Genomic DNA, 72,089 nt, shown 5'->3' with positions numbered 1-72,089 from the left:
AGGGGGTGGAGATCTGTTCTGAACAGCAGTTTGCAAGGTATCCCAGATATGGTCAGTAATGTTCATGTCTTGGAGTTTGGTGGCCAGCAAGTGTTTAAACTCGGAAGAGTGTTCCTGGAGCCACTCTGTTGCAATTCTGGACTTGTGGTGGTGTTGCATTGTCCTGCTGGAACTACTGAAGTCCGTCGGAATGGACGATGGACATGAGTGGATGCAGGTGATCAGATAGGATGCTTACGTACGTATCACCTGCCAGAGTCATATCTAGACATATCAGGCGTCCCATATCACACGTCCCACACCATTACAGAGCCTCCAACAGCTTGGACAGTCCCCTTCTGACTTGCAAGGTCCATGGATCCATGAGCTTGTCTCCTTACCCGTACACGTCCATCTACTCGATACAATTGGAAACGAGACTCGTCCAACCAGGACCATATTTCCAATCATCAACAGTTCAGTGTCAGTGTTGAAGGGCCCAGGCGAGGCATGAAGCTTTGTGTCATGCACTCATCAAGGATACACGAGTGGGCCTTTGGCACCAAAAGCACATATCGATGATGTTTCATTGAATGGTTCGCTCTCTGACACTTGTTGATGGCCCAGAACTGAACTATGCAGAAATTTGCGGAAGGGTTGCACTTGAGTCACATTGAAGGATTCTCTTCAGTCGTTGTTGGTCCCGTTCTTGCAGGATTTTTTCTGGCAGCAGAAATGTCGGAGATCTGATGTTTTACCGGAGTCCTCATATTCACGATACACTCGTGAAATGGTCGTACGGGAGAAGCCCATTTCATTGCTACCTCATACATGCAGTGTCAAATCACTCATGTGCCGACTATAGCACCACGTTAAAACTCACTTAAACATTGATTGCTTGCCATTGTAGCAGCAGTAACCGATCTAACGACTGCGCCAGACACTAGTTGTCTTGTACAGGCGTTGCCGACAGCAGCGCCGTATTTTGCCTGTTTACGTATCTCTGTATTTGAATACGCATACATATACCACTTTCTTTGGCGCTTCCATGTAGTTTCTAATTGTATAATGTAAATACTTCATTCAACAGAAATTTATGTTGGAGACAAAAATCCACAAATCCGTTAAAAAATCCGTTGACTACTGAATGTAAAATTTCTGTTGTGTACATAGTTCCGTGTAGTCAGCACGTACACAACTTTCCCACTAGAGCGCGCCCCGCTAAGCACAACAGCGCAGGCGCAGTGCTCGTCCGCCTCCGCACTACGAGATGGCGCTGTCTTAGAGACGGACCAAATTCTGCTTCCGCCGATCTGCGTATTAATATGTCACACAGCCAATGAGATTGCTGCTAACGTAGAACCTTTTCTCCTTGCGGATCACACTCGCGCGGTGATACCTGAATGCGCGAGGTATTATAACGAGTGTACAGACCTCCGATTAGTCAGTCTGTATTAGTCTGCATTAGTCTGTAGTCAACGTTCAGTCTGCGCCTAATAAGATTATCATATTCCTGTACATAGCCATGAAGATAAACGAATAGACACTTTGTCAAGTATCAGAGATATGTGAGAATAAGATTAATGTACCAAGACCAAAGGAACTTCAGATTGTCAATTGTAAACAGCATCCAGAATCAAGTTAAGTAAGGTTTATGATTGTTATTATTTTAATAAATGTGTGTGAAAATTAATCAAGTTCTGTTTAAAGTTGGTCACCGTCAATCTGCTACTCTAACCGTGCAAGTGTCATTTCTATTGTCTAACCTAACAGCAGAAGATAAACACGCCACAATAAGACCACGAGACATATTGCTGACAGTCGCCTACTTCGTTAGAGCGACAAGTCTAATAATCTGATGGTGTGTGTACCGAAGGTCTTACAGTACACACACCACAATTTCACCTGTCGGCAGTGTGTAAAATGGACGATTGGATACTGGAAGCGCTGAGGGCGACAGAGGGACATGTTGAGGGTATGTGAGATAGAGAATCCCACGAAGATGGTCGCATATTGTGGTCTCTCTTTCTGTGCGAATAGTCCTGTATCAGTGAGACTGCCTTTCCGCTTCCTGTTGCTCGTCGACTGGCCAGCTACATCCGTACGGATGTCGGTTTGAAAACAATGAGCCTCTTTGGGCTACCTTGTGTTTGGGGTTCTTTTGATACTGTAATATCAAGTTACTGATTGCTTTTAATTGTGATTCGCCGTACTGAAGTGTGCTCACGTGATTCAGTCCTTGTTAAAGTTGAAACTGTGTTTGGCAAGGGTTAGTAGCCACAACAGCTGAGCTCTTATTCTGGCTTGTAAAGATGGTATCGTTACGACGTCCATTAGTAAATGTAATTGTGCGACACCTCTCACCTGTGCACGGAATAACTGTTTTTTCTTTTATTAATGGTCATGTTTTATTAAAAAGCAAAGTTTTTGCCGTTAGTAAATATAATTGTGCATCACCTCTCACCCTTGCACTGCATAACTATGGGTCTTCTTTTAAGGGCAGAGAATTTCTGAGACTGTCACAAGCTTACTACTGATTGATGTTCCTCTCTTTTTAGAAAGTTTTATTTTGCTCTTGTTACGCAACCTACTTCGTGGCGCCACTGGCTGCATGTACAGTGAACGAGTAGTTGAAGTGTCAGATGGGTTACCGGCCGAGGTGGCGCCGTGGTTACCACACCGGACTCGCATTCGGAAGGACAACAGTTCAAATCCGCGTCCGGCCATCCATATACAGGTTTTCCGTGACTTCCCTACATTGCTCCAGGCCAATGCCAGGATGGTTCCTTTGAAAGGGCACGCCCTTCCCCATCCTTGACACAATCCGAGCTTGTGCTCCGTCTCTAATGACCTCGATGTCGACGGGACATTAAACCCAATTCCTTCCTTCCATTCCCAAATGAGTTCCAGTTGTGCGTGCCCATTGGTTGGCCAGTGTATGCCTGGTATTATTTACATGGTTTCTAAATTAGTTAATGGATTCACCTTCTTAAATGGTTCCTTGCTTATGAAATATTGACTGATCTGGCGATGATACCATTTGTAGTTCAAATATCCATAGGTCTGTGATTTTTCGTATGGTTTGAAAGGGGTTCTTAAAATTTTTTAAGATTTTTGAAATTTTATTAAAATTGTATTTGTTTAAAAATAATTTTAAAATACAGGGTGATTCAAAAAGAATACCACAACTTTAGGAATTTAAAACTCTGCAACGACAAAAGGCAGAGCTAAGCACTATCTGTTGGCGAATTAAGGGAGCTATAAAGTTTCATTTAGTTGTACATTTGTTCGCTTGAGGCGCTGTTGACTAGGCGTCAGCGTCAGTTGATGCTAAGATGGCGACCGCTCAACAGAAAGCTTTTTGTGTTATTGAGTACGGCAGAAGTGAATCGACGACAGTTGTTCAGCGTGCATTTCGAACGAAGTGTGGTGTTAAACCTCCTGATAGGTGGTGTATTAAACAGCAGCTATCCAAACTGTTACGCCTGATATGCTACAGAGAGTGTGGAACGAGTTGGAGTATCGGGTTGATATTGCTCAAGTGTCTGGAGGAGTCCATATTGAACATCTCTGAACTTGTTTTTGAGTGAAAAAAAACCTTTTTAAATACTCTTTGTAATGATGTATAACAGAAGGTTATATTATGTTTGTTTCATTAAATACACATTTTTAAAGTTGTGGTATTCTTTTTGAATCACCCTGTAGTTCTTTTAATTCTCCATTTTCAATAAATTCTGATTATGGGCTTTGTTTAAAATAGTAGACTTTTTAAGAAATTGTTCAGCCAGAATACTGAGTTGTAAAACAGATTCTTTCTTGTTCATTCATTTAAAATACATCATACTGATGGGACAAATTTGTCAAGTACGTTTATTACTAACGTGTATAGGCCGAATGTTGTGCGAAATAAAGATTGTTAACTTTTTTTTTTTTCTCCTGTGGTCTCAGTGGCTACCACTCCCAGGATCCTCACTTCCTGTTACCACATGTCAGTCGGGCTACAAGCAGACGATCCCTATCTGTTCGCAAGTTACCGCTAATGACACAGTCAATTACGACTGCAATGGGCGCGGCATCTTGGAGATTGTACAGTGGAGCAATGAAAACTGTATTGTTGTAAGACGCCATTACGATATATCGTAAATGTTCAAATATTTTTTGCACAAAATAAAATTCAATAACTAAAATTAAGTATTCAAGGTGTATATATCTCCTTTCCGAAATTAGTTAATTGCGCGGCTCCCCCTGTCGGAGGTTCGAGTCCTCCCTCGGGCATGGGTGTGTGTGTTGTCCTTAGCGTAAGTTAGTTTAAGTTAGATTAAGTAGTGTGTAAGCTTAGGGACCGATGACCTAAGCAGTTTGGTCCCATAAGAACTCACCACCACCAAAAATGCCGGAAATGCATATCCTCCTATTTCCATCTATTGTACTATACATTTCTTTCCTTAATTTGTTACCTGAAGGTATGACATTTCTGTGTCTTTATATATTGTAATTGTTTTACTATATATATATGCATTTATGTCGATGTATAATTGGTTTGTTTTGTAAATATTATTTGTATTTTTACGCTGGGTCTGGCCTAGGGAAAACTATGCTATCGAGCGACTACATCGATAGGTCGTGTGGAAAACCAAAGTGTTCAGGATCTTTGGGAGTGTTAACTCTGCCGCGTGGAGCGCGGGCAGAGCAGAGAGAGTCTGGCGGGATTAGGGCGGTGGAGCCGGTGTGTTGTGTGACGCTCCCGCGAGTTGCCGCACTTTCGGGGTTTAGCGGCATGTAATTGCGCTCGACTTGCTATGATAGTTTCTGACACGGTGTCGCGGACGGGAAGCATTAGCTGGCGCACATCAAGAGCCCGTTTCGCCTGGTGACCGTGTCGAGAAGATGGCGCGCCAACATCCAGCTTCTGCAACAGCGACGGCTGACAATGAGTGACTGTCGCCACCTCCCCGATCGACGACTTCAAACCTTCAATCAAACAACAAGGAAGACTAAAAGCACGTAAAGTTTTAGAAATGTATGGCAGACATCAGCTTTTCAAACTGTTCAATTTGTCTCACAAAATTACAGCAACATAGCATGAACCTTTGTTGCTCATTGTCCCAATTGCATTACCAAGCAGGGTCCCTTCCTTTTCCGGAATGAACCCGAGTGTCGTTGAAATTCAAACGCCAGCATTAAAGTAATATCATTCCATTTCACTGCTTTAATTTCAAAGTTCAGTTGAAGTATTCATAGCTGCTTACAATATTTAGATTACACAAGCACGAATTAAGAGTGGGAGTTTTGTTACCATATTTTAGCTTACCTGTGACTGCAGCTCAGCTTGGTATGTATTAAATTTTACTATTGTTAATTGTTCAGAATCATTTAATTGAAGTTCAAAGTTAAATCCCTTATTTCTAAATTGCGTAGATTCAAGTAGCTTTTGAAATGATTGTTGAGGTAGCCCAAGACTAACCTTATTTTATTGAATTTCGTAGTGCTTCAGTAACAAAGTTCACTATTAATTTCAGTCACTAAATTAACTTTCAATTTTCTGGTTTTATTAATTCTTTTGCTAAATTAAGTCAGAGTGTAGCGAAATTTATTACTCCTGGCAAACATTTAGTTTTCACACAACACGTGTCAACCTTCAGTTGCCACGTTTTTAATGCTAATTATATGTGCATTAATCTTTCATTTTCAGTTATTATAGTAGTTGTCCATAGGACTGGCGACCGTAATTTTCTCCAAATCTCAAGTATCTAATTAACGCCAATTAGTTGTTAATTTAACGACCGCACATTTACTTTCTTTATTAATTTTTCCCTTTTCTCAAAATTAATTTCCACCAATCTCATTTGCATTTTTCCTTTCATTTAGATGTAACCCTTTCCTCCCTCTTTACCGACAAATTAACTTCGGTGACGATTGCTTTTCCCAAATTTCCATTAGGTGTAAGCGGTTTAATTTTTCACTGTGATTAAGGTCGCTAAGTGAGGGGGAGGTTACATTATCACGGTACAGATATTACGAGACGTAGATCGCTCTGAGATGAAGTTTGGAACGATAATGCTAACCTGTAGTTTCAACATTCATAATTAGTCGAGAGATTGTCTCCGAATGAATAAACTCTAACTTGCTAAATTGTTGAACCTATAATCCAGACTCGTCAAACAATATAGCACATAGTTGTGCCGAATTATCTGAGTAACGAGTAAAGAATCGCGTGGACCTACACGCTATTAACCAGGTGGTCATAATGTTTTGGACCATCAGTGTAGGAATTACAATAGTAGGGAAGGCTAATGGTAACCTTAGATTTGCTGTAGGTTTTCTGCTAATGTGTAATGCGTCTGTACGGAACACCGCGTTCAGGAACCAATGCGAGCAGTTCTAGCGTATTGATCGAATGTTGGGAGTCTTTCTCAACTAGCCTTGATAGCAAACATCGAACATTGTTATGACTGTAACAGGTCGGTATAAAAGGTAGAGCCGGCCGCTGTGACAGAGCAGTTCTAGGCGCTTCAGTGTGGAACCTCGCTTCTGCTACGGTCGCAAGTTCGAATCTTGCCTCGGGCATGGATGTGTTTGATGTCCTTAGGTTAGTTAGGTTTAAGTAGTTCTAAGACTAGGGGATTGATGACCTTAGATGTTAAATCCCATAGTGCTTAGAGCCATTTGAACCATTTTAAAAGGCAGATTGAGGATTTAACGTTCCATAGCCTTTGGGGTTATTAGAGACGGTACGTAAACTAGGATTGGGGATGTTGTTCCAGGTGAAATAACACTCATCGGTTCTTAGTTTTAGTCCTGCAAGGTGCCGGTATGATACTGCGACACAACTTTATTACGAGGTGAACGAGATGACAATCCATATGTGCAGCATTGTTGTATCTATTACTGTCACTGATCATTAATGTATCTCTTGATACAGAACAAGATATTAGTCTCTTCTGACAGAGTACGACTGACAATAAACTTTTATGCAGAGTCCTGTCTAATGTCGGCGGTAGTGCAGTTACTCATGGAGGTCGGGTGTGGGCTGTAGTTTTTGTATGGCAGCGAAACTTGGTAGATATGCTAGAGCATTAATGTGGAACCGATTTACAATGGAAAAAAATAGTTCCATTTTTGGCGACCAGGTGCAAATCTGGTGCTGTACAGCATCTCGCCGGCCGGAGTGGTCGAGCGGTTCTAGGCGCTTCAGTCTGGAACCGCGCAACCGCTACGGTCGCAGGTTCGAATCCTGCTTCGGGCATGGATGTGTGTGATGTCTTTAGGTTAGTTAGGTTTAAGTAGTTCTAAGTTCTAGGGGACTGATGACCTCAGATGTCAAGTCCCATAGTGCTCCGAGGCATTTGAACCAACAGCATCTCGTCGACGGCTCCCGTGCTCATATTGAACGAATTGTGTAAGCGGTAGTTAATAATAGAATCATGAATTTGCATTTCTTAATTAAAGTTCCTAATCCATTACATACGGAAACATTTCTATACTTCTTGCATTCAAGGCTCCAGATTTGCACCAGGTGGCCAAAATTGGAACTAATTCTTTCCAGCGCAAAACGGTACTACTTTAACACATTAGAATATTTATCAAGTTTCTCTGCTATACGATAGTTACATCCTCCAATGGACTTATGTAAGGACACTTTAATTATAACCACCCGATAGAATTATCGCACTGCTGACTCCGTAAAGAGGCGAACGACTCTGTAAAGACGCGACGATGGTGTAGTCTTCAGCGACTACTGCTGCTGGGGCTGCGTGGCACTCCACTCAGGAGTAAGTATGGAAACCCTGCAGGATCTGTCAACGCCACCGTCTCTCATTAGTCGTGGCTTCTGGCGGCGATTAGATTTTAGCCGTGGTTTCGTTGTGGGGTACCAAACTCGAGCTGGCACCTTTTTATTTGGACGACACCACAGGAGAGGTATGGGATAATCGGCAGTGCTCTTTCTAAGGAACTGCTGAAGCGGTGATGATGTGGCCAGTAAATACAGGGAGACATCTACAAGAAAGGTTACGCATTAATAAGTTGATTTACGCTATGTACACTTCATAATAGAGATAACTTTGAATACTGGCTCCCGGCGTAATAATTCGTTGTATTCATATCGGGTCTCCAGCCGGAACATCTCATCGTCTGGACCCAATGTTTCGGCACTCCACCTAGCCGCCATCTTCAGGTGAGTAGGTCGTCGCACTGTCTCGCCGGAACTGAAGTCAAACACGCCGCTGCGGCTCCTTTATACACGAGGTCCTACGTACGTTGGTAAAAAGAGCTTACGCCATCTCAGATGCAGTTTGACACAAGAGCTGGACCATCTAAAAAGTGTGTTCAAGCAGAATGGTTATACTGACAATCAGATATGTCGTGCTCTACAATCTGGACCTTCGCGGGAACCAACGGAAGATACAAGCAAATCGGTGGCATTCCTATCTTTTTCGGGGAGTCTATCTTCAAAAATAGAATTTTAAAGAAATGTAATATTAAAAGTGTATTCCGTCCGCCAGCTAAGACCAGAGCCCTGCTGGGCTCAGTGAAGGATGATTTAGGTTTGAGAGAGCCCGGAGTCTACAAGTTCCGCTGCCACTGCGGCAAAGTCTGTAGTGGAGAAACAATTCGTACGGTCCAGGATCGTTGCTTGGAGCATCATCACCACACGCTTTTATTTAAGCCAAAAAAATACGAGGTGGCCCCTGGGTCGCGGTATTGGGACTGTGTAGTGAAAGACACCATTGAAATCCGGCTATCTGACACTACTATAGTGGTATCCTTTAAGTAAGAGTTCGAACCTGGTTCTGTTTGACATTAAGAAACAACGGTCCTCGTCGCGGTCTTCAAAAACTATCGTCGCGGTATTGGGACTGTGTACTGAAAGAAGCCATTGAAATCTGGCTATCTGACAATATTACAAATAGAGATAAGGGGTATACTTTAACTAAGAGTTGGAACCCGGTTCTCTTTGACATTAAGAAACAACGGTCCTTGTCTCGGTCTTCAAAAACTATCAGTAGTGTTTGATATCGATTTACCGTTTTCGCGAGCTTTTACCGCCTGTACGCTGTTGTGCCTGTTGCTACAGGGCAGTTATTTTCGCGCACGCGCGCTGGACCCACGGTCGGTGTATGAAAAAGCCGCCGCGGCGTATTTGACTTCAGTTTCGGTGAGATAGTGCGACGGTCTACTTACCTGAAGATGGCTGCCAGGTGGACCGCCGAAATATTGTGTCCGGACGACGAGATGTTCAGGCTGGACACCCGATATGAATACAACTTTGAATACTGTTGGTTGTTTTGTGGTGCTGGGCTATACACAAATGATAGTAATGTTTATGATTGCAACACAGTGGTCTTGAGTGCTGATTCTCATACGTAAGTCTCTGAATATTAGTAATATTTGGTGCAGTCGGGCAATGGTCCTCATTGCAGTCTTCACACTAATGATCTCGTGTCTGTAGATTCACTTGACCTGGGAACGTGCTCTGAACTGTGGCTGCTGAAAAGGATGAACCGGGCAATCCGAATTGCCTGGAGTGAGCTAATGGGATTTTAACGTCCTGTGGTGGAACGTGTGCGTGCCACTGCTCGTCGGGGACAGCGAGCGATGGAAGGACGGCCTCGCCCGATGGCGCGCTGGCGGGAGATTTTAAAGCGCCGTCTCTCTGCCGTGTAGCTGCGAGCGGCGAGCGGCGTGCCGTCTGCGGTCAACGGAGCTGCTGCCGATAGCGCAGGAAGCATTTGGACATTCGCCTTATGGAATTTGGGGACATCATTGAATACTTAATATGGAGAGCCTATAACACTAGCGTATACGTCACTCTTCACTAACGCGAAACACGCTAATGTTACCCTCTGAGAGGATTTCGAAGATTGACCGCGTGTGTTTCTAATGGACAGACGTATCGGACTACAATTTTCAATTTGGTAAAATTAACAGAAAAACCAAACAGACGCTAACCTTGGGAGTTAATGAAAGTGGTAAAATCATAAGTGAATGAAAAAAAAAAAATGAACGGTCGCCAGCCCAATTAGGCACATAAACTCGGAAATATATATTTGAGAAAATTTACTACTGGTTATTGAAGTTACTTGAGATTTCCATTTGATCAGCAAACAGGATACAAAGTGACACAGTACACTCTGAACTGTGTGTAACAGCAGTTACCAATAACGCACTCTCCAGTAAATTATACGAAGTAAATTTGCACCAAGCTCATACTAATGAACCTATACTTAAGAGCATTACTTAATCAGATACTTTATTGTAACTGCATGAAGTGCAGAACTAAATTTGGACACGAGAGGTTATTATCTTAACTGACATAAAAAAATAGAGATGAATAATATCATAAATACACTGTTTAAGCTCCTCTACATATGTCAGTTTTCCTTAGCAACAGTAATAGCTCAATTTTTTCCTAATAGGTGGAGAATATGATGGGCACCCATAAACTAGCATAGTTTCACTAGTCAACGCTCTTTGATTATTACAGTAGAGAAGACTAATTCAAAAAGCTAACCATTCACTTCACTTGGAGTAGTTCATAAATTTTCTTTGCAAGACAGTAAAATACAACACTGGGCTTAATTACCTTCAAAAAAGGAACCATTCATGATTGTAATGAAAATAACAGTAATTTTGAAAATGAGCTTAACTTATTTGCCTTTTTTTTAATCACCTGTGAAACAGATATTCTAGGCAATAATATTCACACAATCTTGCACTGTATTCCTACAAAACTGTATTTTGTAATAAACTACGGATACTTTAGCAAAAGCCTATCCAACTTCACTTTTGTTGTTTTAACTTTAATTTTTACTACTCCTTTTACATTAGACAAAATATCACTTTCAAACACATGAATGCAATAATTGTTCATTTAAATCTGGATACTCGGTTTTAGTAGCAATTAGGTGAGTACCATGCATAGGTTCGTGATCAGGATAGAAAATATGGTTCCGGACACAATTTCAAAAAAATGGTTCAAATGGCTCTGAGCACTATGGGACTCAACATCTTAGGTCATAAGTCCCCTAGAACTTAGAACTACTTAAACCTAACCAACCTAAGGACATCACACACACCCATGCCCGAGGCAGGATTCGAACCTGCAACCGTAGCAGTCCCGCGGTTCCGGACTGTAGCGCCAGAACCGCTAGACCACCGCGGCCGGCACACACTTTCTATTAAAATAACACACAAGTTAACTGGTCCATGCCCATACACATTACTAAATGTATGAAGTTAGTGAAGCAGTGACGAAGGTTGGTGGCGAGCGACATGGCGGCTAACTGTAGTAACGGCTCTTGATGTTTGAATGCTCTATAAAATCTCTTCTTCGCGTCGGATTTTCAGCATATTAGAGCCACTCTTTTACGCCGAGAATAACAAACAATAGGAGGAGGAGATTAGTGTTTAACGTCCCGTCGACAACGAGGTCATTAGAGACGGAGCGCAAGCTCGGGTGAGGGAAGGATGGGGAAGTAAATCGGCCGTGCCCTTTCAAAGGAACCATCTCGGCATTTGCCTGAAGCGATTTAGGGAAATCACGGAAAACCTAAATCAGGATGGCCGGAGACGGGATTGAACCGTCGTCCTCCCGAATGCGAGTCCAGTGTGCTAACCACTGCGCCACCTCGCTCGGTAACAAACAATAGCCAGATCCACATCCGAAGCAAGTCCCTCGTAAAGCAGCTTCCAATTGCCTCTCTTAGCATCGTCGAAGTGTACCGAGCTACGGCTAGCCACATACTGCGTACCGTTCACACAAAGGAGCCAGTCAGTTCGACCGCCAAAACCACGTTTTACATCGCGCCATGCTGCTTCCGTTGCGGAGGGACTTCACTACAGCGGGTTCAGCGGCGTTCGCGGCGCACGAGGCGTAGGGTCAATGTGGAGGTTGGCCGTGTGGCATCGCCCGCTCTGCCTGTGAGTGGACATTTGGCCGCTCCTTCAGCAAGGTCCGAGCGGGCACACGGGGGGAGGGGTTTATTAGTGATTGGGAGCTCCAACGTTAGGCGGGTGATGGAGCCCCTTAGGGAAATAGCGGAAAGGTCGGGGAAGAAGGCCAGTGTTCACTCTGTCTGGTTGCCGGGGGGTCTCATCCGAGACGTGGAGGAGGCCCTGCCGGCGGCGATAGAGAGCACTGGGTGCACCCGACTGCAAATTGTTGCTCATGTCGGCACCAATGACTCCCGCCGTCTGGGTTCAGAGGTCATCCTCAGTCCATACTGGCGGAGTTGGTGAAGGCGGAACGCTCGCGGGGTGGAACCTGAGCTAACTATTTGTAGTATCGTTCCCAGAACCGATCGCGGTCCTCTGATTTGGAGCCGAGTGGAAGGCTTAAACCAGACGCTCAGACGATTCTGCGGAGATCTCGGGTGCAAATTTCTCGACCTCCGCTATCGGGTGGAGAAATGTAGGGTCCCCCTGAATAGTTCAGGCGTGCACTACACGCAGGAAGCGGCTACAAGGGTAGTGGAGTACGTGTGGAGAGCACATGTGGGCTTTTTAGGTTAGAGAATTCCCTCCCTAGGCCGACCTGACGCCTCCTGAGAAGCGACAAGGTAGTAATAGGCAAAACGCAACAGGGAGTAACAATATTAATGTGGTAATAATAAACTGCAGGAGCGTCTATAGAAAGGTCCCAGAACTGCTCTCATTAATAAACGGTCACAATGCCCACATAGTACTAGGGACAGAAAGTTGGCTGAAACCAGATGTAAACAGTAATGAAATTCTAAACTCAGATTGGAATGTATACCGCAGAGACAGACTGGACAGTGAAGGGGGAGGCGTGTTTATAGCGATAAAAAGTGCAATAGTATCGAAGGAAATTGACGGGGATCCGAAATGTGAAATAATTTGGCTGAAGGTCACGGTTAAAGCAGGCTCAAACATGGTAATTGGATGTCTCTATAGGCTCCCTGGCTCAGAGCACCTGAAGGAAAATTTCGAAAATATTTCGAGTAGATTTTCCGACCATGTTATACTTCTCGGTGGAGATTTTAATTTGCCGGATATAGACTGGCAGACTCAAACGTTTATAACGGGTGGCAGGGACAAAGAATCCAGTGAAATTTTTTTAAGTGCGTTATCTGAAAACTACCTTGAGCAGTTAATCAGAGAACCGACTCGTGGCGATAACATATTAGACCTCCTGGTGACAAACAGACCCAAACTATTTGAAACAGTTAACGTAGAACAGAGAATCAGCGATCATAAAGCGGTTACTGCATCGATGATTTCAGCCGTAAATAGAAATATTAAAAAAGGTAGGAAGATTTTTCTGTTTAGCAAAAGTGACAAAAAGCGGATTTCAGAGTACTTGACGGTTCAACACAAAAGTTTTGTCTCAAGTACAGATAGTGTTGAAGATCAGTGGACAAAGTTCAAAACCATCGTACAATATGCATTAGATGAGTATGTGCCAAGAAAGATCGTAAGAGATGGTAACGAGCCACCGTGGTACAACAACCGAGTTAGAAAACTGCTACGGAAGCAAAGGGAACTTCACAACAAACATAAATATAGCCAAAGCCTTGCAAACAAACAAAAATTACGCGAAGCGAAATGTAGTGTGAGGAGGGCTATGCGAGAGGTGTTCAATGAATTCGAAAGTAAAGTTCTATGTAATGACTTGGCAGAAAATCCTAAGAAATTTTGGTCTTATGTCAAAGCGGTAGGTGGATCAAAACAAAATGTCCAGACACTCTGTGACCAAAATGGTTCTGAAACAGACGATGACAGACTAAAGGCGGAAAAACTAAATGTCTTTTTCCAAAGCTGTTTCACAGAGGAAGACTGCACTGTAGTTCCTTCTCTAGATTGTCGCACAGGTGACAACATGGTAGATATCGAAATAGATGACAGAGGGATAGAAAAACAATGAAAATCGCTCAAAAGAGGAAAGGCCGTAGGACCTGATGAGATACCAGTTCGATTTTACACAGAGTAGGCGGAGGAACTTGCCCCCCTCCTTGCAGCGGTGTACCGTAGGTCTCTAGAAGAGCGTAGCGTTCCAAAGGATTGGAAAAGGGCACACATCATCCCCGTTTTCAAGAAGGGACGTCGAACAGATGTGCAGAACTATAGACCTATTCTCTAACGTCGATCAGTTGTAAAATTTTGGAACACATATTATGTTCGAGTATAATGACTGTTCTGGAGACTAGAAATCTACTCTGTAGGAATTAGCATGGGTTTCGAAAAAGACGGTCGTGTGAAACCCAGCTCGTTCTATTCGTCCAGGAGACTCAGAGGGCCATAGACACGGGTTCACAGGTAGATGCCGTTTTTCTTGTCTTCCGCAAGGCGTTTGATACAGTTCCCCACAGTCGTTTAATGAACAGAGTAAGAGCATATGTACTATCAGATCAATTGTGTGATTGGATTGAAGAGTTCGTAGATAACAGAGCGCAGCATTTCATTCTCAATGGAGAGAAGTCTTCTGAAGTAAGAGTGATTTCAGGTGTGCAGCAGGGGAGTGTCGTAGGACCTTGCTATTCACAATATACATAAATGACCTTGTGGATAACATCGGAAGTTCACTGAGGCTTTTTGAGGATGATGCTGTAGTACATCGAGAGGTTGTAACAATGGTAAATTGTGCTGAAATGCAGGTGCATCTGCAACGAATTGACGCATTGTGCAGGGAATGGCAATTGAATCTCAATGTAGACAAGTGTAACAACTGGAAGCAGTTAATTCCATGTATTATCTGGGAGTAGGCATTAGGAGTGATTTAAAATGGAATGATCATATAAAGTTGATGGCCGGAAAGCAGATGCCAGACTGAGATTCATTGGAATAATCCTAAGGAAATGCAATCCGAAAACAAAGGAAGTAGGTTACAGTACACTTGTTCGCCCACTGCTTGAATATTGCTCAGCAGTGTGGGATCTGTACCAGATAGGGTTGATAGAAGAGATAGAGAAGATCCAACGGAGAGCAGCGCGCTTCGTTACAGGACCATTTAGTAATCGCGAAAGTGTTACGGAGATGATAGATAAACTCCAGTGGAAGACTCTGCAGGAGAGACGCTCAGTAGCTCGGTACGGGCTTTTGTTGAAGTTTCGAGAACATACCTTCACCGAGGAGTCAAGCAGTATATTGCTCCCTCCTACGTATATCTCGCGAAGAGACCATGAGGATAAAATCAGAGAGATTAGAGCCCACACAGAGGCATACCGACAATCTTTCTTTCCACGAACAATACGCGACTGGAATAGAAGGGAGAACAAAGTACCCTCCGCCACACACCGTCAGGTGGCTTGCGGAGTATGGATGTAGATGTAGACATGTTACAAATACAGGTACCCTAAGCGTGAACCAGCTTTCAATAAACATTTTCTTTTTATGAACATTCTCATATTATAATAATTTATCATTTTAACATATCCCTTTGATTTTTTCATATATACATAACAAATCTCTGATTTTCTTGCTACAGATCAAGGAGTTAATATAACACGGAATACACACTTCATAACTGCAGATACACAGTTACATTGTATAAACCTACTTGTAATCGATATAAGTGTTACAAGCCGGACAGGGATTTGAACATCCATCCTCCTGAGTAGGAGGGCAACGTATTAACAAGCTTGGTGTCATGTCGACATAGTCCATGCGAAAACTCTGTAAGTCCATCTTTCTGCAGGATGTTTGAAGGACTTTGGCTGTACAGTGTAAAATGTCAAATGAAAAAACACCTTCAGCCATGTATGTTTCGTCTTTTATTTTACTTATGGAACCAGTTTCGGTGTTTCACTACGCCAGCTTCACTACGCCTGACCGACGTGTAGGAAGAATCCAGCCTCACGTACAATGGGAATAGGGCTCAGCAATCAGTGTCTGGTATCCCTAAACTTCTTTTAACAGTGCGATTCTTTCATTCATGAATTGGAGGCCAGTTGACATTCTAATCTAAACGAAACTGAGATTCTTAGCGAACGTAATTGCAGATCAAGAAGTCATTGTGAAAATCGTTTCGATGGAACTGGGAAAAGAGCTTGGAAGCGAGCCAATTTTTCCCCTGATCAATAGTGGAGTGGAACAGGACAGAAAATTGCTAATACTGGCACAAGATACTCTCCACCAAGCTCCGTTCAGTGGTTTGCGTGGTATACTGCCAGGGGTAGATGAAGACTCTAGTGCGTTTCTTTCGTTTTCATTTGAAAATGTTTCACTAGTCATTCAGTTCGCAGAACGTAGTACTTCAACAAGCACACGCATAATTTCAACAAGCACCAGTGTACGAAGCACAAGAATGTAGTGGATAATACATACGTACAGCCTGCAACATGAGTGGTTTGGATTACTTCTTGTTATACACGGAGGCGACAAAAGTCGTGTAGACATGGCGGTAGTATCGCGTTCACAAGATACAGGGTTATTACAAATGATTGAAGCGATTTCACAGCTCTACAATAACTTTATTATTTGAGATATTTTCACAATGCTTTGCACACACATACAAAAACTCAAAAAGTTTTTTTAGGCATTCACAAATGTTCGATATGTGCCCCTTTAGTGATTCGGCAGATATCAAGCCGATAATCAAGTTCCTCCCACACTCGGCGCAGCATGTCCCCATCAATGAGTTCGAAAGCATTGTTGATGCGAGCTCGCAGTTCTGGCACGTTTCTTGGTAGAGGAGGTTTAAACACTGAATCTTTCACATCACTATGCGTGAAACTTGCCCGCACGCGTTCAACCGTTTCTTCGCTCACTGCAGGCCGACCCGTTGATTTCCCCTTACAGAGGCATCCAGAAGCTTTAAACTGCGCATACCATCGCCGGATGGAATTAGAAGTTGGTGGATCTTTGTTGAACCTCGTCCTGAAGTGTCGTTGCACTGTTATGACTGACTGATGTGAGTGCATTTCAAGCACGACATACGCTTTCTCGGCTCCTGTCGCCATTTTGTCTCACTGCGCTCTCGAGCGCTCTGGCGGCAGAAACCTGAAGTGCGGCTTCAGCCGAACAAAACTTTATGAGTTTTTCTACGTATCTGTAGTGTGTCGTGACCATATGTCAATAAATGGAGCTACAGTGAATTTATGAAATCGCTTCAATCATTTGTAATAGCCCTGTATAAAAGGGCAGCGAACTGGCGGCGCTGTCATTTCTACTCAGGTGTTTCACATCAACAATTAACAGACTTAGAGCGCCGAATGGTAGTTGGAACTAGAGGCATGGGACATTCCATTTCGGAAAATGTTACGGTATTTAATATACCGAGAGCCACAGTGTAAAGAGTGTGTCAAGTATAGCACATTTCAGGCATTTCCTCCCATCACGGCAACGCTATGGCAGACGGCCTTCGCTTAACGACAGAGGGCAGCGGAGTTGTCAGTGCTAACAGACAAGCAACAGTGCGTCAAATAACCGCAGAAATCAATGTGGGACGTGCGACGGACCGATCCGTTAGGACAGTGTGTCGAAATGTGGCATTAATGGTCTACAGCAGCGAACGACTAACACGAGCGCCTTTCCTAACAGCATAACATCTCCTGCAACGCCTCCCCTGGACTCGTGACCACTGGAAACCGGGGCCTGGTCAGATGAGTCCCCATTTCAGCAGGTATGAGCTAATGGTAGGATTAGAGAGGGTGCAGTCTCACGAAGCCATCAACCCAAGTTGTCAACTAGGCACTGTGCAAGCTTAGTCATGGCTCCATAATGGTGTGGGCTGTGTTTACATGGAATGCACTGAGTCCTCTGGTCCAACTGAACTGATCATTGACTGGAAATGGTTGTGTTCGGCTTCCTGGAGACAATTTGTAGCCATTCATGGACTTCATGTTCCGAAACAATGATGTCGCGTCTCTGGGAAAGAGTTCTTCTTGATTGGTTAGAAGGCATTCTGAACAATTCGAGTACATGATTTGCCGCCCAGATCGCCCAGTATGAATCCCATCGAAGATTTATGGGACATAGTCGAGAGGTCAGTACGTGCAGAAAATACTGCACCGGCAACACGTTCGCAGCGTGTCTCAAAATGTCTCAGGTGACGTAGAACGTCCAACGACTTGTTGAGTCCATGACACGTCGAGGTGCTGCGCTACTCCGAGCAACAGGATGCCCAATACGATTTAGCCGGCCGGAGTGGCCGAGCGGTTCTAGGCGCTACAGTCTGGAACCACGCGACCGCTGCGGTCGCAGGTTCGAATCCTGCCTCGGGCATGGATGTGTGTGATGTCCTTAGGTTAGTTAGGTTTAAGTAGTTCTAAGTTCTAGGGTACTGATGACCTCAGAAGTTAAGTCCCATAGAGCTCAGAGCCATTGTAACGACTACGCTCGGGCGTGCGTTAACTCTTTAACGCCTGTACTATGGTAAGTTGACGGGCTTCACCTTATAAGAAAGGATTTTAGTAAATATGTTGACCACGTGTACCTTAATGGAGGCAAAATCAGACTTACAACCACTCAGTAACAACAATGATACGTCAAGCAAGTATAAAGTGCAACTACACATTAGGACGGGCAAGAAACATACACAGCAGATGCTACCAATTGTTAATAATACGATCGCCAGCCTAATTAGGCATTAAGTGAGTTTTTTCCTTGTACAAGTGGATGTACGTACAAGCATAACAACACGTAGTAATACTGCATTATATGGTAAATTTTAGAACCAGAAAAATCTACTGAACTAATATTTTCCCTTTCTGTACTAATCTGGACAAGCTATAAATACACAACATTACACTATAATGATTACTACAAACTGCGTTTTGTCTATTGATCCGACTGAAATCGGGCATAGGTTACCCTAGAAATAGCAGTTTTGAAACACACATACAATGTCAATTTTAATAAGGGTAAAACACTGATAAATTTAGGTTTTATATTGACTAACTTTGCTGGTCAAATCAGTTCAGTACACTTCAAAATTTAAATGAATAGAAAAGAAAAGAGTGGAGGGGGGACCCTGAAACTGTTATGATCACTGTGTTGAAACTATTAACTATTGGAAGCATTAAGCACTCAAGATTTACAATGTATGAGTTACTACTCTTTTTGTCTTATTACTTCCTCATTTAACTACCATTATTTTTGTCTCAAATTAATTAAACTTCGTTACTAAACCAATTCCAAAATTATCTTCCAACTTTGTCAGACCTTTGTTCTTTGCTTATATTTTCATTAACAATAAAACTCTTTAAACATCTTTCTAGCATAGATAGGTCTGCAGGTAATTCTTATTAACATAAACTTTAAATCTTCATTTCGGGACACTCGGATTGCACAATATGTGGAAAGGACCCTGTCTAGGTTAGTGATGAGGATAATTAATTGATAGGACAATTCTGGTAAAACTTAAGTTGTTATTGAACAGTCAGGAACAAAATTAACACTGGTCCACACGAATACAATTCTAAAGATTCAACCTGTTCGTGTCGATTCGGCGGTTGGCGGGCGGCTAGATGGCGAGGCGCACAGCACACATACAATCACAGCTATGCCTCTTGGTGTATCGGCACTTTGCTTCTTCATAGCGTCGCAATCCTTTTCAATTTAGTGCCTATAGAATATAGCCATGCTGTGTAGTCGTCGGAAACGGCACATCCGAGGCTCAATGAAATCACGTTTCCCAGGAGAGGCTCCTCGATCCAGGGCGTGTTTCTCAGACCGATGCCCAACTCCGACTATATTGCTGAGCCCGTTATGCCGTGCCGCGCCCGTGTGCATTTTCCCGCGCTCGCCTGCCATCCACCTTTTACCGCTCCCCTACAGACAGGGTATTCACCAAAGGTTTTGCATTCCACATACCCTAATACATTGCCTACGTATGGACCAGGCGCACAATTACAATTTTCAACATGTTACAATAGATTCAACATGGGTTACACTTCAATCCTGTTATAGCATTGCTTGAAATTTGACATAAACATTAATATTCACATCGAAAGTTGCTTACAGTTTCTTTAACACGATGACACGAAAAGAAAAAGAAATGAAATCAGAACATTGCTTACACTAATTTATCGAAAATCAGAAGGAAAAATTATTATATGTACAGTTGTTGTTGTTACACCATTTGACCCATTTTTGAACCCGATACGATTTAAAAGTATCGCATGACTTTTGTCATCGCAGTGTACGGTAGATGTATTCTGCCTGTCACTACTACTGTGCCACCTGGTGACTGATCGTAATATCTTTGCTGTTTACCTTAGAATCTCAGTTTTCATTAAGATACTTTAGATTCTTGTTCTAGAAAAATGTATCACACTCCCTTGTATATGAACCATAAGTGCCTATAATTACAATTTATGCTTTACTGACTCGAAGATGTCAGCTTAGTTTGCTGAAACCCGTAAACTAAAGAAATACTGAAAAATATCAATTTTATCTGTATGAAATTTTTTGCTTCTGTTTTCGTATTAATCAAGATCGCCCCCATAGGTGAAGAATGTCAAGCACGTACAATTTATCCGTATCGTTTACAGCAGATTCAACGCTTTCGAGAAGGAGATGAATGTAGGTGATTAAAATTTTGTCGTTGGCTGGTTGCAAATAGCTGATTAACCTTGTTAATAGTGTTTATTGACGAAACCACTTGTGATGGCATTAATAACACTCTTGATTGATATCGATGGCGCTCTGAGAACCAACATATCTTTGTCGAGCCACATTTTCAAGAACACTTCCTCATAAATATGAGCTGTTCTGTGACAGACCAGTAGTTGGTTGAACCTGTTGAGTTATCGCATCGTCTTATGTATCTACACTTTCTTGAAAACGGCATCATCAAAAGATGGTTCTTTAGCGTTCAAGGATAGATATGTCCCTCGAATGAAGAGGCCCTTGTACATTCTGGTTGACATACGACACATCTAAATCTAATATCCCCCGGAAGATGGATCCGCAAAAATGGTCGCGTTTGTTAGCTACGAATGTCCTTGGACCCTCTCACTGCAGATTCTTGTGTGGGGATGACTGAAAGGCAAAAAGTGAACACAAGTAACGAATTGGTCGTTCAGGTTATGAACAGTGATGCTCTCATAACATAAGGCCGATGTGGCCTCGCAGAGGGGCCACATCTGTTGTTGTGAAATCTAAAGTGTGTTTACGTCGGAGGTGAAAATTATGAGAATAAACTTCGAACCTAATCATTTGCTCTTGCTTAACGCTTTCGGTGAGTGGTTGTTTGCGTTACATTCTAACAGCGACATCTCTATAACCCACACAAACTTGGCATGATATCCAAAACATTACGTCCATCTACTAAATAGCTTGTCTGTCCGTCTTTGGAACGTAATACGTCACTAATTCTGTGCATCATGGATCCGACAGTTCGATGATAGGTTTGTGGAGGTATGTGGCATTAGATGTCTACGTACAGGTCATGTAATTCGCTTAAATAACGGGCTGCCGATTTGCGTACGCTGCGATGGCGCCCAATAACATCAGTGTTTGCTAAAGTTATTGAAAAGACTGTGTACGTAAGGATAATAGATCATTTTATATCACACGATTTCCTATCAAATGTACAGTTTGGCCTTAGAAGTCGTTTAACAACCGAAAATTCTATATTCTCGTTTCTCTGTGAGGTACTAGATGGGTTAAACAAAAGGTTTCGAATGCTAGGCATATTTTCTTGATTTAACTAAGGCGTTTGATTGTGTTGATCACAGAATATTGCTCCAAAAGTTGGACCATTACGGAATTCGGGGAGTAGCTCACAATTGGTTCAATTCTTACTTTAGCAACAGACAGCAAAAGGTCATTATTCACAGTGTTGGGAATGGCTGTGATTTGGGCTCAGAGGGGGGTACAGTCAAGTGGAGGCTACCCCAGGGATCAGTGTTGGACCCACTCCTGTTCCTTATTTATATAAATGATATGCCCTCTAGTATTACGAGTAACCCTAAAATATTTCTGTTTGCTTGATGAACTAGCTTGGTAATAAAGGATGTTGTGTGCAACATGGGCTCTGTTTCAAATAGTGCAGTTCATGAGATAAGTTCATGGCTTGTAGAAAATAAACTAACGCTAAATTACAGTAAGACTCAGTTTTTACAGTTTCTAACACACAATTCAACAAGACATGACGTTTTAATTTCTCAGAGTGGGCATATAATTAGTGAAACTGAACAGCTCAAATTTCTAGGTGTTCATTTAGATAGTAAATTGTCGTGGAAACCCTTCGTTCTGGATCTTGTTCAAAGACTTAATGCTACTTTTTTTACTATTCGAACAGTATCCGAAGTGAGTGAACGTTCGATACGAAAAATAGTCTACTTCATTTATTTTCATTCGCTTATCTCGTATGGTATTATATTTTGGGGTAACTCTTCACATTCTAAAAAGATTTATATATATATATATATATATATATATATATATATATATTTTTTTTTTTTTTTTTTTTGCTTAGAAACGCACGGTTCTGGCAATAAGTGATGTAAGTTCACGAATCTCTTGTCGACTCCTGTTCACGAGTCTGGGTATTTTGACATTGGCCTCTCAAGAAGTATATTCCTTACTGTCATTTCTTGTCAACAATATTAACTTATTCCCAAGAATAAGCAGCTTTCACTCAGTTAATACTCGGCAGAAATCAAACCTGCATTTGGATCGGACTTTCTTAACTCTTGTACAGAAAGGTATGCAGTATACTGCTGCATCCATTTTCAATAAGCTACCAGTAGAATTCAAAAATCTTAGAAGTAATCCACGCGCTTTCAAATCGAAACTGAAGAGTTTCCACGCGGGTTACTCTTTCTAATCTGTCGAGGAGCTCCTTGAAAAATTAAGCTGATTCTCATATTATATTGTTGATTGCGTTTATGTAAACTTATGGCTTGACTTTTTTCGGGTTCATAAACATTTTATTTTCATCTTTTATTACTTTATTGTTCTTATTTCATATACTGACACGTTCCATTACGTTGGAGATTTGCTCCTCAATTTGGTCCTACGAAACTCGACGTGTAAATGGAATAAAATAAAATGGGTTACGTAGGATTTACATTAAGCGAGTTTGGTCGCCGAGACATCAACATGAGTTCACTATAGTGCTCCTCAAACCACTGTAGCGCAATTCTGGCTGAAAGATGACACCATCATCATCGGGGAAGACCAGAATGAGATTTTCACTCTGCAGCGGAGTGTGCGCGGATATGAAACTTCCTGGCTGATTAAAACTGTGTGCCGGACCGAGACTCGAGCTCGGGACCTTTGCCTAGGTCCTGAGTTCGAGTCTCGGTCGGGCACGCAGTTTTAATCTGCCAGGAAGTTTCAACGGGGAGTACATCAACCATGAAGGTAGGCAGGTGGTTCGCAGCTGTCAGCGTGTCTTCGATTACTACCAGGGGTCCAGTGCAAGTACAGGTGAGTGTTTCCTATAGCATAATACTGCTCCCACCAACCTGCGTCCGTGGCGCGCTGCACGTTTCGAGCTGCGGTTCACTTCAATTACGGCTTTTGTGGAGAAGACAATCGACCTAGCGTAGCAAAAATGCGATTCACCCGACGAGCCGAAACGATTTCATTGATCGACGGTCGAATCTCGATGGTCCTGTGCCCATTGCAATAGCAACGACGACGACCTCAGGTCAACATTTGAACGCGTAACGGCCTCTGCTGCGGAGTTTCATGTTTAACAACGTATGATAAACGGCGTGCTCCGATATACTTGCGAGTGCACCAGCATTGTGCTCTTTCACAAAGCTGCCAGAGATCGCCATCTGTCCTACTTCACAGAGCAGTCAAGCCTCTGAATCCCAGGTTCTGTGAAGAGTCGTGGATGGCCAACCATCTAGCGCCTAGTGGTAGTTTCCCTGTCCTTCTACCTATTTCCGAACATAGTCACGACTGTAACACGTGAAAATTGGACCACATTTTCGAGAAACTTGTTCACAGGCTCTGCGTAAGACACTACTGGCCATTAAAATTGCTACACCATGAGGATGAAGTGCTACAGACGCGAAATTTAACCGACAGGAAGAAGATGCTGTGATATGCAAATTATTAGCTTTTCAGAGCATTCACATAAGGTTGGCTCCCGTGGCCACACCTACAACGTGCTGACATGAGGAAACTTTCCAACCGATTTCTCATACACAAACAGCAGTTGACCGGCGTTGCCTGGTGAAACGTTGTTGTGATGCCTCGTGTAAGGAGGAGAAATGCGTAACTTCACGCTTCCGACTTTGATAAAGGTTGGATTGTAGTCTATCGCGATTGCGGTTTATCGTATCGCCACATTGCTGCTCGCGTTGGTCGAGATCCAATGACTGTTAGCAGAATATGGAATCGGTGGGTTCAGGAGGGTAATACGGAACGCCGTGCTCGATCCCAACGGCCTCGAATCACTAGCAGTCGAGATGACAGCACCTTATCCACATGGCTGTAACGGATCGTGCAGCCACGTCTCGATCCCTGAGTCAACATATGGGGACGTTTGCAAGACAACAACGATCTGCACGAACAGTTCGACGACGTTTGCAGCAGATGGACTATCAGCTCGGAGACCATGGCTGCGGTTACCCTTGGCGCTGCATCACAGACAGGAGCGCCTGCGATGGTGTACTCAACGACGAACTGGGGTGCACGAATGGCAAAACGCCCATTTTCTCGGATGAATCCAGATTCTGTTTACAGCATCATGATGGTTGCATCCGTGTTTGGCGACATCGCGGTGAACGCACATTGAAAGTGTGTATTCGTCATCGCCCTACTGGCGTATCACCCGTCGTGATGGTTTGGGGTGCCATTGCTTACCCGTCTCGGTCACCTCTTGTTCGCATTGACGGCACTTTGAACGGTTCAGATGTGTTACGACCCGTGGCTCTACCCTTCATTCGCTCCCTGCGAAACCTTACATTTCAGCAGGATAATGCACGACCGCATGTTGCAGGTCATATACTAGCCTTTCTGGATACAGAAAATGTTGGACTGCTGCCCTGGCCAGCACGTTCTCCAGGTCTCTCACCAATGGAAAACGTCTGGTCAATGGTGGCCGAGCAACTGGCTCGTCACAATACGCCAATCACTACTCTTGATGAACTGTGGTATCGTGTTGAAGCTGCATGGGCAGCTGTACCCGTACACGCCATCCGAGCTCTGTTTGACTCAATGCCCAGGCGTATCAAGGCCGTTGTTACGGCCAGAGGTGGTTGTTCTGGGTACAGATTTCTCAGGATCCATGCACCGAAATTGCGTGAAAATGTAATCACATGTCAGCTCTAGTATAATATATTTGTCCAATGAATACCCGTTTATCATCTGCATTTCTTCTTGATGTAGCAATTTTAATGGCCAGTGGTGTAGTAATCTGCGCTTTGTCAAAGTCACTTATATCAATGGATTATTTCTCCATTTGCAGCCTGTATCTTCGCTAGGGTGATCCCCCTTCCGTGTCTGCTCCGCTTACATACTTTTGTTACCGCGTCACGTGTCCGCAACGCCACCAGGTGGATTCCAACGTCGGTGAGCTGTGGTCGTAATGTTTTGGCTTATTAGGTACGTTATGAAGAATGTTTTTTTGAATACTTCTATACCACCAAGTGGTAAAATGAAACTTCCTGGCAGATTAAAAATGTGTGCAAGTGCTCTACCAACTCTTCTTTTTTGTCCCATGATGCTAGCTCAAGTTCATCGGTGATCCATTAACTCAGTTTTTTTTTATTACAGAGAGTAGCTAACTCTCTCAGTTGAGCTACCCATGCACGACTCACAACCTGTCTTCATAGCTTTACTTCCGCCAGTAAGGCTGGCACTTTCCCGCTAAAGATCCCGAGTTTGAGTTTCGGTCCGGCACACAGTTTTAATCTGCCAGGAAGTTTCATATCAGCGCACACTCCGCTGAAAATTTCATTCTGGAAACTTGAAACACCTCGCATATTATACTGGATAGATTGTATCGATCCGGTAACTGGGTTTATTGCTTCCTTATTTTCATTTTTGATAAGTCGGTAGTAAGTATTTTTCTTTCCAGAACATTACTTCTGGTTTACCTTTCCTCAGTTCTTTTGAATCATGCGCGATTGCTTTGGTGAAATGTCTACAGTTTCTTTGGAATCAATAATACTGTTTTACAATAGTTTTTATTTCGAACCATATCCTTCCCATTTTCGTGTCCATAGCCTCTTCAGTCTCGAGATATCATACGTCTCTCCAGGTTCTATTTTTTTCCTCTGGCGCATACTCAGCTGAACCTTTCTGGCCTGTGGTACACATCGCACTTGCCACAGCTCGCTTTTTCAACCTTCTGCCAAGCACCTTTAGGGGGCAGCAATGACTGCAAACTTTGGATTCTGCAACTGCAAAGCATGTCTATGTGAAATAAAGGTAAATACATATCTTTTTCTAATTACAAGAGTTTTTAAATGTTTTAATAAATTATAAAGGCTGTACAGATATTCCTTAATTGTTAACTTGCTATAAATTAATGTTATAACGGATTTATAACCTCTAAACTTTTGAGTATCATATATAATATCTCGGTACTAAACGGCAGCTTTGCTTACGTGAGTGGAAGTGGTGTTACATTTTTTCAGCTTGATTACCCGGCTTAATTGCCATGTTCAGAAGAAAAGGTCAAAATACCGGGCAGAAGGTTCAGAATTCTTGCCTTTGATCTGTGTGCAAAGTGTTCCTTTGCATCACTACTGACAGGAATTGCTTTACACATCCCACAAAACATAAAATTAAATTGGGACTAGTAATTTTAACCAACTACTGATCCATGTGGAATGTATGAGGTAAAGCAAAAATAGTTTTAAGAATTTGGCTATGGCAATTTTGTTTAAGTATTTTGAACTTTTACTTACAATTGTTGGAAGTTTTAATTCCAAGTGTGTATTTTGACCTATCTTGAAATCTACGTCAAATATGGGGAATATCTGTAATTTGTATGGCTGTTTTCTTTTTCTTGTGAACTAATGTGAAGTCGCAAAGTTGCCTGTATAATTGTCCTGCTTATGATACAATGTACGAAAAATTTACTGTAGTTTCAAAGGTATTTTTGAGGTTCACTCTCTGTTAAGTAGTACTAACACAAAGTAGTTAACACAAAAGTAGCGTACTTGTACATTTAATAATGCGCTTGGGACTGAAGAAGATAGCTCAACTTCCTAATTACTTCTCCAGTTAATATTAATGCCACACAAGTTGACATCTTCCAGGTTTTTCGTCCTCGTCATATTTCTTATAAATCATCGACGTTTCGACACCTCTGCTGAGAGCTTCTTCAGGATATTGTGCTGTCCACTGCTTGCTGATGTAGTATTTTGTTCAGTCAACAGTGGAAACCACAAGATCCTGAGTAACTTCGATCCTTTAGAAGAAGTACATGACAGTAACGATGTTATAGCATTTGCTGTAAATGTTCCAAACCGCTGAGAGAATGGAATTTTAAGTGGTACTAGAAGTTTAGTTTTGATGTAAAATAATTCAGTAGATTGCGCAGTACAGTGTGCTGTGTGCCCTTTGTGTGTGCAACAGCCTGAAGCACAATGGTGCATCGCACACAATGCCATTTGTTAGAGGCGCAGCTTTTCTCGCATACCCTAAACAATAAGCTGCGGGCAATTTTTCAACAAGACGGAGGGCCGCCACAGTTTGATGGCAGCGGGGCGGCCAATTCTACGCCTGATGGATGGCCGCAGTGGAACGTCCCGGAATTTCTCTGTGAGTTTCCCTAGCAAAGTGTTCCTCTTCTCGCATTCCCTCTGTACGCAGTGTAAGCTTGTTACACTTCGCATACACAATGTTGCAGACTGGCTAGCAGCTATTTTGAGATTCGTTATCATGGGTTTTCATAATTGCTTTACCTGTTAAAATCATATGAAAGTTCGTACAAGTGCAATAAAAAAAATTGAAATTATTCAGATGGTAGGTAGCATGGAATTGGGAGTCGTAAGGTGCTGAACTCAATACGCCCAGAAGGAAGAAAGATTTCTGCAGCATATATTCTACTCAGCGGAATTTGGACAATACTGACAGTAATGTGCTAATGAATTCCTTGGGAAGATATTATTTCAGTTAACAAAACAAGAATTATAAGAGCACCATAAATCTATTAATGAATCACACAATCAGAATCATACATCAAATGATCCTTTTAAATATTTAAGGAAAATCTTAAGATTTTGCGTATATGAGCCATAAATCCCGTAAACAGTGAGAGAATAAATATTGACAGAGCTTACAAGTTTCACAACAGTTGTTCATGATTCAATAGATGTGTTAATAAATTGCTCAGTTCATATATAAAGACTGAAAGCAGTGACAATATGAACCACAATTCAAAGAATGGAAACAAATACTATTGGTTAATAATCAGGCAATAACAGAAGGTAATCAGCTTGTGGTTAATAATCAGGCAATAACAGAAGGTAATCAGCTTGAGCCTAGCCCAGGCATCACTTGGACCCTTTGTCTAGCTCGGATTACTTTATACTCTAAAACATACAAAGAGCAAAAATTACAACTCCTTAGCCACAAGAAATGAATTACAGATCGCATGTCTATGTATCTCATAATATCCTTTCAGGCATTAACTGTGAACAATATAAATTTTTAAACAGTGTATAATGGGTACAGATATTTATATTGGTGACTGAGGACTGTCTACTGAGCAACATTACATTAGAATTTACTTCATTTGCATGCTATATTTTTTATATTCTCGTGACAGAAACATATATATGTGCACAGTTAGTATATCATATAGTGTTTGACCAAAATTTGGCCACTTCCGGTCCATTTTCTATCGCTTGATGGCCTTCTTCTGCAATACAGTGGGCTGGACACAGTCGACACTGAAGCACGTGCTGGACAGTGTGGACTTTCCACAATTACACTTAATATGGCTTTCTGTACTGTACCCCATATTTCTAAATAAAACCTTGCTGTATCCACTCCCAATCCAGCCTGTTCAAAGACTTCCAAGTTATCTATTCTTCATCATGTCCTGGAGGTGGTGTTTTAGAAACTCATTTCCAATCTGAGGAAAGGGAAGTATTATCTCTCCAAAGTTGCACGTTGGCATTTTCAGCAGTGGTAGTAAGTACCTTTGATGTTCTAAGGAAACTCTTCCTTGACATCGATCGCTGCGAATTGGGTTAATGCCCATACAGGGGATGGGTATTTCTCGTTCCACTTTCTTTCGTTCCTTATTCACCGCAATTTCTTTTCGAATGTGAGGTGGTTTTATTCCTGCTAGGTGGTAAATCCATTCTACAGGAATTGTTGACAGCTTCGTCTACCTGTTTTGCATATGATGGACTGTACCAAGTACTCTTCTGCAGAACAGGCTAATGCAAGTGCAGAGGTTCTAATGGTTTCAGGTTGACTGTCCCACTGTGATCCGTCCAATTTTCTTAACAGATGTTCCTGGTGGAAACTTTCAACTTGCAATTCATGCAGTGACTCCTGAAAGCAAGAGCTCTGTCCAGCGTCGCTCCTAAATATTTTTGAGTGTAGCAATCCTGTAACTCAACTCCTGACCATACTCTCAGCCTACGATTGGCTTCCCTAGTTCAGAAATATAAGGCATACACTTGAGTCTTTGAGGGATTTGGTTTAAGCTAATTTGTGCTGTAGTATCTTAATATATCTCCAAGGGCATTCGTGAGTGTGTTCTCTACTGACTCAAAGTCTGAGCTCTGAGTGGCAAGAACAAATTCATCAGTAGAGCCCGGATTATATGGATAATAAAAACTTTAAAATATGCCTGCTAATACACATTAAAAATGCTTAAAAATGCATGAAAAGTGTTGAAATATGCAAGATCAAATAATAAAAAAACCTGGTAATTACTGCGTGCATTATATCTCAAAGTCAAACCTGTGCGTATCAACTACGAGGAAGAGCGCCGACCACGCTAAAAATAGGTACTCTTAGAACGCTGACAACATTTTCTGAATACTTAGTGGTAGAGGCTAGGAAGAGGACCTTTCTAGGACTTTTTTTCTAAAAATTTGCATACTGGGACGCATACCGTGTTTCAAGAATTGTCCCTTCTTTGCTATTGTTGTTGGTAACAAGCGGATGTGACGCGAGTGAGATGCAGCGAAACAATCGATATGTACCGGACCAGCTTCGAGATGTATCGCACACACAGGCGCATGCTCAAAAACTCCGTAACATTTAATTTAAAAAACAACACACAATCATGAATTGTTTGTACAGCAATAACTTTTAATTACTACTATTGGACCAAAGCATCATTACAATTTATTTCACATTTTTCTACTATTGTAAACATAAACGACCAAGTAAGACTGTGTCTTCACTCAAGACATTTTGATAAGCAGAAAAGGTGACTGGGTAGTACTTGAATTTGGGTGCTATGTTGGCACTTACTGTTTCTGGTAGAAGTTCACCTGTCCCATTAATAAAACTAGCAATTTGGCGCTAGGATTCAAAGCCTGGGTTGTGGTTTGAAATGTTTTCTCACTTTTCTTTAAGTTTTATTGGGAATACCTCCTGCAGTGAGGAGTTCACTTGAATAATTTTATCCATTAACTGAATAGATTCATTCAACGCCAAAACCTTGAGTTTTTAACTTTTTAATAGTTGCAGGTATATGGGAAAAATGAGTGCTAATCACAGCAATGTCTTTTTTAGTACCGGGATCATTAAAATCTTCCTTGCACCGGCAAACTGCCAAAGCCTCTGCACTATCGAAGTCGTGTACTACCTCTCTAATGGCCTCGAAATTTTACATTGTAAAACAACACAGCTTCGACCCACGCATTCCAACGAGTTACCACTGGTTCAGGAGGTAAATGCACATTTGGTAGTTTTTCTTTCTAGGTCTTGGTGCGAGCAGGAGCCTTTAGAAACACTTTCTTTGTGGGTGAAATAAGTTTATTTACACTCACAAACGTGGAACGTTCTTCATCAGCAAGGCGATGTACTCCATGAGCAAATGACGTCATGTGAATCAAATTGTGATAAAATACTTGGACGGCTTTTCCTGCTTTGATCATAGAGGGAGCAGCATCTGAAATAAGCACAAACACCCTTCCATCTGCAGAAGATTCTGGAAATATTTTTCTAATATACCCTCGTTCAGAAATCTGGCGATCGAAGAATGATTTACTTTTCCAAGTTCTCTGCTGGCCGCTAAATAGAAAGAAGAAGGCTCTTCATTTAAAGCACCAAAAATTAAATTTGCAATGTAACGGCCACAAGTGTCTGTAGTTTCCTCAGCTGAAAGCCAGATAATGCTGTCCTCGAGTTCATTGCGTATTTCTTCCAGAACATTTACTTAAATTGTCGGCATATAATTTTTATGTAATGTTGATTCGTCTGATATATTTTGATTTAAGCAATATTTGCGCAGGAAGCCTTTGAGGATAGAGTTTTTAAGTCTGTAAAGAGGAATATTGTTTGAAATGAATGTTTCGCATAGATCCATGTTAAACCGACTATATTTGGTTACATTTGGACAACCCTGCTACTGCAACTTGCTGTTGTCAGAAGTTGTTGTCGTAGTCCTTTCTTCTGCATTCCTGCTATATGAAGACTTGTCTTGACATGTTGGTCTATTTGAAACATTTTTTTCGCACGAAACGTTTTCCTCGCAAACTCGACAATATAAAACAATTCCGTCATATGTAGAAGTTTCAGGATGGTCAGCTATCCATGAAACGAGGTTTATTCTTTCGGGCGGCATGGGGCATAACACGTTACACAGCATACGTCGTAAACACGTTCCACTGTGTACAAGTAAATAGAAAGTTAAACTGAAACAATGGTAATGCGACTAAAAGCTTGCATAGTTTAATTTAATCGTTGCCGACGCGTAGGTTATGACAGCTGAGAGGATTAACCGAGGGGGCAGGAGTAGGAGCGTTGACTCTGTCTGCCTGTTCCTGTTCCTGTTGGGGGGTTGTTTTTTTGGGGAGGAGACTGGACAGCAAGATCATCGGTCTCATAGGATTAGGGAAGAACGGCTAAGGATGTCGGCCGTGCCTGGAGCGATTTCGGGAAATCACGGAAAACCTAAATCAGGATGGCCGGACGCAGGATTGAACCGTCGTCCTCCCGAATGCGAGTCCAGTGTTCCTGTTCCTCTTCTATAATGATTTCGCTAGGCAGTGGCCTCTCGATTAGCTTCTGAACGCAGTTCTAGGTCGTGGTCGATCTGTGGGACATCAAAACTGGATCGAGCTAGAGGTAGCCCGTCTAAATTTTTAAAATATTGTAAACATAGAGTGAAAATGTGCATCGTCACTAGTTTTTAGATAAATATACAATGTTGTTGTTGTTGTGGTCTTCAGTCCTGAGACTGGTTTGATGCAGCTCTCCATGCTACTCTATCCTGAGCAAGCTTCTTCATCTCCCAGTACCTACTGCAACCTACATCATTCTGAATCTGCTTAGTGTATTGATCTCTTGGCCTCCCTCTACGATTTTTACCCTCCACGCTGCCCTCCAATGCTAAATTTGTGATCCCTTGATGCCTCAAAACATGTCCTACCAACCGATCCCTTCTTCTAGTCAAGTTGTGCCACAAACTTCTCTTCTCCCCAATCCTATTCAATACCTCCTCATTAGTTACGTGATCTACCCACCTTATCTTCAGCATTCTTCTGTAGCACCACATTTCGAAAGCTTCTATTCTCTTCTTGTCCAAACTATTTATCGTCCATGTTTCACTTCCATATATGGCTACACTCCATACAAATACTTTCAGAAACGACTTCCTGACACTTAAATCCATACTCGATGTTAACAAATTTATCTTCTTCAGAAACGCTTTCCTTGCCATTGCCAGTCTACATTTTATATCCTCTCTACTTCGACCATCATCAGTTATTTTACTCCCTAAATAGCAAAACTCCTTTACTACTTTAAGTGTCTCATTTCTTAATCTAATCCCCTCAGCATCAACCGATTTAATTTGACTACATTCCATTATCCTCGTTTTGCTTTTGTTGATGTTCATCTTATATCGTCCTTTCAAAACACTGTCCATTCCATTCAACTGCTCTTCCAAGTCCTGTGCTGTCTCTGACAGAATTACAATGTCATCGGCGAACCTCAAAGTTTTTACTTCTTCTCCATGAATTTTAATACCTACTCCGAATTTTTCTTTTGTTTCCTTTACTGCTTGCTCAATATACAGATTGAATAACATCGGGGAGAGGCTACAACCCTGTCTCACTCCTTTCCCAACCACTGCTTCCCTTTCATGCCCCTCGACTCTTATAACTGCCATCTGGTTTCTGTACAAATTGTAAATAGCCTTTCGCTCCTTGTATTTTACCCCTGCCACCTTCAGAATTTGAAACAGAGTATTCCAGTTAACGTTGTCAAAAGCTTTCTCTAAGTCTACAAATGCTAGAGACGTAGGTTTGCCTTTTCTTAATCTTTCTTCTAAGATAAGTCGTAAGGTTAGTATTGCCTCACGTGTTCCAACATTTCTACGGAATCCAAACTGATCTTCCCCGAGGTCTGCTTCAACCAGTTTTTCCATTCGTCTGTAAAGAATTCGCGTTAGTGTTTTGCAGCTGTGACTTATTAAACTGATAGTTCGGTAATTTTCACATCTGTCAACACCTGCTTTCTTTGGGATTGGAATTATAATATTCTTCTTGAAGTCTGTGGGTATTTTGGCTGTCTCATACATCTTGCTCACCAGATGGTAGAGTTTTGTCATGACTGGCTCTCCCAAGGCCATCAGTAGTTCTAATGGAATGTTGTCCACTCCCGGGGCCTTGTTTCGACTCAGGTCTTTCAGTGCTCTGTCAAACTCTTCACGCAGTATTATATCTCCCATTTCATCTTCATCTACATCCTCTTCCATTTCCATAATATTGTCCTCAAGTACATCGCCCTTGTATAAACCCTTTATATACTCCTTCCACCTTTCTGCCTTCCCTTCTTTGCTTAGAACTGGGTTGCCATCTGAGCTGTTGATATTCATACAAGTGGTCCTCTTCTCTCCAAAGGTCTCTTTAATTTTCCTGTAGGCAGTATCTATCTTACCCCTAGTGAGACAAGCCTCTACATCCTTACATTTGTCCTCTAGCCATCCCTGCTTTGCCATTTTGCACTTCCTGTCGATATCATTTTTGAGACGTTTTTATTCCTTTTTGCCTGCTTCATTTACTGCATTTTTATATTTTCTCCTTTCATCAATTAAATTCAATATTTCTTCTGTTACCCAAGGATTTCTATTAGCCCTCGTCTTTTTACCTATTTGATTCTCTGCTGCCTTCACTACTTCATCCCTCAGAGCTACCCATTTTTCTTCTACTGTATTTCTTTCCCCCATTCCTGTCAATTGTTCCCTTATGCTCACCCTGAAACTCTCTACAACCTCTGGTTCTTTCAGTTTATCCAGGTTCCATCTCCTTAAATTCCCACCTTTTTGCAGTTTCTTCAGTTTCAATCTGCAGTTCATAACCAATAGATTGTGGTCAGAATCCACATCTTCCCCTGGAAATGTCTTACAATTTAAAACCTCGTTCCTAAATCTCTGTCTTACCATTATATAATCTATCTGATACCTTTTAGTATCTCCAGGATTCTTCCAGGTATACAACCTTCTTTTATGATTCTTGAACCAAGTGTTAGCTATGATTAAGTTATGCTCTGTGCAAAATTCTACAAGGCGGCTTCCTCTTTCATTTCTTCCCCCCAATCCATATTCACCTACTATGTTTCCTTCTCTCCCTTTTCCTACTGACGAATTCCAGTCACCCATGACTATTAAATTTTCGTCTCCCTTCACTACCTGAATAATTTCTTTTATCTCGTCATACATTTCATCAATTTCTTCATCATCTGCAGAGCTAGTTGGCATATAAACTTGTACTACTGTAGTAGGCATGGGCTTTGTGTCTATCTTGGCCACAATAATGCGTTCACTATGCTGTTTGTAGTAGCTAACCCGCACTCCTATTTTTTTTATTCATTATTAAACCTACTCCTGCATTACCCCTATTTGATTTTGTGTTTATAACCCTGTATTCGCCTGACCAAAAGTCTTGTTCCTCCTGCCACCGAACTTCACTAATTCCCACTATATCCAACTTTAACCTATCCATTTCCCTTTTTAAATTTTCTAACCTACCTGCCCGATTAAGGGATCTGACATTCCACGCTCCGATCCGTAGAATGCCAGTTTTCTTTCTCCTGATAACGACGTCCTCTTGAGTAGTCCCCGCCCGGAGATCCGAATGGGGGACTATTTTACCTCCGGAGTATTTTACCCAAGAGGACGCCATCATCATTTAACCATACAGTAAAGCTGCATGCTTTCGGGAAAAATTACGGCCGTAGTTTCCCCTTGCTTTCAGCCGTTCGCAGTACCAGCACAGCACGGCCGTTTTGGTTAATGTTACAAGGCCAGATCAGTCAATCATCCAGACTGTTGCCCCTGCAACTACTGAAAAGGCTGCTGTCCCTCTTCAGGAACCACATGTTTGTCTGGCCTCTCAACAGATACCCCTCCGTTGTGGTTGCACCTACGGTACGGCCATCTGTATCGCTGAGGCACGCAAGCCTCCCCACCAACGGCAAGGTCCATGGTTCATGGGGGAAGAAATATACAATAACAGGTGAAAATGAGCCAAATATGCAAAGGCATCTGCTACATGCAAATGCACATAATGCGGTCTCTAGTCATCAGCATACAAGGAACTCCTGGTGTTGGGGCCCATAGGTTGGTATTTTGTATACATGTTGAATAGGACTGGAGCCAACACGCTTCCTTGGGGAAGATTGTTTTTCCGTAATCTCTATCCATTGCTCTGCTCTTGAAAGTTAACAAAGAATAGGCGGTTTTGCAGGACTGCTGCGAAGAACGTAGTTTCGCTGAAATATTTGCAAACTAATAATTATAATTATTACGAGTAGTATGTCTTTAGGTTCATTATACCTCCAAGTACATGTGGCAAGATCAAGGCATTAATGCTTATTTTCCCCTGTGCAGCAGGTCAAAAAAGTGTGAACACATGGACGCAAAACGATTAGTCAATACTGACAGGGTAATCCACTTATTGGTGTAGCTATGACTATGTAGGAAACATCAGGTTGTAAAGTTTTTGACATATTTGTTGGAAGGCTGTTACATGCAGAAGAGAAAGCAACCAACACACTGATGTGTATATATTAAGGTACTACATATAAAAAGACTTGGACTTGAACCCATTAGTCCCTGTGCCTCGGCTGAGTAATCGTAAATTAAATAAAAGAATAATTGTAGCAATTTAACACACGAATGCTTAAAAGGGGAGAAAAAATTCAAAAGATTGATTTATAGTAGTTTCAATACATGGCCTTTGAAAAGGAAACATACTAATTAAAATGATGAATTCTTTTTATATTTAGCCATTATTGCGTCAAATAGTAAATGAGTTTCAAACTGGCAAGGTATTGCTTTTCACAAGTGGGGTTAGGACTGACTTTGGCATGATCTGGTAACTCGGAATGCTGATCCACATTGAGGACTAAGATAAATATGGTTGTCACTAATCAAAACTAGACAGCGTTATTTGCGAGAACCCAAATCAAATTTCTACGACAAGGCCTCGTTCTAAGAACGAGGGTTTTCGCGAATCACAACCGGTACTTTTGTTGCATGTAAACAAGGTTTTATTTCTAACTGATTCTTGGCTTTATAGCAAATACTGGGAGTTAGCAATCCTCAAACCAAAGCAGTAGAAATGGCGAACATGGTGACTGAGCCGCAAACACGCGACAGCAATGTCAGCGGGAAGCAATAAATTCTCGAATATCGTATGTACACGTTTCACACTTACAGATCAGCAACATGATGAACCGAACCTCCACACTCGGTGAATAACCCTGCTTGTCATGCGCCACAGTAACAAGAACTCCCCACAGAGAGCGTGTGTGCGGCTAAATCCGCTCAGCGAGCGGCTGAGCTGCCTCTGGCGGGATGATACGAATTACAGAGAATTTTAATTAGCGACAGGTACCAGTACTAACGCACGCACGGCTCCTTTACGTAACTGATACTTTGTTTTGTTGTAGGTACATGTCTGGCTTACATTAATACCCCAACGAATGTACTGCAGCATGCTAAGGAAGGCAATTAGTGCCTTTTTAGCTCTGTTAGAACTAGAGCGCGATCCTCCAGCTCTGGCGAAAGCCAGGCGAAGCTCGTTCAAGGTCACCCGCGTTTCGTAGCTGCAGCGGCTAAGTTAAGACAGCCATGCATGAATACCCACGCACCTCCCCAGGGGTCGTAACCCCTGCAACTCATAGAAGATAAAGATGCTTCAGTAGCTGAATTAGTGTTTTAATCTTTAAAAAAAAATCTCACGAGATAGAGCGAACTGATCTCATCTAAAGACAGTATACAGACAGAACAGCAGAATAAGAGAGATAAGAAAATAAAAACAGAAATTTGGAGAATGTATATAGTGTAGTAACCAGAGACTCTCAGAGTGCCCAGAGTATACCAGAGAACCCAGAGAACCCCAGGAACCATCCCAGAGTGACCCAGGGAGCTACAACACTAAGAAGAATCGCTTCTCGGCTTTTGGCAAGATCAATGTGTGGTTGTTTTATAATGGAAATTAATATTAGAACATATAAAAATGGAGAATGAAGCAGTGATGCGTTTTCAGCATTTCATCTGGAACAGCTCTGTAAAAAACCACGTTGAGTTGGTGATGCAAGTGCAGGTCAACGGTTACTATATATCACACGCTGAGGTGACAAAAGTCATGGAATACCTCCTAATAGAGTGTCGGACCTCCTTTTGTGTGGCGTAGTGCACCAACTCGACTTAGTACGGACTCAGCAAGTATTCGGAAGTCCTCTGCAGAAATATTGAGCTATGCTGTCCATAGTTGTGAAAGTGTTGCCGGCTCAGGATTTTGTGCTCAAACTGATCTCTCGGTTATGTCCCTTAAGCGTTCGATGGGATACGTACCTAGTGATCTGGGTTCACAGTGCATTCTCATTCATAAAAATTCCATCTTTGTTTGGAAAAATGAAGTTCATGAATAGCTGCAAATCATCTCCAAGGAGCCGAACATAATTATTTATAGTCAATAATCGGTTCATGTGGACCACAGGGCCCAGTCAATTCCACAGCCCACACCATTATGGAGCCACTACCAGCTTGAATTGTGTGTTGTAGACAACTTTGGTACTTGGCTTCTTGGGGTCTGCACCACACTCGAACCATACCATGAGCTCTTACCACTGAAATCTGGATTCATCTGAGCAGGTCACGGTTTTCCAGTCGTCTAGGGTCCAACCGATATGGTCACGAGCCCAGAAGAGGCGCTGCAGGAGATGTCGTGCTGTTGGTTGTCTGCTTGAGCCTTGCTGCGGCTCGCGTTGGTGCTGTTTGTAGGTTTCCGCCCTCTGTTGGAGGCCAGACGGTATCGTTTAGTCGGCATGGTTGCGGTTGTTTGTCTTCTTCTCGTGTTGACTGGCACCACTCGGTTTCGCAAGCATTGCCTGCCCGCTAGTGGCAGCAGCGGCCGTTATCAATATGTATTAACTCTTGCCCCACCTTTGGCGAGACGTCGTTGTTTTGCCGGGTCGTGTGAGCGTGCGAGTTCGGTTGTGGACTGAAGATAAGCCAGTCCGCGCATTGCGAGAACACGCTGGGACTGCTGGCGGCTCTCATAGACTGCCAGATGGAAGGGCGGTGGTCACGCGGGTGCACGACCTCGCCGTAAACCGAATCCAGCAAGCTTTAAGATGAGTGCATTTCATTCCAAGTAGAGAAACCTCCATCATTGTGAGATCTTCCGATTCTCCAGTGACTTGGGTTCGTGTTTCTGCTCGTAGTGTCACCAAGGCGAAGAGCAACGAGTGGAGTGCTTGGGGAAGGCGGATCTGATTAGCTTTCCTCGATTGCTTATTACTATTTTAATGCGTTCACTTGTTACAATTTGTTAAGTTCAACCAGCGGTAATTTTTCTTTCCAGGTGGCCGCTAACACCCCAGTTACCTGCCCTGGGGTTAGTGTATGTACTCGTTACAGCAGTGTACGTTTCCTCGCATTGCTGCTGCTGTCCAATAAGGTGTGTAGTTTCGACAGCTTTCTTGATTGTAGGTCGGTTGGTGATTCTTCTGCTCTGGTGGTAGTGATTCCTTTCTCGTTCCGGGAGCTCTAATCACAGTATTCTGGATGCAGTGCAGACCGCTGGTTCCGACTCTGGCGTATTGTTCCATCGTTGCATTTGGTTTATCGGATGTCAGGTACGAGGTGCATTCAAGTTCTAAGGCCTCCGATTTTTTTTTCTAATTAACTACTCACCCGAAATCGATGAAACTGGCGTTACTTCTCGACCTAATCGCCCTGCAGACGTACACATTTTTCACAACGCTGACGCCATGATTCCATGGCAGCGGCGAAGGCTTCTTTAGGAGTCTGTTTTGACCACTGGAAAATCGCTGAGGCAATAGCAGCACGGCTGATGAATGTGCGGCCACGCAGAGTGTCTTTCATTGTTGGAAAAAGCCAAAAGTCACTAGGAACCAGGTCAGGTGAGTAGGGAGCATGAGGAATCACTTCAAAGTTGTTATCACGAAGAAACTGTTGCGTAACGTTAGCTCGATGTGCGGGTGCGTTGTCTTGGTGAAACAGCACACGCGCAGCCCTTCCCGGACGTTTTTGTTGCAGTGCAGGAAGGAATTTGTTCTTCAAAACATTTTCGTAGGATGCACCTGTTACCGTAGTGCCCTTTGGAACGCAATGGGTAAGGATTACGCCCTCGCTGTCCCAGAACATGGACACCATCATTTTTTCAGCACTGGTGGTTACCCGAAATTTTTTTGGTGGCGGTGAATCTGTGTGCTTACATTGAGCTGACTGGCGCTTTGTTTCTGGATTGAAAAATGACATCCACGTCTCATCCATTGTCACAATCGACGAAAAGAAAGTCCCATTCGTGCTGTCATTGCGCGTCAACATTGCTTGGCAACATGCCACACGGGCACCCATGAGGTCGTCTGTCAGCATTCGTGGCACCCACCTGGATGAAACTTTTCGCATTTTCAGGTCGTCATGCAGGATTGTGTGCACAGAACCCACAGAAATGCCAACTCTGGAGGCGATCTGTTCAACAGTCATTCGGCGATCCCCCAAAACAATTCTCTCCACTTTCTCGATCATGTCGTCAGACCAGCTTGTGCGAGCCTGAGGTTGTTTCGGTTTGTTGTCACACCATGTTCTGCCTTCATTAAACTGTCGCACCCACGAACGCACTTTCGACACATCCATAACTCCATCACCACATGTCTCCTTCAACTGTCGGTGAAATTCAATTGGTGTCACACCACGCAAATTCAGAAAACGAATGCACACTGTTCAAGTAAGGAAAACGTCGCCATTTTAAGTATTTAAAACAGTTCTCATTCTCGCCGCTGGCGGTAAAATTCCATCTGCCGTACAGTGCTGCCATCTCTGGGACGTATTTAAAATGAACGCGGCCTCATTTTAAAACAATGTGCATGTTTCTATCTCTTTCCAGTCTCGGAGAAAAAAAATCTGAGGCCTTAGAACTTGAATGCACCTCGTACCACAGCGTGGTGCGAACGGAGTATACTCATAAGAGGCTAAAAGATAGAGGAGCATGTTATCTCCTGCCGAAATTACGGTAGGCTGTCAAGACGAAGAGTCGCAGAAAGCTGTTGAATGGCTCATTTTTGCTGCGTGACGACGCCCCACCTCATTCTGCACGACAGTCAGTTACAGTTGGTGCTTTCTTGACCAGTCAAATTTCGCCTCGTCGCCTGTATTCTCGTGACGCGGTACTCAGTCATTACTTCCTCTTACCTCGGATGAAGGGACCGCTGCGTGGGAGGGATTTGCAGAATGTCAATATGGTGAGTTTCCAGGCAGAACGTTTCCTACACAGCCAAAATGTTGACTATTACAACTACATTCCCTAACAAGGAAACCATTGTAGGAAAACTGTGTCACTTTGGGGGGGGGGGGGGGGGGGGGCGTGAATACGTAGTGAAAGGCTAATACAAAGCTTCATGGTCACAGCTTGATTCTCGTGGTGTTAAAAAGTTATAACTACCCCTAGTATGAAAGAATTCGAGATGGTGTATTACTTCGGCTGTCAATCTCAACATGGATTCCTAGAATTTCATAATCTCCAACATGCACGTTGCAGCGAGATACATGTGCCGACTGTATGAGTGTTGAATTGATGGATGGAAGTCAGAACACACTACATTGTCAGTACAGTGATGCAAGATAGAGAAGCATCCTTTGAATATCCAATCAGATGCTTGGATGATAAGTCAAGCGACTACGTCTTACACCTGCCTACATGGAAACCCATGCGAATCTCTCTCTTGCGTTCTGCTCCAGTGCAAACAGATTCGACCATCTGCATCAGTTCTCAGTATATTATTTCGCCTTCCCCCTAAAAAGGTCGTCACCGAGCGAGCTGGCGCAGTGGCTAGCACATTGGACTCGCATTCGGGAGGACGACCACGGTTCAATACCGCGCCCGGCCATCCTGATTTATGTTTTCCGTGATTTCCCTAAATCTCTCAAGGGAAATGCTGGGATGGTTCCTTTGAAAGGGCACGGCCGACTTCCTTCCCCGTCCTTCCCTAATCCGACGACACCGATGACCTCACTGTCTGGTCTCCTCCCCCAAAACAACCCAACCAACCTCTAAAAAGGTCGCTGTTTATTTGAAATGTAACTTCTGGCACTCACCCCTACGGCCAATCAGACTAACATCCGAGATGTGTTCACTTTTCCTTGAGGGATCGATGGCCGAAGTCGCCGAGCGGTTCTAGGCGCTACAGTCTGGAACCGCGCGACCGCTACGATCGCAGGTTCGAATCCTGCCTCGGGCATGGGTGTGTGTGATGTCCTTAGGTTAGTTAGGTTCAAGCAGTTCTAAGTTCTAGGGGACTGATGACCTCAGATGTTAAGTCCCATAGTGCTCAGAGCCATTTTGAACCTTGAGGGATCCAGTGTAATTCGTACAATGAGATAAACGCATTGAACTGCTTCCTTGACACTCCACGAATACAGGACTTTCCCACTTTCTCACTTTTCGATCCTCAACGACGTCTAGAAAAAAATGCTAAATATAAAGTAAATAATCAGCCAAACATCAGAGACAATCTACAGCAAGAAGTTCGTATTCAGGAGCATCAACTTACGTCATTATAGAGGGGTATTCAAAAAGAAGGAACATATTTCAAACATTTATGTCTTTCATATTACGAAAGGTAGCACCACAATTCCAACGTTGCTAGACAGACAACAGTTTAAAACTTCAAGAGTCCGGGTAGACGTTCGAATAACGACCGCTTTGGCGCTGTTGCCATCTCCTTCAAGGAGAAAACTGTAAAAGGACAAACGTATCCAGATGTGCTTCAAACCTGGTTATTTTCTCAACTTGAAGATGATTCAGATGACTTCATCTTCATGCAAGATGATGCCTCACCTTATTTCGCTAAGCACGTCCGACGTCACCTGAATGACACTATTCCAGGACGTTGGATTGGAAGAGGGCGAGCAGAAGATGAACTTCATCGCCGGTGCCCTCCCAGGTCCCCAGACTTCACACCCTATGACTTTTATCTGTGAAGTTACGTGAAAGGTCGCGCTTTTCATCCACCCTCCCACCCCCTCCCCTCATGTCTGACACTCTTGAAAGTCTGCGGCATCGCATTGTTGAAGCTGTGAATTCGATAATCAGAGACCAACTGCTTCGTGGGTGGCAGAAAACGAGCCACCGTTTTGGTATTTATCGTGAACACATGGTGCTCACATTGAATGTATAAAAATTTGAACTTTTCTCTTTCCAGGAACATTGGAACTGTGTTTCTATCTTCTGTAGTTTGAAAGCAATAAATATTTGAAATCTGTTCCTTCTTTTTGAATAGCCCCGTACAAAGTGATTCGGAAGTCCAACGAGAAAAATTCGGAGTTTGTCCAGGAATATTTCCTGCCTATTTTGGTACAAAGGATACTCACTCTCTTTACAGAGCAATAATATTTTCGTCTGACTTATGAATCGCATTCATCTTTGTATTTGTAGTACAATGAAAATATCTTCACTACAAAAAAATATCGACGGTATGAGTTGCCTGTCTCGTTTGATAACAGTAATATCCAGTTCATTTTTTTCCTTCGAGCTCCCATTTATTTAGCACTGTGCAGTTCTGTCTCTGACTTGTATTTGCGGCAGTGTTAGCTGTACGTCAACAGTAACACACTACAGTGTCGATACGTTTACTGATGATGCGCTGGCCGCTATGCGACTCTCATACGGATTTACTAAATACAGTAGAAGAGGAGCACAACTATGCATGCTGAACTGTTGCTGCGACAACCACATCACATTTATATGTGAGGGTTGTTGTATTACTCCATATTTTGCATTGTACGTATATCTGATCGTATATGATAGGTTTTACACTGTTTTGAAGGCATTTCACAGAAACTGAGGTAACTGAAGCAACAAACTACGTGAATCATAATTACATTATTATTCTGCATCGAGCCACTGAATACCACGGCTACATTACACCACGAAACAAAATAAACCTAACTAAACTCCGAAATATTGTCGGTTAGTTGGTTAGTCAGCTAGTTTCATGCTTCATGGATTATTTTCCCCATTAGTCGTAATGATGTGGAACGAGTCACTCAAATACCAAATTAGTTTGTATATATGACTACAAGGTGATCATTTGTTTAATATACAGATGTGAATTAGTAATTTCTACCCACCACCTTTGAGCATTACAATAACACGAATTCTTCTACGGGCTACAAGGAGCTGTCAAGAAGAAACTTTTGCATTTTTTTTTTTTTTCAAATTATACTTTCCTGTTGTCAGACACTTTATCTCAGTCGGTCAGTGACCATAAATTTTGGTTGCAGCATTGTGTGTTTGTGCTAAAGACAGCCTTAATTTGGAGTAATGAATGTTTTTTTCTTATGGTATTGTAATTACGTACATCATTGTTCCATTTGAAATGGAGTGTATTATTTATAACAAATTTCCCGAGGGGAAAAAAATATACTATCAGCATGCCTAACTCCTTAAACTGAAGTCTACAAGATGATCGTGGGGGAGCACCAGGTATTATTATTACAGAACGTTTTTGAGCAATGAAGAATTTCTTTCTTATAGACGAATTATTCCAGAACATTATTTCATTTGACGTTATTGAATGAAAATATGTAAAATATGTCGACTGACTTATTTGTCGCTCACAAATATTTTCAATGATTCTAAGTGCAAATGTGGCTGGACTAAGTTGTTTTAGGGATTCCAACATGTGCTTTTTCCAGTTTAAATTCTCATCGATACAAACACCTAAACATTTTGAAGTTTGAGTCATTATTTATTACCTCCTTACCATGTGTTACATTTACCATTGATGTCGTACCTCTAGATGGACAAAACTGAATATGTTGAGTCTTTTTGAAACTGAGAGTGAGACCATTGGCAGAAAACCAGTTCACGATGTTGCCTGCAAAAAGAACTAATTCTACTTGTATATTAGACAGAAGATCGCTTACACACATGAGGTACAATAGCAGACCTCAGACAGAGCATTGAGGAACCACCTACATGATTTCTACCCTGTCAGAAGAATCTACCCTGTGACATTGATTGAATTACTAAGTACAACTTTCTGCGTTCTATAATGAAAACTTGGTTCCTTACAAGGTTGTTCGTCGCCTCGGCTTGTACCAAAATGTCGATACTAATGTAATGTATACCTACGGCTATTATTGAGCTCTAGATTGAGGAAAAACCATTAAAAAGGGGCCTAAGAAAATTTCTGTAGCATCGAGGTCGATTTACAGGAGTGATTGGTAGTTAGCCTCCGGTGCTGTGGAGTTAATACTTCGACTTTTAGCACGACATTGATGAGATTTTATGCATATATTTGCTGATGAAACAATTCCGAACATAATATCGGTAAGAATTGCGGTTCTTGACCGATGATAAGATTTAGCGAAGCATAGTGTATGCTGGAGCAATTACGTAGTGGGTAATTTGAACTGATAGCGTCTTGGTTCGTGGCTTACTCGATTGTATACGACCAGGGTAGCCGTCTAGTGGTACATTGCTAAAAGAAATCGGTTGATTGCTGATTTGTTGCTAATGTCAATATTGTAGAGGGATTTTGTAACTGATATGGTCGGGACAAAAAGTGGTCCGCGACTGGAAGTTACTGAAATGCTCCACACTATTAACTGATGGTGATTTTTTTCGGTCAGCCTTGTTCGATTTTAGAAGACGAAGGCACAGTTATTGGTGATAGGAAGTCGACCTCGGACAAGAGACTAATAATACTGAATAGTATTGGGAGATACCCCTGGGAGCGAAAGTCATCGTGGAACACTCTTTTACGCACTTAAGGATTGGCGAGTGATCCAGCGGAGCCAGCTCAGATTATTGAGACGTCGGTATCTTTTCCTAGCCAACGGCAGAAGAGGCTGAATTTTTTTTTTTTTGTGTGAGCATCTATAATTTCATGTAATTAATTTCAGGGATGCGGTTGCGGCATCTTTCTTATAACTACGATTCTGTGTAGGGAAATATTAGGGGAACACTCGCCCCAAATCTTCGTTAAGCACCCAGTAGAAGTGTTGCTTTATATCGAATAAACCAGTGGTTGTTTGTTGGAAATGAAGCAAACCCGTGCTCTAAACAAAATAAAAATCTATTTCCCCACCTAACCGTGCCTTACTCCTAAAATAAACCCATTAAAGACTGGAGCAACTCTTTATGGCAGAACACTGAGAAAAATTACATTAAAACCAAAGGAGAAATAATCAGTGAGGTAGTCGCAGACATCTGTGCTCAAAAATGGCCTATTTATTTCATTCAAAGAAATAAATTGGATTTTGACATTGGAAAAAAGTAAGTATTCTTTTTAGAGGGGAGAGTGACCTGTGACTACACGGTAATTATTTTTTGCGTGCCACATATAAGGCCGTGAAAGCAATCACTCTTTTTAATTACTTACAAAATGAACCATGGACCTTGCCGTTGGTGGGGAGGCTTGCGTGCCTCAGCGATACAGATGGCCGTACCGTAGGTGCAACCACAACGGAGGGGTATCTGTTGAGAGGCCAGACAAACATGTGGTTCCTGAAGAGGGGCAGCAGCCTTTTCAGTAGTTGCAGGGGCAACAGTCTGGATGATTGACTGATCTGGCCTTGTAACATTAACCAAAACGGCCTTGCTGTGCTGGTACTGCGAACGGCTGAAAGCAAGGGGAAACTACGGCCGTAATTTTTCCCGAGGGCATGCAGCTCTACTGTATGATTAAATGATGATGGCGTCCTCTTGGGTAAAATATTCCGGAGGTAAAATAGTCCCCCATTCGGATCTCCGGGCGGGGACCACTCAGGAGGACGTCGTTATCAGGAGAAAGAAAACTGGCGTTCTACGGATCGGAGCGTGGAATGTCAGATCCCTTAATCGGACAGGTAGGTTAGAAAATTTAAAAAGGGAAATGGATAGGTTAAAGTTAGATATAGTGGGAATTAGTGAAGTTCGGTGGCAGGAGGAACAAGACTTTTGGTCAGGTGAATACAGGGTTATAAATACAAAATCAAATAGGGGTAATGCAGGAGTAGGTTTAATAATGAATAAAAAAATAGGAGTGCGGGTTAGCTACTACAAACAGCATAGTGAACGCATTATTGTGGCCAAGATAGACACAAAGCCCATGCCTACTACAGTAGTACAAGTTTATATGCCAACTAGCTCTGCAGATGATGAAGAAATAGATGAAATGTATGACGAGATAAAAGAAATTATTCAGGTAGTGAAGGAAGTCGAAAATTTAATAGTCATGGGTGACTGGAATTCGTCAGTAGGAAAAGGGAGAGAAGGAATCATAGTAGGTGAATATGGATTGGGGGGACGAAATGAAAGAGGAAGCCGCCTTGTAGAATTTTGCACAGAGCATGACTTAATCATAGCTAACACTTGGTTCAAGAATCATAAAAGAAGGTTGTATACCTGGAAGAATCCTGGAGATACTAAAAGGTATCAGATAGATTATATAATGGTAAGACAGAGATTTAGGAACCAGGTTTTAAGTTGTAAGACATTTCCAGGGGCAGATGTGGATTCTGACCACAACCTATTGGTTATGAACTGCAGATTGAAACTAAAGAAACTGCAAAAAGGTGGGAATTTAAGGAAATGGGACCTGGATAAACTGAAAGAACCAGAGGTTGTAGAGAGTTTCAGGGAGCGCATAAGGGAACAATTGACAGGAATGGGGGAAAGAAATACAGTAGAAGAAGAATGGGTAGCTCTGAGGGATGAAGTAGTGAAGGCAGCAGACGATCAAGTAGGTAAAAAGACGAGGGCTAATAGAAATCCTTGGGTAACAGAAGAAATATTTAATTTAATTGATGAAAGGAGAAAATATAAAAATGCAGTAAATGAAGCAGGCAAAAAGGAATAAAAACGTCTCAAAAATGAGATCGACAGGAAGTGCAAAATGGCAAAGCAGGGATGGCTAGAGGACAAATGTAAGGATGTAGAGGCTTGTCTCACTAGGGGTAAGATAGATACTGCCTACAGGAAAATTAAAGAGACCTTTGCAGAGAAGAGAACCACTTGTATGAATATCAAGAGCTCAGATGGAAACCCAGTTCTAAGCAAAGAAGGGAAGGCAGAAAGGTGAAAGGAGTATATAGAGGGTTTATACAAGGGCGATGTACTTGAGAACAATATTATTGAAATGGAAGAGGATGTAGATGAAGATGAAATTGGAGATAAGATACTGCGTGAAGAGTTTGACAGAGCACTGAAAGACCTGAGTCGAAACAAGGCCCCGGGAGTAGACAACATTCCATTAGAACTACTGATGGCCTTGGGAGAGCCAGTCATGACAAAACTCTACCATCTGGTGAGCAAGATGTATGAGACAGGCGAAATACCCTCAGACTTCAAGAAGAATATAATAATTCCAATCCCAAAGAAAGCAGGTGTTGACAGATGTGAAAATTACCGAACTATCAGTTTAATAAGTCACAGCTACAAAATACTAACGCGAATTCTTTACAGACGAATGGAAAAACTGGTAGAAGCGGACCTCGGGGAAGATCAGTTTGGATTCCGTAGAAATGTTGGAACACGTGAGGCAATACTGACCTTACGACTTATCTTAGAAGAAAGATTAAGGAAAGGCAAACCTACGTTTCTAGCATTTGTAGACTTAGAGAAAGCTTTTGACAGTGTTAACTGGAATACTCTGTTTCAAATTCTGAAGGTGACAGGGGTAAAATACAGGGAGCGAAAGGCTATTTACAATTTGTACAGAAACCAGATGGCAGTTATAAGAGTCGAGGGGCATGAAAGGGAAGCAGTGGTTGGGAAAGGAGTGAGACAGGGTTGTAGCCTCTCCCCGATGTTATTCAATCTGTATATTGAGCAAGCAGTAAAGGAAACAAAAGAAAAATTCGGAGTAGGTATTAAAATTCATGGACAAGAAGTAAAAACTTTGAGGTTCGCCGATGACATTGTAATTCTGTCAGAGACAGCACAGGACTTGGAAGAGCAGTTGAATGGAATGGACAGTGTCTTGAAAGGAGGATATAAGATGAACATCAACAAAAGCAAAACGAGGATAATGGAATGTAGTCAAATTAAGTCGGGCGATGCTGAGGGAATTAGATTAGGAAATGAGACACTTAAAGTAGTAAAGGAGTTTTGCTATTTAGGGAGTAAAATAACTGATGATGGTCGAAGTAGAGAGGATATAAAATGTAGACTGGCAATGGCAAGGAAAGCGTTTCTCAAGAAGAGAAATTTGTTAACATCGAGTATAGATTTAAGTGTCAGGAAGTCGTTTCTGAAAGTATTTGTATGGAGTGTAGCCATGTATGGAAGTGAAACATGGACGATAACTAGTTTGGACAAGAAGAGAATAGAAGCTTTCGAAATGTGGTGCTACGGAAGAATGCTGAAGATAAGGTGGGTAGATCACGTAACTAATGAGGAGGTATTGAATAGGATTGGGGAGAAGAGAAGTTTGTGGCACAACTTGACTAGAAGAAGGGATCGGTTGGTAGGACATGATTTGAGGCATCAAGGGATCACAAATTTAGCATTGGAGGGCAGCGTGGAGGGTAAAAATCGTAGAGGGAGACCAAGAGATGAATACACTGAGCAGATTCAGAAGGATGTAGGTTGCAGTAGGTACTGGGAGATGAAGAAGCTTGCACAGGATAGAGTAGCATGGAGAGCTGCATCAAACCAGTCTCAGGACTGAAGACCACAACAACAACAACGAAGTGCGACCTGGAAACGATACTACTGTGGTGTGTTCATGAGAGCCCTGATTATCTACCGTAACAAACTACGTCGATAATTAAGCGGAAAGATGCGTTAACGCCTTGGGCGGGGGGATATATCTATTTTGCTGAAGTATACGGCACGTACTGGATGAGGCGATCATATTATCCGTCCATGAGCGAGAGGAACCAATAGCCGTGAGGTGAAGAGTCTTTTTTTTTTTTTGGTCATCAGTCTACTGACTGGTTTGATGTGGCCCGCCACGAATTCCTTTCCTGTGCTAACCTCTTCATCTCAGAGTAGCACTTGCAACCTACATCCTCAATTATTTGCTTGACGTATTCCAATCTCTGTCTTCCTCCACAGTTTTTGCCCTCTACAGCTCCCTCTAGTACCATGGAAGTCATTCCCTCATGTCTTAGCAGATGTCCTATCATCCTGTCCCTTCTCCTTATCAATATTTTCCACATATTCCTTTCCTCTCCGATTCTGCGTAGAACCTCCTCATTCCTTACCTTATCAGTCCACCTAATTTTCAACATTCGTCTATAGCACCACATCTCAAATGCTTCGATTCTCTTCTGTTCCGGTTTTCCCACAGTCCATGTTTCACTACCATACAATGCTGTACTCCAGACGTACATCCTCAGAAATTTCTTCCTCAATTTAAGGCCGGTATTTGATATTAGTAGACTTCTCTTGGCCAGAAATGCCTATTTTGCCATAGCGAGTCTGCTTTTGATGTCCTCCTTGCTCCGTCCGTCATTGGTTATTTTACTGCCTAGGTAGCAGAATTCCTTAACTTCATTGACTTCGTGACCATCAATCCTGATGTTAAGTTACTCGCTGTTCTCATTTCTACTACTTCTCATTACCTTCGTCTTTCTCCGATTTACTCTCAAACCATACTGTGTACTCATTAGACTGTTCATTCCGTTCAGCAGATCATTTAATTCTTCTTCACTTTCACTCAGGATAGCAATGTCATAAGCGAATCGTATCATTGATATTCTTTCACCTTGTATTTTAATTCCACTCCTGAACCTTTCTTTTATTTCCATCATTGCTTCCTCGATGTACAGATTGAAGAGTAGGGGCGAAATGCTACAGTCTTGTCTTACACCCTTCTTAATACGAGCACTTCGTTCTTGATCGTCCCCTCTTATTATTCCCTCTTGGTTGTTGTACATATTGTATATGACCCGTCTCTCCCTATAGCTTACCCCTACTTTTTTCAGAATCTCGAACAGCTTGCACCATTTTATATTGTCGAACGCTTTTTCCAGGTCGACAAATCCTATGAAAGTGTTTTGATTTTTCTTTAGCCTTGCTTCCATTATTAGCCGTAACGCCAGAATTGCCTCTCTCGTCCCTTTACTTTTCCTAAAGCCAAACTGATCGTCACCTAGCGCATTCTCAATTTTCTTTTCCATTCTTCTGTATATTATTCTTGTAAGCAGCTTCGATGCATAAGCTGTTAAGCTGATTGTGCGATAATTCTTGCACTTGTCAGCTCTTGCCGTCTTCGGAATTGTGTGGATGATGCTTTTCCGAAAGTCAGATGGTATGTCGCCAGACTCATATATTCTACACACCAACGTGAATAGTCGTTTTGTTGCCATCGTTTTGTTGCCACTTCCCCCAATGATTTTAGAAATTCTGATGGAATGTTATCTATCCCTTCTGCCTTATTTGACCGTAAGTCCTCCAAAGCTCTTTTAAATTCCGATTCTAATACTGGATCCCCTATCTCTTCTAAATCGACTCCTGTTTCTTCTTCTATCACATCAGACAAATCTTCACCCTCATAGAGGCTTTCAATGTATTCTTTCCACCTATCTGCTCTCTCCTCTGCATTTAACATTGGAATTCCCGTTGCACTCTTAAGGTTACCACCGTTGCTTTTAATGTCACCAAAGGTTGTTTTGACTTTCCTGTATGCTGAGTCTGTCCTTCCGACAATCATATCTTTTTCGATGTCTTCACATTTTTTCTACAGCCATTTCGTCTTAGCTTCACTGCACTTCCTATTTATTTCATTCCTCAGCGACTTGTATTTCTGTATTCCTGATTTTTCCGGAACATGTTTGTACTTCCTCCTTTCATCAATCAACTGAAGTATTTCTTCTGTTACCCATGGTTTCTTCGCAGCTACCTTCTTTGTACCTATGTTTTCCTTCCCAACTGCCGTGATGGCCCTTTTTAGAGATGTCAATTTCTCTTCAAATGTACTGCCTACTGCGCTATTCCTTATTACTGTATCTATAGCGTTAGAGAACTTCAAACGTATTTCGTCATTCCTTAGTATTTCCGTATCCCACTTCTTTGCGTATTGATTCTTCCTGACTAATGTCTTGAACTTCAGCCTACTCTTCATCACTACTATATTGTGATCTGATGCCGGCCGCGGTGGTCTCGCGGTTCTAGGCGCGCAGTCCGGAACCGTGCGACTGCTACGGTCGCAGGTTCGAATCCTGCCTCGGGCATGGATGTGTGTGATGTCCTTAGGTTAGTTAGATTTAATTAGTTCTAAGTTCTAGGGGACTAATGACCACAGCAGTTGAGTCCCATAGTGCTCAGAGCCATTTTTTTTTGTGATCTGAGTCTATATCTGCTCCTGGGTACGCCTTACAATCCAGTATCTGATTTCGGAATCTCTGTCTGACCATGATGTAATCTAATTGAAATCTTCCCGTATCTTCCGGCCTTTTCCAAGTATACCTCCTCCTCTTGTGATTCTTGAACAGGGTATTCGCTATTACTAGCTTAAACTTGTTACAGAACTCAATTAGTCTTTGTCCTCGTTTATTCCTCGTCCCAAGCCCATATTCTCCGGTAACCTTTTCTTCTACTCCTTCCCCTACAACTGCATTCCAGTCACCCATGACTATTAGATTTTCGTCCCCCTTTACATACTGCATTACCCTTTCAATATCCTCATACACTTTCTCTATCTGTTCATCTTCAGCTTGCGACGTCGGCATGTATACCTGAACGATCGTTGTCGGTGTTGGTCTGCTGTCGATTATGATCAGAACAACCCGGTCACTGAACTGTTCACAGTAACACACCCTCTGCCCTACCTTCCTATTCATAACGAATCCTACACCTGTTATACCATTTTCTGCTGCTGATGATATTACCCGATACTCATCTGACCAGAAAACCTTGTCTTCCTTCCACTTCACTTCACTGACCCCTACTATATCTAGATTGAGCCTTTGCATTTCCCTTTTCAGATTTTCTAGTTTCCCTACCACGTTCAAGCTTCTGACATTCCACGCCCCGACTCGTAGAACGTTATCCTTTCGTGGATTATTCAGTCTTTTTCTCATGGTAACCTCTCCCTTGGCAGTCCGCTCCCGGAGATCCGAATGGGGGACTATTCCGGAATCTTTTGCCAATGGAGAGATCATCATGACACTTCTTCAATTACAGGCCACATGTCCTGTGGATACACGTTACGTGTCTTTAATGCAGTGGTTTCCATTGCCTTCTGCATCCTCATGTCGTTGATCATTGCTGATTCTTCCGCCTTTAGGGGCAATTTCCCACCCCTAGGACAAGAGAGTGCCCTGAACCTCTATCCTCTCCTCCACCCTCTTTTACAAGGCCGTTGGCAGAATGAGGCTGACTTCTTATGCCGGAAGTCTTCAGCCGCCAATGCTGATTATTTATCAAAATTGAGGCAGTGGTTTATATAAATCTCATTTTGTTCGCTTTTGTTCGTTGCATCTGCTCCGGGCGGACGTCGTAAGACAGCCGTTTAGGTTCGTTGTTGACCGATTAACTCAGTTTTCTTATTACAGAGGGCTGCTAACCCTCTGACCGAACATGCTGAGCTACCGTTCCGGCTCCCCTAGACCACGGGTGAAGAGTACATAGGTATTTTCTGGTGCATAAAAGAAAGACGGCTGATTAGTCGATAATACTTACATTGCATGTGTAATAATCTTAATGTTTAGGGAGCTAAGTAGTAAATTAGTTTTGGAATTTTTTTATACTGGTAATAGACAATAGCTACTCGCTCGTGTGGCTATACTACTGTTATTTAACTAAAACGTAGCATTACGACAGAGTTTAATAAAAGCATAAAGAACCTAGATCCTGAATCGTGATGTATCGATAGTCCGTTGCGTGAATTGTCGAATGTTACTCTGTCTTGAGCTAGCGCTCATCCCTGATTTTTGGTGTTCCGCGCTGTGTGTCTTGCCGAGTGTGACAGATTACCGAGAAACAATTCACACCGTGCTAAAAGAAAAGCTGGAGATAACCCGCTTGCCCTCTACTAACTAGACAAGCCTTGAGTGACTGTTGGATGTCACAGGGGCATTGCTGTTCGGAAACACATTTTACCTTTGCGGTCACTCCATTTGGACCGTGAGGGGGTTGTCTGTTTTGTCCACGGTATAAACGATACACTGACACTTAGTAGTCACCTAGCAAGGTATTTATTTTCCGAAACAAAGTACAAATTGATAGATCAGTACTTGTAGTGTGGACATAGTAATGTTGTCCGTTGCCACGTTATGTCATCTCGTAAGGCACAGTGCAGTTCCTTTAGTCAGATATAATATTATCCATTGGTTGGGTACACCATCAGTTGCATAAAAGCTCAATTTATCTAGGAGAATACTGTGAGTCACCCAATCACATGCCTTAGGTAGGTCGCAGAAAATACCAACCAGTGCAATTTTGTTTTTTAATGCTTGTAAAATCTGGTGGATGAAAGTGTAAGTTGCATTATCAGTTGAGCAACTCTTCTGAAATTCAAATTGAGATTTACTGAGAATATAATTATACTGTTCTACAACATGTCACAGTGCAGTTAAAACTCACTGTCTATAACAGTTTTGCGACCAGTAGTTTTGTGTGCAGCCTAACCCCTTTTCCTGGGTGGAAGCAAAGGAGTCAGTTGGAGAGCTGGTGAAGAAAGAGTGCAAAATCATTAGAATAACACTGGACAGTAAAGTAACTTAACAAATTCCACATAAACTACTTACAGGTGAGAAACCTGATTTTTTCAACCCACAAACACAATGTCGTGATTCTAGGCGCTTCAATCCGGAACCGCGCTGCTGCTACAGTCTCAGGTTCGAATCCTACCTCGGGCACGGATGTCCTTAGGTTAGATAGGTTTAAGTAGTTCTAAGTCTAGGGGACTGATGACCTCAGATGTTAAGTCCCATAGTGCTTAGAGCCATTTTTACAATGTCGCGGTTAACAAACATCAGAAATAACCTCCAAGAATTGTAATTCAAGCCCGGAGACGGTTTCAAGATAGAAGCTTTCGACAGAATGCCAGTGAGGGATGAATGGTGCTGAACAACCAAAAATGGCATGCCGCCCAGGCAGAGGAGTGCGAACAAGTCCATTCAAAAAGAATGAAGCAATTATAGGTGTATAAGAAAGCGAATCTATCTGCCAAATGCTATTAATATATAAAATACTTTGGTGTAAACTATTGAGAATGGAAACGTCCAGTGAAGAAAGGTATTATATGAACAATCAATAAACTGAAATCAGTCAGTCATGATAATCTGCTAGCATCCACCTGTGCCGTGATCCGTCACTACCTTATTTGCTTCCTTGTAAGTGTCTATTGTAAAACTGAGATGGTCCTTAGTCGATTCCAAGGACTGTTGCTTTCTGCCCGCGATATATCGCTCACCGCGGGCTGACGAGTTACCGCCGAAGCCTTAAGGCAGAAAATAAAGAGCAGCAGAACGACAGTTGAGGCACGGGCAGGTGAATTTCACAGTTTACACACCGAGTGGCTTGCAGTGTTTCACTCGAATCTGAGTTTACGGCAGGCTCTAGAAGATTTACTGCCGAGGTGTACATTAATATCGGGTGTCCCACTCAAACCTCCCTGATTTCAAGGACCCAGGAGAGAAAAACTACAGTTGATTCGACAGTGAAAATGCACCGCGCTGTAGAGCATGTCAAAAAATTTATATTCCGGTGTCAGAAGTGCCAAATCTCGTCGCCAGAGTGCAGCATGGTCGCTTGAAGTGAAAATGGCGACTCCACAGCAGCACGTGGAAGCAGTAGTGTAGTTTGTAGAAACGAAATCGCCGATTACTGTGCAAAGAAACTATCGTTGTGTGTATGAATGTGATCCACCTGAAGTGAAAACAATTAAGGAAGGGTATAGGAAGTTTCTGGAAACAGGAAGTGTTCTGAAACATTCTGGCGGTGCATGTTACGGAGTTTCAGAAGAGACAGTGGAGGACATCAGACAAACGTTTCTCAGAAGCCCACGTCAGTCAATTTGTCTAGCATCTAGGCAACCTGATGTACGTTGATCAACATTGCATCGTGTAGTTCACCAGCGTCTCAGTATGTGTGCTTACAAAGTGCAAATTCTGCAACATCTGACGCTGAACGACAAACCACGCTGACAACACTTTGCTGCGGATATGTTGCAGCGTATTGATATGTATGCCAGCTTCCTGGAAAGATGTTTATTCTCAGATGAGGCAACCATTCATCTATTAGGAAGGGTTAATAGGTATAATGTTCGGATTTGGGGTTCTCAAAATCCGCACGTTGTCATTGAACATGTTCGTGATAGCCCTAAAGTAAACATCTGGTGTGGGCTAATGTACGACAGGATTGTTGGACTGGTCTTCTTTGCGGAACAAACAGTGAATGGGTCGGTGTATCTTGACATGTTGGAGCAGTTTGTGTATCCTCAGATACAAAACTTGCAACCCAACATCATTTTCCAACAAGATGGAGCTCCGCCGCATTGGTGAACGCTGCTATGGAGTCGCCATTTTCACTTCATGCGACCATGCTGCACTCTGGCGACGATGCTTGGCACTTTGACGCGGGAATATACATTCTTTGAGATGCTGTACAATGTGATGCACTTTTCACTGTCGTATCTAATGTGGTTTCTATCTCCTGGGTCCTTAAAATCAGTGAGGTTTGAGTGGGACACCCTGTACTTATGCTATACAGCAACAGAGATCGAGCAATGTGTCCACATACATATCTAATGACATCTGTGTTGGAAATGTGATTTCTGGAAGCTTTGTCCGTGAAAGGGTACCTTCTCAGCGTGAAATTTTGCCAATTGTAGTGTACGGGTTTCCATGGTGGGTGCTCGGTACAAAGAAAGCTCCACGTTGCGAGGAGTTGAGTCGGCTGCTGTAACTGCTCTGGCCGGCGACATTGTTTGGCTAGCAAAAAGTGGTATACGGTGGATACTAAGCGCCTTTAGTTCGGATGGTGGAGAGTTATGAGGTTGAACGAAGGAGAGCATCTGGAAGTCTACAGGGTGTTAGGAAATTCCCGTTACAAACTTCTAGGAACAGTAGAGGGGAGCTAGTAAATACTATTCTGAATTGGGACTCATGCCTGGAAACGTACATTTTTCGTGCTACAACTATTTGAAAACATTTTGGTAACGCGACGACGTTTACAAGTAATTGATTTGGCGTGACCCACTACATCACTTGTTCTGTGTACTCAACCATGTTGCTCTAACGCTCACAGACACTAGAATAGACGTCATATGACATCAGCCGATCTGATGTAAAGACCGCCCCGCCCCCCCTTCCCACTATGACTACCCTGTTGCATATCTATCTAGCAAATACGTTTTCAAACGGCCACCGATTCCTCTCTACGGGTTAGAAGTTTGTAGCGGTAATTTCCGAATACCCTTTATGAAACTTTGTTCACTCCCAGTGCTTTAATTGCTTTAGTGTTTTTCACTTTATGAGAATTTCGTATGTAATATTTATCAGCAGATGTGGTGATTGCACTTGAAAGACAGAAATTTCATTATTATACGTTCTGTTAATGGTGCTTTAAAGCTGTTTCATGTGATTTAGACTTTACTGGTGATGAACTTATTGAAAAAGATACTTAATTACTCTAATTTGCAGCCACTGGTCTATTAGCATACGGCTGCAATCATTCTCAGATTGTTTTGCTACTGCTAAGTCTAATCTCTTTCAACTAAAGTAACTGCTGAGTAATTACTGCGGTGCCATTAGCTGACGCCGTGCAGTAGTTGGGTTTTTAATGCTTCTCCTTATCCACGAAAATACTCTGTAACAAAAATTGCTGTAATTGTGTACTACAGTCCCAGAGCTCGGGCGGGTTTTGGGCTTTTAAAGTAATTGGCATACAGGTGACAACCTAAGCGCCAAGTGCTACGTACGGATTAAGTTCTACAGCAGCAAAAATAGCGTCCTCAGCTGCAGGCGTGGTGCGTCGTGGCCGTTCTGTCGTTGCAGGTGAAGGTGTGAAACCACCATGCTCACATAAGTGGCGGCAGGTTTCTTGGAACGTGTTCCTGTCAGGGCACTGTCGGTCTGGTTGTCGTTTGCAGTACAACTGACAAGCTTCTACAGCACTGCCTTTCGCCAATCCATACATGAAACGCACGCACACATACTCAGTAACTGAATATACCACTGCTAAAAGAGTGCATACCGAAGAATCAGTGGTCACATCAGCATATAACCCGTGTCTGGAGAAACCCACCTTACAACAGCGGTTGCGATGTGTGTCCTAACAGGGTTACACCATGGAGTCCGTCAGAGCAGTCTGTATAGGCCGCCACGAACTACAATAATTCCAGCGCGACCGTGGTCTGTGGAGACTACTGTTACACCCAGTATCGTCGCTTAGGAGAGCGGCATCGCTAGGGAAAGTTCGAATAGAGCGTTAGTAATGTACGCGGTACTTGACACCCATGTCCCCTATCTCAATATACACCCATTTCCGAGCTAAAGTGAACTATTTATCTCTTGCATGTGCTGAACCTCGCCGTGAAATACTGAAATTTATTTCTGGAACAGTCAAATGACAATGAGACACTTTATAAAGGACATGGCTCGGACGTTGGTAACGCTGACAGGTGTGTGTATAGAAGTGCCCTCTGTTGGTTATCAGGAATAGCTGTGTGAAGTACATGGGACACTGGCTGGTAGTTGTGACCCTCACTCAGTATATGCTCAGCAAATGCGGTGTCAGAATTCTGCAACCTCCAGCTGCGTTCGTGTTCAGACAGCCTAGCTGATATGTCTCTGCCTGACTGACCAATGTAAAACTTGTAACAATCAGAACAGGCAATTTTATATGCCCCACTGTTGGCTAACAACTGTATCTTACCCATGCTACGGAAATTACACTGGGCTGTCGTGTTCTTAACACAGTAGGAAGGCCAATACTTGCAGGCTTTATGTGCTTTGGCTACAATCTGTGATACCTCTCCTAGATATCGCAATGTACACCATTTGTTGCAGACAGTGGATGGAGAAGCAGATGGGGCATAGAGGAGTGGTATAAGTTTCCGTTTTTGTTTCCTATGCAAGATGTGGTCAATAAGAACTGGACTGTAGCTACTGGCTTAGACAATAAATTTTATTGTATCTAACTCTGCTTTAAAATAATCTGTGGACATGGGGAGGGATACGAGACGGTGTACCATTGAGTGGAAAGCTGCATGTTTGTGAGCTATGGGGTGTTGTGAGCAAGAAGGTATTACTGTATCTGTAGTTGTACTTTTTCTATAAATTTTGAAATAACGTGTCTGGTGAGATCCAACAAGTTTACGGATTTTTTGCCAATCTCCATTATGAACCGAATATGTTTATGTTAACTGTTTAGGTTTTTCAAATATGTGTTGAGCTGACGCATAGTACAAATACCAGCCCACATAAACAGGACATCATCCATATATCTAAACCAGTATTTGATATATGCACTCAAAGGTTCTTTTTCCAGAAAATGTTGTTGAAAATGGTCCATAAATACTTCAGCCAACAGTGGACTAAGAAGGGAACCCCATAGATAAGCCACCTAATTGTTTACAAAGAGTCCCTTGGAACTGGAAATAGTTCTGTGCCAAGCATGCCTGAGTGGCTTGTCTCAAGCCATTCAATTCTACAGGATTCACGTTAGACTCGTACATCAGCTCTGTCAGAATATCAATGCATTCCACTACTGGTATGTTGGAAAACAAACTGGAGACATCAAAGGATACTAATTTATCATTGTGTGAGACAGATATACCTTTTATCTTATTCACAAGGTCCACAGAATTTGAAATGCCTCGCTTTGGTTTGAATTTAGTCTTGCTCTTAATTAAGGCAGCCAACCGATTCCCGTCAGATCACCGATGTTAAGTGCTGTCGGGCTGCGCTAGCACTTGGATGGGTGACCATCCGGTCTGCCGAGCGCTGTTGGCAAGCGGGGTGCATTCAGCCTTGTGGGTGAGGCAAACTGAGGAGATACTCGACTGAGAAGTAGCGGCTCCGATCTCGGAAACTGACATACAGCCGGGAGAGCGGTGTGCTTGTAGGCGTATTGTCACATCGCTGGTTTGGTTGCGGAGTATCATTGCAAGCGGCTGCATTTTGCAGAGACGAGCGCGGTACACGAAGCTGCTGTGTTGTGTTGTGGGTAGCTCTGCATGGAAAGGCATTATTATGGAATTCGAGTATGGCTGCAAGTGCTATAACTGTGAAGTGCGAGGCCGATGACGCATATGAGTATCCGCACGTTTGCGTGTCGTACCGTACAACATCAATCATCCGCGCCGTGTTCGGCCTCCCAGAATGAACTAATGTGAATCAGTAAAATAGTTGATCACAAAGGAGAGTAATCAAGCGCTAGTGTCTTGTAGCGAGCGTGAGAACCTGCGTTCGTTATCGCGTTTCCGCGTCATCAACAATCAGCCACCCCGCGACAGTTACGCGCACGCTCGTACAAGTGAGAACTGTGAACTGTATTTTAACTTTATGAACAGTGTTTTATTATTATAAGTGTCAAGAAGGACTGGTACCGGATATCTGTGTGTACGTGACGAGCGTTAAGAACTTTCGTTCGGCCATTCGGATTCCGTACATCAACAATCACCCATGTCGTGTCGGTGAGGCGTACGCCCGTATAAGTGACAACTGTGGACAGATAATCATCATTATTGCCTGTGTATCTATCGCTGACGGTTCGGCCAGAGTGACGGCGTGAAGTACAATCGTCAAGAATACTGTACAGTAATAAGTGAATGATAATTATAACCTCTCATAAAATCCGCAAGAATGTTCCTTGGTATCAGCACTTATGACTTAGAGTGTAAACAGTGCAACCTGCGAGTTTCTTATCGTGTCAGAACATAATTATTCATACCAGACGTAGGACAGTGTTGAGTTTAGTGTTGAGTGGCTCCCCTAAACCCGCTTGCATATTTATATACTTAATTTCAGGCAAGCCAGCAGCAGTGTGGACCAGAAAATGCGTGGGCAGGGCGCACGGTCAAAGAGACTCCAGTTTAAGGGTCCCCCACCAATTGTACCCCTGGGCGTGTTAGATGCTGACCACATGCCCCTCCATATCCACATCCGGTGACGCCTGTGGGCTGAGGATGACACCGCGGTCGGTCGGTACCGTTGGGCCTTCATGGCCTGTTAGGACGGAGTTTAGTTTAATTCTTAATTAGGGCATCCAGTTTACTTTCTACTTTGTAAGCTGGAGCAGTGAATGATGATACAGCTGGACGAATAGGAACATCTTGTTTATAGTTGATACCAGATTCACACTCCATTTCGCATCTGCGGAAAGCAGCGGGTGGCGGTCCTATAAAGGCTGCCCGGCGTAGGATTACCAGAAAATTGGCCGGAGTCACGTGACAGGCGTGTCTGACGATCGTAGAGCCCTCGTTACTGCTGCGGATGTCGCAGTGAAGCTGAGCTGTGTCGGCTGCAGGCGCCTGACAGAGCGGCAACCCGCAGGACTACGATGTGTAGTATGTGGCTGGATCAACAGGGACCTGCCATTTCCTGCAGCAAAGGCGCACCCAGCAACAGGTACACCCACCTCCCCCACCCCCTCACACACACACAAATAGCGAGGAAACGTACGTTCGAAACCGATCTTCCATTATACCTGGCCACACAGACTGACGCATAAATTCAATATCCGTTTGAATAAGACACAGCATGTAATGGATACTGACTAGTAGAAAGTGGACCCAGAGAGATTCGTAGGGAAATCTGAAAACTATTATACTTACGTCTGAAAATACCGTACCAAGTGACTCCGGGTTTTATAAGCTTCCAGCGTTCTGTCTTTAGTTTGAGATATTTTTTCTCATGCCAGTACGTAACGTCAAGCCTGATAAAAATGTGAATGAAGAAGACATTTGCACTTACATGAACGTGGCCTGCCTGACAGAAAAATAATATATACATTTATCAGCACACAAAATGGGGAAGGATAATCGCAACTTAAATTCGGTATAGTACTGGCTCGACTGAAATAAAATAAATCCGATTTACGTAGATAACACCCAGAGGAGGAAGTATTACTGGAAATATTTCGCAAAAATGATCCTGTCTTTATTCTAGGCCTATTGTAAGAAAACACAAAAATCTTTTCTGGAAATAAAATACACTGTTATTAGCTACATGTACACCACATATACCTTTGACAGAAATCTGTTCGCTATGTGGCTCTGTATCTGAATTGTCAAACTGTAGATTTTGTACATAAAGGGGTGAAGGTTCGATTCCATATAAAAAAAGTAACCTTTTTCTTCCTAGGCCTAAGACAAACGTATTTTATGGAAAGCATCCCTTAATTCCAAAGATCGCTATTTAATTTTGCACAGTAGATGAGACAGTCACTTAGTGAGGCAAGCGTGGCAAAACTAGCGACATCATTCGCTGTTGACCACCCATATGGGATAGCCTTGAGTCCTGAAAAAATTGTAACAATAATGTAGTAATAATAAAGTTTAGCAGAAAGGCGAATACGGCTGTTCCCGGCGGGGGTTCGAGTCCTCCCTCGGGCATGGGTGTGTGTGTTTGTCCTTAGGATAATTTAGGTTAAGAAGTGTGTAAGCTTAGGGACTGATGACCTTAGCAGTTAAGCCCCATAAGATTTCACACACATTTGAACAAAGGTGAATATAACAGAAAGCTGATAGTTCAACCTACACAACAGCAGCAACGTTAACACAGAGGTTTTACTAAGTGTACATTACTGAATTCAGTTAAGTGGTGGTCCAATGAGGGTGATGATGAAGGGCCAAACCAACGATTGAAAACCGTCAAACAGGTGAAATGAGCTGAGGCACGGTTTGCTTTGGATGACTTGAAGATAATCTGCTGTCTGCAAACTACGAACATTTTTTCAGTCAGAAAGGTCAATCATCGTTCCTATTACTTTTGTGAAGAGAGATAAACTTCCTTCCATTTTACTTCTCATTTGTGAGAAAGACAAATTTTCGTCTAGTTATAACCTTACATTCGTATTTGTAATCCGTGAGCGCTAGATTTTCAATGAAATCCTTTTCGTAGTTCATAGTTTCGTGGTTATTCTTCGCGAGTGTTCTGTTTAAAAAGAACTTTATTAATTGCATTTGCAATATCTTGAACAATGTGTTCGTGTCATTGTAATGCTTTAACATGCGCATTTTCAAGGTGGCAGCTACATCTACGTCTACATCTACATCTACATCATACTCCACAAGCCATCTAATGGTGCGTGGTGGGGGTACATTTGGTATCACTATCTGATCTCTGGAGCCCTGTTCCACTCGCGAATAGCGCGTGGGAAGTATGATTACGGTAAGCCTCTGTATTGGCTCTCATTTCTCGAATTTCCTCCTCGTGGTCAATACGCGAGATTTATGTGAGGGGAAGTAATACGTTGTCCGACTCCTCCTGAAAAGAGCTGTCTCGAAATTTCAAAAGTAAATCTCTCCGTGATGCGCAACGCCTCTCTTGCAACGTCTGCCAGTGGCGTTTATTTAACATCTCCGTAATGCTCTCTCGCCACCTAAACGATCCCGTGATGAAAAACGCCCCTCTTCGTTGGATCTTCTCTATCTACTCTATCAATCCTATCTGATAAGGATCCCAGATAGACGAACAATACTCATGAATCAGGCGAACAAGCGCCTTGTAAGCCACTTCTTTCGTGGATGAGTTACTTTTGCTTAAGATTCTTCCGATGAATCTGTGTCTGGTGTCTGCTTTTCCCACTATCTGTTTCATATGGTCATTCCACTTAATGTCACTCTGGATAGTTACGCCCAGATATTTCACGCAGACACTGTATCCAGCTGTCTGCCATCAACAGTGTAGCTGTACAGTAATGGATTTTTTTTCCTATGTATGCGCAACATGTTACATTTATTTACGTTCAGGGTCAACTACCAGAGCCTGCACTATTCGTCAGTTCTCTGCAGGTCGTTCTGCAAATTCTTACTGTCTTCTGGAGTTGCTACTTTGGTATAGACAACTGCATCATCTGCGAATAGCCTTAAAGAGCACCCGACGCTTTCTACTAGGTCATTTATATATATTGTAAACAGCAACGGTCCTATGACATTTCCCTGTGGTACTCCGGATATTACCTTTACATCTGTCCATTTAGTTCCGTTAAGAGTGATGTGTTGAGTTCTATCTGGAAGAAAGTCTTGAATCCAGTAGCAGGTCTGCTCCGATACTCCCTAAGCTCGTACCTTTTTCGTTAAACATAACAGCTACTTACTTAGTTCGTGTGTAGTTAAGCTGTAACTACAGTGCTATTCTCTTGAATGCCTTAAGAGAAGAAATGATCCTAGGTGTTGCTGGTTCATGAACAATTTGGTAAACATTTTGTAATCAAGGGTTCTAGAATACTTAAAGGTTTAGCTAATTTCTGTTATGAGGAGTAGGTACCCATACAAAGGGAGCTACTGCGTATTTCAACAACTTGGCGTAAACTAAAGTATAAGAGTAACATGAATTCAAATAATATGGTTCAAGTGGCTCTAAGCGCTATGGGACTTAGCATCTGAGGTCATCGGTCCCCTAGACTAACCTAACTAACCTAAGGACATCACGCACATCTATGCCCAAGGCAGAATTCGAACCTGCGACCGCAGCAGCCGCGTGGTTCCAGACCCTAGAACCGCTCGACCATCGCGGCCGGCTAAAATAATATAATTGGCCATGAAAAGATTTCCCTTTGAGGGCCTTGTTGCATCGTATGTGCAACGTAGCGCGACCCCGATGTAGGTATATTTGCACAGACATGACATCTGTGACTTTCCGACTTGCATACAGTAAATGTGCAAACGTGGACTATGGTGACGTTATTCCCAAATGGGTCCAAGTAGGACTATCGTGCTTTATTCTTCTCTTGGCTGCTTTAGGACAAACACCAGTAACATCCAGTGCAAAGTGGATAATGTGCTTGGCGCAGCATGAGTATCGAAAACAACAGTTGTAGACAAGGGTGCGAGGATGCGCAGCGGGCAGTTAAGGACGTCTTCACAGAGCAGGACATTGTGTTTTATCTGACGGGTATCTTTAATAACCTGGTCTGACAGCGGAATGATTACTTCAATGCTCAAGGCCTTTCCGCCTGATTGGCATACCGATTCTGGACTGTGCAGTCTGTGAACGAAAAATTCTTGATCGCCCCTTATAAAAATCAACTAGTCAAAGCAGAAAACAATCGTACTTTCATGACTGGTGACCAATTGAAAATATAACTCATTTACTGGGTGTTGTACTGATCCTTGTCTTGGTTATAAATACTGGCATTGCAGTAGAGCTTTGTTGGGAGGAGTGACTGGTGAAGATGTTGTGTAAGTGAAATTAATTAATACAACTAATATGATAAAAAAAACTTATTCATTTCACAGGCAATTTGTTTTTTTCTACATGTAGTGTTATTTTACTGGTACTGACGGTATCTTACAAAGAATAAGACAAATCCTCCCTAGCGATGTCACTGTACACAACAATAACATAAATTTGTCATTGATAAACAGATGCTAGAAGATTATTTCGGCGTTTAGCGAAGAGTACATTGTTGGGCTACCAGAACCAATATTTTCAGTTAGCACCTAGCTGTAAGCAAAATATGTTCTTTATTTGAATGAAACAATACAGAAGAGATCTCCCTCTCTCTCTCTATCACACACACACACACACACACACACACACACACACACACACACACACACACACACACACATTATAGAGGAAACCTAGGTAAACACATTGCTTTACTGCAGCTCGTCACCCTAGGAATGACTTGAAGAAAAGCCTAACTGGAGTGGAAGTGCAGCAATACGATGCAAGGGGGAGTAATGCCAGGTTGGCTTACGTAATGGAAGCTGTTCACATGGTGACGGAGCGGTGGCGCGAACAGACCATGGATGGACAGACAGCTCCTCTTTGGCACCCACTGTGGAAATGAAGTGTTACAATGTGAAGCATTAAACAGGTAATCAGTGAAAATTTAAATGTGACATGCTTCGTGAACAGCCATTCATTGTAATTTTATTAGGTTCTTCGGCAGTACAATAGCCTCGGAATTACGAACACTGTTTAGCCAGTCTTAGTTAATTTTGATCCTGTGACTTAAAGAAATTATTATTTTTGACTAATGGTTTTTAAGTAATTGTACTGAAATAAAGTGTGTCATGTCAGATGACATTGTGTCTTGACATAAATGCTGTTCAGTGATACTCTACCGTTCACATTCTGTTTCACGGTACGTTGGTTTGTATTATACGATTGACTACAGGCAGCAAAAGTTTTCGTAAATATGCCAAGCTAGGTATTTTGATTTAACATTAGTGCTAAGACATGACTCAACATAAGCAAAAGATAGATAAATATAATAAAAATAATAAAAGTAACAACCTCTAGGCCTCTACACATTCACAGTGCCAAGTGACAACCATAGGCTGCTTTTCTTACGAGGAAATACAAAACTACTCCCCCTCTATTGAGAGTGATGTTAAAGGCATCAACGATGTAGAGCTGTAGGCTGTTTCGAAACACAAATGCAATATTTAATTGTAAAATTAAGAAGAAGCAATTATCCTCGTATTTATATAAAATATTTAAGGAAAATCACAGAAATTAAATAGAGGTTTGTGAACCAGAGTTAGAATCTACTTGATCTCGAAAATTAGACAATGTTTCCTTTGCTGTATCTCATGAGTGTGCTGATTATTGATATGTTTCAGAATCACCTAAATCATTAAAGGATCCAGGAATACAAGTTTTCCAGTTTGATGCCTAATATCAATGAAAATCCCATCTACTACACAAAACCCACAAGCAGATTTCACTCGTTACTATTATTTATCATTAGTAAATTTCAGGTGCTGTGTATTCCATCTTTAGTGTAGAAACTGAAAAATGTGTGTCATAATACTGTACGTAATTTAAAATTAATAAATTTGTATTCACCTAAAATATTCATTACTGATGGAAAACAATCGACTCTCAACAGTAAATTCATCTCTTAAATTTTGTCTGCTTAATGAAATGACCGTCCAGCATTCTGTCACAAAGTTCGTGAATATTTAAAAGCTGTTTACATATTTCTGAAGGACCACCTCTGGCTTCAGTGATGGATCTCAGATTTATCGAAGCTCTCGAAAGAGAATAGATTAGTTGGATTCTCAGCTGAAATGCAGATTTACCATCGACACCGAGAAAGGTGGCGCTAGTCTTATACTCTACATGCCAATTATCTTTATACATTGCGAGTTCTGACATCTTGGCTATTCTTGAGTGAATAAAATACTGTAAGTAGCACATCAATTTAACTTTTGAATTTGTGTCTTCTGATTGCATTGTCATTCCGTAAATCACGTGTGGGTACCTAGATCTGCAACATGAGGCAAGTGAACTAACTTTCGTTTGATAGCTAATTCTGCCTGTTACAATACAGTTACCTTTTGATTTTACAGATATTTTTGTTTTCAAAAAATTAGGGTGAGGTCATCAGCTTCAAAAAGTGAATGTAGCAGCAGTGGGTCAGTTGAAACCCTTTGTTGATTTTAAAATCTTAGTTGCCTTAAACATTTGTAAAGCCCCACATCAGTTTTTACATAACTATTGGTTATGCATTTACACGATTCTAGAACCTCACTCGAGTAAGCCACTGCTCTACTGATACAGTCCAGTCACTGTAAATATTAGAGGCTGTGTTATATTGTACAAAACTAACGTGAATGAATAATCACTAATATTCGCGGCTGCTTTCAGCGCCCTGAAGTGTGACTGGGCACACCGCGCTCGTCCGCGACTCATTCTGCAGACTTCCTCCGACCAGCTGCCACGCGCCTAGGTGGCATGCGTCAGACTCCAATAATGGGGCCTTCTTGCATCAGCTGTAAGCTCCGGGCAGGCAGAGATGAGTAAGGATATACTTGAGACGTAGGAACATACATCCCCTTACTAAGTTTTCCAAAATGCGAGAATCTAGAATTTTGGACAATAACAAAAATTTCTTCTTGTAACCAATGAAAAACCCAAAAATTTTGCCAATGGGACTCTAATAGCTAAAAATAATTTAAGATAAAATACGTAATAGCTATGGTGCCCTCTTAACTAAACCATAGTACAATAAATTTTGATATCGAAGTCGAAAAGGTCTCCACACTTTCGCTCATCCAGCCCTGCACTTAAAGATTTTGCAATGTTTATTACAAGTTCTCGTACGATGCCTGAATTACCAAAAGAAAAAGATACAGAAATCAAAACTTCACAGTTTCATACCCACATACATAAAGTTAGTTAATATTTGTGAAAACTCATTGTATCAATATATTTATGAAATACGGTTAAACGCAGAGCCTTTATTCTCTTCCAAAGGTCAAATTTCCGATATGGAATTCGAAGTTCATTAAATCAGTTTGCGTCCTATTACCGTATGTTGATAATTTTTACTTTTGGACCGTCTAACTACAACTGAGTTAAATACAATTTTCCTGCCATACGTGTTTCGCCTTCATTCTTTGCAAGGCATCTTCAGTGGCAGGGTCCGTGGACGATTATAGACATGTACTTTTGTTCCACTTTTGGCTCTGTTCCTATTCTTATAATTGCCATTTGTGGTTTCTTTGTTTTCCACACTTCACAGACTAGAAATTGAACTCTTGCTTGATGCTATGTTTTGGTTTGTGTTGTGTTTTGATACTGATATTGAACACAAACCGAAACATACATCAAACAACTGTTCAGTTCCTAGAAATGAAAACTTCACAGTTGCATACCCACATACATAGATTTAGTTAATATTTGTAAAAACTCTTTGTATCAATAGACAAAGCCATTATTCTTCCGAAGTTCAAATTTCCGATATGGAATTCGAAGTTCATTAAATCAGTTTGCGTCCTATTACGGTATGTTGATAATTTTTTGCTTTTGGACTATCTAACTACAATTGAATGTAACACAATTTTCCTGCCATACGCGTTTCGCCTTTATTCTCTGCAAGGCATCTTCAGTGGCAGGGTCCGTGGACGATTTTCTATGTGTTTTTTTTTGTTCCATTTTTGGCGCTGTTCCTATTCTTATAATTGCCATTTGTGGTTTCTTTGTCGACACTTCACAGCCTAGAAACTGAACACTTCTTTGATGCTATGTTTTTGTTTGTGTTGTATTTCGATATTGATTGTTGTTGTTGTGGTCTTCAGTCCTGAGACTGGTTTGATGCAGCTCTCCATGCTACTCTATCCTGTGCAACCTGATTCTTCTCCCAGTACGTACTGCAGCCTACATCCTTCTGAATCTGCTTAGTGTATTCATCTCTAGGTATTCCTCTACGATTTTTACCCTCCACACTGCCCTCCAATACTAAATTGGTGATCCCTTGATGCCACAGAACATGTCCTACCAACCGATCCCTTCTTCTAGTCAAGTTGTGCCACAAACTCCTCTTCTCCCCAATTCTATTCAATACCTCCTCATTAGTTATGTGATCTACCCATCTATTGATATTGATATTGAACACAAACCAAAACTAATCATCAAACAAGTGTTCAGTTTCTAGTGATGTGAAGTGTGGAAAACAAAAGAACCCCAAGTGACAATTATAAGAACAGGAGGAGAGTCGAAAATGGAACAAAAACACAAAATGTGAAAAATCTTCCACTGAACCTGGCCACTAAAGATGCACTGCCGAGAATAAAGGCGAAACGTGTGTGGCACGAAAATTGTGTTTCATTCTGTTGCAGTTAGACGGTCCAAAACAAAAATTATCAACGTACTGTAATATTACACGCAACCGAGTAAGACAGGACTACAACAGTTTGCGTCCATTTGAGTTAAGCAATCATTTACAAAGAAACGGAAATACATAGTAGTTATGATAATGAAAATAATTATCAACAATGCATCAAATATGAAATTAGCACATTGTTATGAAAATTCTTAAAATGTATTAGTTTTTTCAGAGAAACATGTGTTTGTGGAAATAACTATCGCATTTGTAAAAAGAAAGCATTCATTCAGTGTAACATTCTGTAATCACACTATTATTCCACTATCAAACAGTGCGCCGAAAAAACGACCACCGAAATATTTCCATGATAGCTCTAATTTCTCTTATTTTATTATGTAGGTCGGCGTCAACAAAATATTTTCGCATTCATAGGAGAAAGTTGATGACTGAAATTTCGTGAGAAGATTCAGTTGCAACGAGAAATGCCTTTGCTTTTAATGATGTCTTCCAAATCCTGTACCATGTTCGTGACACAGTTTCCTCTATTTCTCGATAACACAAAACGTGCTGCCCTACTTTGAAGTTTCTTGACGTACACGGTTAATCCAATCTGGTAAGGATCCCACACCGCCCAGCAGCACTCCAAAAGAGGATGGACAAGCTTAGCGTATACACTCCCTTTAATAGACCTGTTGCATCTTCTAAGAGTCCTGCTAATGAAACGCAGTCTTTGGATCGCCTTCCTCATAGCGATTTCTATGTGCTCTTTCTAATTTAAGTTATTCGTAATTGTAATTGCTAGGTATTTAGTTGAATTTACGGTCTTTAGATCTGACAGATTTATCGTCTAACTAAATTTTAATGGATCCCTTTCAGAACTCTGTGGATGACCTCACATTTCTCATTTTTGAGGGTCAGCTGCCAATTTTCGCACCGTACAGATATCTATTACAAATCGTTTTGCAATTTATTTTGATATTCTGATTACTATACTAGACGATAAACGACAGCATCATCCGCAAACGACCTAAGACAGCTGCTCAGATGGTCTCCTAAATCGTTTCTATAGATAAGGAACAGCAGAAGGCCTGTAACAATACCTTCGGGAACTCCTGAAATCACTCCTGTTTGACACGATGACTTTCCGTCAACTACTACGAAATGTGCCCTCTGAAAGGAAATCACGAACCCAGTCGCATACCTGAGAAGTTATTCCATATGCGCGCAATTTGATTACAAACCGCTGGTGAAGTACAGTGTCAAAACCCTTCTGGAAATCGAGAGGTACGGAAGCAATTTGAAATCCCTTGTTGATAGCACTCAGCACTTCGTGTGAGTAAAGAGCCAGTTGTGTTGAACAAGAACGATGTTTCCTAAACCCGTGCTGGGTGTCAATAAACCGTTGCCTTCGAGGTAATTCGCAGTGTTGGAACAAAACATATATTCCAGAATCCTGCTGCACATCGACGTTAATGATACGGGCCTGTAATTTAGTGGATTACCCCTATTGCCCTCTTGAATATTGGTGTGACCTGTGCAACTTTCCAGTGTTAGTGCATGGATCTCTCGTCGAGCGAGCTGTTGTATATGATTGTTGAGTATGGAGTTATTGCATCAGTGTACCCTGAAAGGAATTTAATTGGTATAGTGTCTGGACAGGAAAACTTGCTTTTATTAAGTGATTTAAACTGCTTCACTACCTCAAGGATATTTACTTCCAAGTTAGTCATGTTGGCTGCTGTTCTTGATTCGAATTCTGGAATATTTATTTCGGCTTCTTTGGTGAAGAAATTTCGGAAGTCTGCGTTTAGTAACTCTGTTGTAGCAACACTGTTATCGACAGTATTTCCATTGCTATCGCGCAGAAAGCGCATTGATTGCGTCTTGCCGCTAGAAGATATTCGCAGTTTTTCACTAGTTAACTGTTTTATTTACTAAGACATGCTGCATGTTTTCTCGGATTGTCAAGTGCATTCTTGTATTTAAAATGTTTATTGAAAGCAGTTTTTCACTGCATACGACCAGAATCTCTTTGGATTTTCTGCCAGGTTTCGAGGCGACGTTTCGTTATGGACACTATTATCAGCATCTCGCATTGAAGTGCGCTCAAAATTTAGAGTTTTTGTAGAAGATCGCCAATCTTGGGGTCTTTTGCGTTCGTTCTGGAATGCTGTTTTCGTTGTTTGTGCAACTGTATTCTGACCTATTTTGTGTACCATGGGGGATCAGCTCCATTGTTTGTTATTTGGTATAAATCTCTCAGTTGCTGTCGATAGTATTTCTTTGAATTCAAGCCTCAACATTGTTAATTTGTAAGTAGTGGAGATTGTCTTTCAGGAAGCTGTGGCGAAACAAGCGCTGTGTCATTTACGAGATACAGAGGTGAGCGAGTGTGCCGGGACTTAACCCCAGTTCACTGCTAGTAGCGCCACGTCACCGTAACACGTCTGTGCCTAGCACACGAGTATTACACCATAATTCAGAATGAAATTAAAAGGTAAAGGTGCTTCTTCAAACTTTGTCAACATATGCTTTAGTGTAATAATGTTTAAACTGTCAAGTCACAGATTGATTAGGTCAATATTTTTACCTAAATACCCTGTTTTAAGAAAAAAATAAAGAGTCGCTAAATAATAAAGCTAGGAAGCCAGAAACTGGTCATAATGTGCAAGGTGTATGTCAAAATTAACTGGTACAACTCTCAACGTGATTAAAGCAATATTTTGGTCGGAATCCACGGTTTTAAGAAAAATTAAAGGCGCTAAATATTAGACTTAGAAAAGTGAAAATTTGTATGATGCTTCAGTTCAACATAAAAATAATAATGAAATTACAATGAATCAATACAATTAGCTGCTTTCAGGCGTTGATAAATGTCAACGGGGA

Source organism: Schistocerca nitens, unplaced genomic scaffold, assembly GCF_023898315.1.
Source record: "Schistocerca nitens isolate TAMUIC-IGC-003100 unplaced genomic scaffold, iqSchNite1.1 HiC_scaffold_375, whole genome shotgun sequence".
Taxonomy (NCBI): Eukaryota; Metazoa; Arthropoda; class Insecta; order Orthoptera; family Acrididae; genus Schistocerca; species Schistocerca nitens.
This window is presented reverse-complemented; position numbering follows the sequence as displayed.